Source organism: Phycodurus eques, unplaced genomic scaffold, assembly GCF_024500275.1.
Source record: "Phycodurus eques isolate BA_2022a unplaced genomic scaffold, UOR_Pequ_1.1 contig_232, whole genome shotgun sequence".
NCBI lineage: Eukaryota > Metazoa > Chordata > Actinopteri > Syngnathiformes > Syngnathidae > Phycodurus > Phycodurus eques.
The window spans coordinates 1-64,784 of record NW_026904229.1 but is presented as its reverse complement, the minus strand read 5'-3'; the positions used below and the strand labels follow the sequence as shown (position 1 = coordinate 64,784).

General features: G+C 44.1%; 1 protein-coding gene and 2 non-coding genes across 4 annotated transcripts; 1 reads left to right on the top strand and 2 right to left on the bottom strand.

The window, feature by feature from the left end:
* Positions 1-251: 251 nt before the first annotated feature.
* LOC133398645 (5S ribosomal RNA) lies at positions 252-370 on the bottom strand. Its single transcript, XR_009767960.1, has one exon. It is a non-coding gene; the product is annotated as a 5S ribosomal RNA (ribosomal RNA).
* A 516-nt stretch (positions 371-886) lies between these two features.
* On the bottom strand, positions 887-1,004 carry LOC133398646 (5S ribosomal RNA). Its single transcript, XR_009767961.1, has one exon. It is a non-coding gene; the product is annotated as a 5S ribosomal RNA (ribosomal RNA).
* A 13,868-nt stretch (positions 1,005-14,872) lies between these two features.
* On the top strand, positions 14,873-52,950 carry klhdc8a (kelch domain containing 8A). 2 transcript variants are annotated; one of them, XM_061670009.1, is made up of 8 exons: positions 14,873-14,898; positions 26,306-26,706; positions 26,889-27,099; positions 41,376-41,540; positions 41,701-41,919; positions 48,760-48,861; positions 49,706-49,854; positions 51,563-52,950. In XM_061670009.1, the coding sequence occupies exons 2-8, from the start codon at positions 26,542-26,544 to the stop codon at positions 51,614-51,616; spliced, it is 1,065 nt and encodes a 354-aa protein (XP_061525993.1). In that variant the 5' UTR covers positions 14,873-14,898; positions 26,306-26,541; the 3' UTR covers positions 51,617-52,950. The 2 variants fall into 2 exon arrangements, with proteins under 2 accessions (XP_061525993.1, XP_061525992.1); XM_061670008.1 differs by lacking the exon at positions 14,873-14,898 and adding an exon at positions 24,508-24,593.
* The last annotated feature ends 11,834 nt before the right edge of the window (positions 52,951-64,784 follow it).

Here is a 64,784-nt window from a genome sequence, read left to right as displayed (position 1 = left end):
TATATATATATATATATATATATATATATATATATATTTATATATATATATATATATATGTCGATATATGTGTGTATCGATTTTATTTTATTTTTACTGTCGGAAAAGGAGAAACGGGATGTTTAAAAAAAGTACTTGAAGATTCTGTCTCCTAATAAAGAGACGGTAAATCATAAGAGAGAGGATGACTGCATTATAATTTAGGTCAACCACCGATAAGAAAACGATTCCACGAGAATCTAAAGTGAAAAAGCTTACGGCACCTGGTATTCCCAGGCGGTCTCCCATCCAAGTACTAACCAGGCCCGCCCCTGCTTAGCTTCCGAGATCGGACGAGATCGGGCGTTTTCAGGGTAGTATGGCCGTAAGCCACATGGTTAGATGAAAAGCTAAATTTTATATTTAAAAAATATCATATTTCGCTTAGAAATATCTCGAGCGGATCGCGTCATCTTTATTCTCCAATTGTTGGCTGGTCTATTTTGGATTTTTTATGTGTGGATGATGCGAACTTTGAGGTCCACACAATAATGTGCAATAATTACGAATCATTTAATCATCATAATCATTTAAAAATCCATACCTTTGTATCCTTAGCCTCGAGCCAATTAAAAGCACTGATGTGATAAAATTGTGACGTATCACGTGATACTCATATATATATATATATATATTATATATATATATATATATTGTCGATATATGTGTGTATCGATTTTATTTTATTTTTATTGTCGGAAAAGGAGAAACGGGATGTTTAAAAAAAGTACTTGAAGATTCTGTCTCCTAATAAAGAGACGGTAAATCATAAGAGAGAGGATGACTGCATTATAATTTAGGTCAACCACCGATAAGAAAACGATTCCACGAGAATCTAAAGTGAAAAAGCTTACGGCACCTGGTATTCCCAGGCGGTCTCCCATCCAAGTACTAACCAGGCCCGCCCCTGCTTAGCTTCCGAGATCGGACGAGCTCGGGTGTTCTCAGGTAGTATGGCCGTAAGCCACATGGTGGTTTTATTTTGGAAGGGTTTTGAAGTTGTACACATTGCCAGTCTTTACACGTCAGGCTTTCTGTTGGATTCGTTTTATTGTTATTGTTTCCCATTTTTGTGAATTTGGAAGTCAGTTTATTTGCACCTAGAGTGACCTAATACTGACTTTATTCAAAATATGACTGGGTGACAATGAATGTCTGAGTTCTGGTAAACCTCAACCTTCTACCCCGAATGGGGCGGAGGTTTCTTGCCTCTGCTTCCAAACTCAGTTGTCACTTACAATCCAGTCTCTTACATCCAAACTTTTACACACACACACACACGAAATTAGTAACGTTTTAACAAACACACGAAAACATGGAAACACGGAAACACAAAGGCACGGAATTTTAAGTACGTCTAGGACTCCGCCGTCCTTTATTTTTTGAAATTTTTTTTTTTTTTATTTTAACACGGAATTTTAGCACGTATAGGACTCCGCCGTCCATGCGGAATTTGTAGGACTCCGCCGTCCATGCGGAATTTGTAGGACTCCGCCGTCCATGCGGAATTTGTAGGACTCCGCCGTCCATTTACTTGCCAGTGACTAGTATTACACAAGGTTTATTTCGCCGCAGACTTCTTTGTCGCGCGATACATTCAAATTTTTTTTTAAAAATTTAACTCACCAGTCGTCTTCAATCCTGTGGATTGTCGTCAACCTTCAGATCCCAGTTGAGGAGTACGAAGACCAGTCCCGGAAAGGGTCTCAATTGCCGTGGCCACGGTCTCTTAACTGGGTGTCGGCTCCACAACTGGAATCCTCGGGTGTGTTGACATCCGGCTCGAAGGACCAATTTAATGTTGGATTTATCTCACCAAACATTATAATGAATAAACACAAAAGGAATGAAGACGTTGGTCATTTTACTCATGAGGAGGGCGCATGGGAGATTGTTCAGGTTACAGCCTCTCAACACGCTCTAAACAATCTCTCCCGTCGCTCCTGCATTTATTTGAAAATAGGGAGGTTTCTAAGTTTACAAGACATAACGTACTAAGCTACAAGACACAACACACTAAGGGTAGGGTTTCAAGGTGAAAACATGGCACCTGCCACGTCCCGGCCACGTCCTTCTCTCAGATGATTCCTGCTGAGTCATCTTCTTGAAGGCGAGACATCTTTCTTTCTAAACATTGTCCATAATACTAATGCAAGCTAAGCAAATAAATGATAACTTCTACAATATATCTAACAACTTTTAAGACACCTTTTCAAAGAATGTGTCTGCAAGGCTGCCAATGGATTATTTTATGGACAAATTGTAGTATTTATTTAATAGATTATACAATTCATGTTCTAAAAACATGTTCCTTTGTCAGTTAAATTGCATCCACCAGGGCAAGCTACTGTATAGATTCATAGTTTGCTGCCACATCCACACAAAAATATTTCCACAGATAAAGGTTAGTTTTATTTTGATCTTTTTCTCATTTTGTATGTTGGTAACAGTAGTTGAGATCTCAATGTGGGGCAAAAAAGCTTCATTTCCTCAATGTCAAAACACCGATTTTGTTTAAAGTTTCTTTTGAACGGCGGGTGAGTGTAGTGTGCATTTTGGCTCAAGTTGGTGGTTACAAAACTCCTATTTTTAAGAGGGAAGATGGCAGGAAGCAATCTGATCACAATTGTACAGTCATCAAATAGATGAATAACAAATGAAAAAAAGTTAGAGATTACAGGCCTCAGAAGTTGTGACAAAGGCTGGCCATAAAGAATAATATAAAAATTAGAAGTGGAAAGATGAGTGAATGTGATAGCTGTGATTTGGTATCTTGTATACGCCTGCTGTTTTTTTTTTTACCATATGCAATGTCCATCCATTTTCTGAGCCGATTATCCTCACAAGGTGCTGGTGGCTATCCCAGCTATCATCGGGCGGGAGGCGGGGTACACCCTGAACTGGTTGCCAGCCAATCAACAGGGCACATACAAACAAACAACCATCCACACTCACATTCACACCTACGGGCAATTTAGAGACTTCAATTAACCTACCATGCATATTTTTGACACAAGACATTTTTCTGGAGCAATACATTTTCATTATTGTGGTAACAGCCTGCGCGCCGCACAGAATGCAGCAAGCCACTGGCGGAAGGGAATTGGCTCCGTATATGCACACAATGGGACATTTTAGAGAAAGTTAACTATTACGTTCGCTAGCCCTAACTAGCTAAGGAACTAAACAGCTTGATCGGGCTCGCTCGATCATGGCAACATCGTTTAAAATAGAGGTCACTAACTGGCTGCCCGCGATCCGCATGCGGACCCAGAAGCAGTCCCATATGGACCCACACCATAGCCAAAAAAGAAAGGTTATGACTCAAGACATACAGGGTGCCTCTATTTTAAGCAGCGCAACTTTACGGCTGTACGGTACTGACGAACCGTACTGACCAATCACATGCAAGTTCAGCCACCTCCTTCAGCTAATCAAATCTGCATATCAAGCGGTAATCACTGATTGCACGCCCAGATAGAGACAAGGAGAAACGTAGCAGGAGTGAGGGAAAGAGACTCAGCTTGGAAGTTTAGTTAAAGATTACCGATAAAGGAAGAGAACATTTGGAACTAATGGCGCTTAGAATGAAATGGCCAGAGTCATTTTTGTTTATACTTCTCAGTGGGAAGTTCAGATTGGGAACTTTTATTAAAAGTGCATCGGGATATGTGAAACGTCGTTATGAAACAAAACATAATCAGAATCAGAATCATCTTTATTTTGCGAAGTATGTCAAAAACACACAGGAATTTGTCTCCGGTAGTTGGAGCTGCTCTAATATGACAACAGACAGTCAATTGACGGAGAATACCTTTGAGACATAAAGTTGTCACTGAACAATAAAAGGTTGCTAGTAATCTGGTAATGTCGGTACAATTATTGTGTTTGTTTGTTTTTTTGTTGTTGTTTTTTTGACAATTGTGCAAAGATGCAGAGTTCTCTAGCAATGAGAGCAGTTTGAATGACCAATAGAGCAATAGTCCGGCGCAATGACCACTGTACAAAGGGTGCCGAGACTTCAAGAAATGTATGCAGTTTAAAGTGACTAGTAGTGCGATAATCTGGGACAATGTCGATTGTGCAAATGTTGCGTATACTACTCAGTCGATTGTGCAAATGGTGCCAATGCTACTCAGGAGTGGCCAGTATTGGTCAACAACAGATATACAAATAGTGTAGCGTGGCGAGACGATTACAGTGAGTCCACGAGTAATGTATAATTGGCCCGACAGAAATGTGACAACAAACTCAAGGCAAAATAATTGGCATAACCTATAAATCGGTTCAGTTTAGGGCTGCATGATATTTTGTTTGATCATCATCATCGCAATGTATGTGGGCGCAATAGTCACATTGCAGGGTCCGCTGCGATGTTGGTGTACTGTAATATACAGTGAATCAACTGTAATATTAAAAGTGACGAGCAGAGGGACCTGTTTGGAAATAGGTTTTTCCCCTATTCAGAATGAAACTACTGTAGGCAGGCACGCCGCAGTCGCGTGAGTGTGCAAGGGGCGTTCAGGGACACTGTGTAAATGGGATTGAATGTGTTATTTTGTAATACAGTACATAATTGTGACAATGGATTACTAGGACAATTATTATTTGTATCAGAATGCTTTAGTTAAAACACTATAAGATCACACTGTGATAATATTGAATTAATTTTGTTTTGTAACATAAGAATAGATAAATTATTTTGTTAATATAGTCAACCAAAGCTGCAAGGAATGCAACGTTAGCAATGTCATTTCACCCATCGTTCCTGTCATACAGTGTTGTTGGGCTGCAGAATTAATAGAATTTTAATCACGATCGCAATTTTTGATGCCACGATTAAATGAGCCTGATCGTCTGCAATTTTTTTACATTTAAAATGCGGGCACCTGTATATGAAAAGTGCTTCATTTGTAGCAGTGCCCACAACCTTGTCAGCCAGCCACCCGGGAGCGAACGTATGGTTAAGGCTTCATTAACGGCTGGCACAGCGCTTCGTGGCCAACTTCAAAATAAAAGCAGAAAATGGCATTAATGTCCAATGTACAAATATATGAAACTTTTACGTTGAAGTTGGCCCTCTTGGCATGTTGGCGGCGAGGCGGCATGTCACAGCAAGACACTATTAACAATCGTAGCGGCTGCCTTGACTTAAATTTTTGAACTCGCTGCAGTAAAAAGAAAAAAATGCCAGAAGTAAATAGGGAAAGTTCTTTGCAGTTTGTTACGTACCCTTCCTCAACAATTCACTATATTGACGTGGATTATCAAATGAAAGGTCGATGCTTACATCCATCCATCCATCCATCCATCCATCTTCTACCGCTTATCCGAGGTCGGGTCACGGGGGCAGTAGGTTTAGCAGGGACGCCCAGACTTCCCTCTCCCCAGCCACTTCATCCAGCTCTTCCGGGGGGATCCTGAGGTGTTCCTAGGCCAGCCAAAGAACGTAGTCTCTCCAGCGTGTCCTGGGTCGTCCCCGGAAAACCTCACCAGGGAGACGTCCGGGAGGCATCCGAATCAGATGCCCCAGCCACCTCATCTGGCTCCTCTCGAGGTGGAGGAGCAGCGACTCTACTCTGAGATCCTCCTGGATGACCGAGCTTCTCACCCTATCTCTAAGGGAGAGCCCGGACACCCTGCGGAGCAAACTCATTTCGGCCGCTTGTATCCGGGATCTTGTTCTTTCGGTCACGACCCACAGCTCGTGAACAAAGGTGAGGGTAGGAACAAGACCCCAAGATACTTGAACTCCTCCACTTGGGGCAGGATCTCATCCCCAACCTGGAGAGGGCACGCCACCCTTTTCCGACTGAGGATCATGGTCTCAGATTTGGAGGTGCTGATTCTCATCCCAGCTGCTTCACACTCGCATGCGAACTGCTCCAGTGAGAGTTGCAGATCACGACTTGATGAAGCCAACAGAACCACATCATCTGCAAAAAGCAGAGATGCCATACTGAGGCCACCAAACCGGACCCCCTCTACACCTCGGCTGCGCCTTGAAATTCTGTCCATAAAAGTTATGAACAGAATCGGTGACAAAGGGCAGCCTTGGTGGAGTCCAACCCTCACCGGGAATGAGTCCGAGTTACCGCCGGATATGCGGACCAAACTCTGACTCCGGTCGTACAGGGACCGAACAGCCCGTATCAGGGGGTTCGGTACCCCATACCCCTGGAGCACCCCCCACAGGACTCCCCGAGGGACACGTCGAACGCCTTCTCCAAGTCCACAAAACACATGTAGACTGCTTGGACGAACTCCCATGCACCCTCGAGGACCCTGCCGAAGGTGTAGAGCTGGTCCACTGTTCCACGACCAGGACAAACACCACACAGCTCCTCCTGAATCTGAGATTCGACTTCCCGACGGACCCTCCTCTCCAGCACCCCTGAATAGACCTTACCAGGGAGGAGGGAGGCTGAGGAGTGTGAACCCCTGTAGTTGTAACACACCCTCCGGTCCCCCTTGGCTTGTCGGTGGAATTGAGGAGGTCTTTGAAGTATCGTCCAGTGGTCAACTGGTGAGCACATCTGCCTCACAGTTCTGACTATGAACAGGTGGAGTTTGCATGTTCTGCCCGTGCCTGTGTGGGTTTTCTCTGGGTACTCCGGTTTCTTCCCACATCCCAAAAACATGTGAGGCAGGTTAATTGAAGACTCTAAATTGCTGCTAGGTGTGAATGTGAGTGCGAACGGTTGTTAGTTTCTATGTGCCCTGCCAATTTCAGGGCGTACCCCGACTCTCGCCCGTAGATATCTGGGATAGGCTCCAGCACACCCGCAACCCTAGTGAGGATAAGCGGTACAGAAAATGGACGGATGTTTGAGACTTCACCGTTGTGTCAAGAGGCCAAACAGAAAGGGGGATATTCAAGCTTTTTTAATTTTTCTGAAGTTCAGCACTTTATTTGAACACGGATAACTTTGTCTTTTGATATACTTGCCCTCCTTGTGAAATGCAGGCCAACTTTTATTTAGTAAATGAGAGAACATTACACAGTTGTGCTCATATGTTTGATTACCAGGGCAGACTTTGTAAGATGTGTACAATTCTTTATTATGCTCGAATATCATTATAGCAATGGCATAAAAAAAGATACTATCGTTTATTGTGAAAGCTTTGGGGAATATCCTACTAAAAATGAATTCTTCTTCTTTTCCTTTCGGCTTGTCCCGTTAGGGGTCGCCACAGTGCGTCATCCTTTTCCATGTAAGCCTATCTCCTGCATCCTCCTCTCGAACACCAACTGCCATCATGTCTTCCCTCACAACATCCATTAACCTTCTCTTTGGTGTTCCTCTCGCTCTCTTGCCTGGCTGTCATGGTCTGTGTTTTGGTTTGGGTTGTGTTTAGTTTTGTTCCATGTTTTCCTGTGTTCCATGTTTGTCGTGTGCTCATTAAGTTGTTGTGCCCACCTGTTCTCGTCTACTTTGTGTCGACCAATCAGCTCTCTCCAGCCACTCATGTTTTGTCCAGGTGTTCCTCGTTGTCTTGTCTATCTGTTTGTATTTAGTTCCCTGGTTTCTTTCAGTTCTTGTCGGTTCATTGTCGTTGACACGTCTTTGCCATGTCATAGTCGTCAGTTGGCTTTATCATTGTGGTATGTCATTGTCAGGTGTCATTCTCCCTTTCTATTTCCACGTCTTACTCACAGGTCATAGTTTGTTTCCAGTTTTAGATATTTGAGTGTTTCTTTGTTACTTTGAGTTGATTGGTATCTGTTGTTTAGTTTTCTGTTGGATTTATCTTGCCCAACATTATAAAAAATAGACACAAAAGGAATGAAGACGCTGGTTTCTTTTTCTCATGAGGAGGGCGCATGGGAGATTGTTCAGATTACAGCCTCTCAACACGCTCGAAACAATCTCTCCCGTCGCTCCTGCATTTATTTGAAAATAGGGAGGTTTCTAAGTTTACAAGACACAACACACTAAGGGGAGGGTTTCAAGGTGAAAACATGGCACCAACACCTGCCACGTCCCGGCCACGTCCTTCTCTCAGATGATTCCTGCTGAGTCATCTTCTTGAAGGCGAGACATCTTTATTTCTAAAAATTGTCCATAATACTAATGCAAGCTAAGCAAATAAATGATAACTTCTACAATATATCCAACATTTTCCCTTTTTGAAGATTAAATATTATTTTGAGACTCCCGCACTCCTGCCTTGCCTCCCTGCTTCCCTGCAATTGGGTCCACCATGTTCTTGCCTTGCGTTACTCGCCCTCGCCCTAACCACGTACGTGACTCTGGCAGCTCCATCTTCAACATCGTTCTACCAATATACTCACTATTTCTCTTCTGGATGTGCCCAAACCATCGAAGTCTGCTCTCTCTAACTTTGTCTTCAAAACATCGAACCTTGGCTGTCCCTCTGATGAGCTCATTTCTAATTTTATCCAACCTGGTCACTCCGAGAGCGAACCTCATCTTCATTTCCGCCACCTCCAACTCTGCTTCCTGTTGTCTCTTCAGTGCCACTGTCTCTAATCCGTCCATCATGGCTGGCCTCAACACTGTTTTATAAATTTTGCCCTTCATCCTAGCAGAGACCCTTCTGTCACATAACACACCTGACACCTTCCTCCGCCCGTTCCAACCTGAGTGGACCCGTTTCTTCACTTCCTGACCACACTCACCATTGCTCTGGACGGTTGACCCCAAGTATTTAAAGTCCTCCACCCTTGCTATCTCTTCTCCCTGTAGCCTCACTCTTCCCCCACCACCCCTCTCATTCATGCATATATATTCTGTTTTACTTCGGCTAATCTTCATTTCTCTTCTTTCCAGTGCATGCCTCCATCTTTCTAACTGTTCCTCCACCTGCTCCCTGCTTTCACTGCAGATCACAATGTCATCTGCAAACATCATGGTCCATAGGGATTCCAGTCTAAACTCATCTGTCAGCCTATCCATCACCACTGCAAAAAGGAAGGGGCTCAGGGCTGATCCCTGATGCAGTCCCACGTCCACCTTAAATTCTTCTGTCACACCTACACCACACCTCACCGCTGTTCTGCTGCCCTCGTACATGTCCTGTATTATTCTAACATACTTCTCTGCCACTCCAGACTTCTGCATGCAGTACCACAGTTCCTCTGTGGGTACTCTGTCATAGGCTTTCTCTAGATCTACAAAGACACAATGTAGCTCCTTCTGACCTTCTCTGTACTTTTCCAACAACATCCTCAAGGCAAATAATGCATCTGTGGTACTCTTTCTAGGCATGAAACCATACTGTTGCTCGCAAATACTCACTTCTGTCCTGAGTCTAGCCTCCACTACTCTTTCGCATAACTTCATTGTGTGGCTCATCAATTTTATTCCTCTATAGTTCTCACAGCTCTGCACATCACCTTTGTTCTTAAAAATGGGCACCAGTACACTTTTCCTCCATTCCTCAGGCATCTTCTCACGCACTAGAATTCTACTGAACAAGCTGGTCAAAAACTCCACAGCCACCTCTCCTAGATGCTTCCATACCTCCACAGGATTGTCATCAGGACCAACTGCCTTTCCATTGTCATCCTCTTTAATGCCTTTCTAACTTCCCCCTTACTAATCATTGCCACTTCCTGGTCCACCACACTTGCCTCTTCTCCTCTCCCTTCTCTCTCATTATTCTTATTCATCAACTGCTTGAAGTATTCTTTCCATCTAGCTAGCACACTGCTGGCACCAGTCAACATATTTCCATCTATATCCTTAATCACACTAACCGGCTGCACATCCTTCCGGTCTCTATCCCTCTGTCTGGCCAGCCTGTATAGATCCTTTTCTCCTTCTTTAGTGTCCAACCTGGCATACATGTCATCATATGCCTCTTGTTTGGCCATTGCCACCTCTACCTTTGCCCTGTGTCGCATCTCAATGTATTCCTTTCGCCTCTCTTCGGTCCTCTCATTGTCCCACTTCTTCTTAGCTAACCTTTTTCCTTGTATGATTTTCTGTACTGTGAGGTTCCACCACCAAGTCTCCTTCTCTCCTTTCCTGCCAGAAGATACACCAAGTACTCTCCTGCCTGCCTCTCTGATCACCTTGGCTGAAGTGGTCCAGTCTTCTGGAAACTCCTCCTGTCCACCGAGAGCCTGTCTCACCTCTTCCCAAAAAGCTGCACAACACTCGTTCTGTCTCAGCTTCCACCACATGGTTCTCTTCTCTGCCTTTGTCTTCCTAATCTTCCTCCCCACCACCAGAATCATCTTACACACCACCATCCTATGCTGTCTAGCCACACTCCCCCCTACCACTACCTTCCAGTTGGTAACCTCCTTCAGATTACATCGTCTGCACAAGATGTAATCCACCTGCGTCCTTCTACCTCAGCTCTTGTAGGTCACCCTATGTTCCTGCCTCTTCTGGAAAAAAGCGTTCACTCCAGCCATTTGCATCCTTTTTGCAAAGTCTGGCACCATTTGTCCCTCCAAGTTCCTTTCCTGGATGCCGTACTTACCCATCACTTCTTCATCACCCCTATTACCTTCACCAACATGTCCATTATAATCTTCACCAATTATGACTCTCTCTCTGTCTGGGATGCTCAGAACTACTTCGTCTAGCTCCTTTTAGAATTTTTCTTTCAGCTCTAGGTCACATCCTACCTGTGGGGCATAGCCACTAATCACATTACACATAACACCCTCAATTTCAAGTTTCAGCCTCATCACTCGATCTGATACTCTTTTCACCTCCAAGACATTCTTAGTCAACTCTTCTTTTAAAATAACCCCGACTCCATTTCTCTTCCCATCTACACCATGGTAAAATAATTTAAACCCTGCCCCTAAACTTCTAACCGTACTGTCTTTCCACCTGGTCTCCTGGACACACAATATATCAACCTTTCTCCTAATCATCTTGTCAACCAACTCCCGAGATTTTCCTGTCATAGTCCCAACATTCAAAGTCCCCAAATTCAGTTCTAGGCTCTGTGCTTTCCTCTTCTCTTTCTGCCGAAGAACCCGCTTTCCACCTCTTCTTTGACTTCGACCCACAGTAGCTGAATTTCCAACGGCGGCCTGCAGGTTGACGGCACCGGTGGCGGACGTTGTTAACCCGGGCCACGATCGATCCGGTATGGAATTCATTGGATGAACTCTCATATTTGTTTGGCAAAGTTTTAAGCCGGATGCCCTTCCTGACGCAACCCTCTGCATTTATCCAGGCTTGGGACCGGCCTACAGTTTGCACTGACTTGTGCCCCCCATAGGCTGCATTCTACTAAAAATTAATTAATTAATAAAATGGGTACCATAATGTTTAGAATATGTAAACAGTATTTATACTTTACATATTTGAGACAGCGGCACGGTGTACGACTGGTTAGAGCGTCAGCCTCACAGTTCTGAGGACCGGGGTTCAATCCCTGGCCCCACCTGTGTGGAGTTTGCATGTTCCTGCATGGGTTTTCTCCGGGAACTCCGGTTTCCTCCCACATCCAAAAACATGCATGGTAGGTTAATTGAAAACTCTAAATTGCCCGTAGGTGGGAATGTGAGTGCGAATGGTTGTTTGTTTGTGTCGTGCGATTGGCTGGCAACCAGTTCAGGGTGTACCCCGCCTCCTGCCCGATGATAGCTGGGATAGGCTCCAGCATGCCCACGACCCTAGTGAGGAGAAGCGGCTCAGAAAATGGATGGATGGATATTTGAGACAGGCACGGTGGACGACTGGTTAGAGCGTCTGTTTCACAGTTCTGAGGACCGGGTTTCAATCTAGAGTTTGCATGTTCTCCCCGTACCAGCATGGGTTTTCTCTGGGCACTCCGGTTTCTCACTAGGGTCGCGGGCGTGCTGGAGCCTATCCCAGCTGTCATCGGGCAGGAGGCGGGATACACCCTGAACTGGTTGCCAGCCAATCGCAGGGCACATAGAAACAAACAACCATTCGCACTCACAGTCATGCCTACGGGCAATTTAGAGTCTCCAATTAATGCATGTTTTTGGAATGTGGGAGGAAACCGGAGTGCCCGGAGAAAACCCACGCAGGCATGGGGAGAACATGCAAACTCCACACAGGTGGGGCCGGGGATTGAACCCGGGTCCTCAGAACTGTGAGGCTGACGCTCTAACCAGTCGGCCACCGTGACTCCATAATAATATAATAAAATAGATTTTTTTCACATCATCCTACTTAATTTTATTTTTTTGTAAATCCTCTATCAATTTTCCTCACGACTGATAAAAGATCAATATTAAAATAAGTTAAAATGACACCTGATATGCAATGACATTATCTTACTTGTCATTGTTTTCTCTGAAACTGACACATAAAATTTAAGTAATGAAGAACATCTCCAGTTGTTCATATATTTAAAATGCCAATAACTGAAGGATTGAAAACCACTCCTTACAAGCTTGTGCCAGCAGTCAGCCACAACTAATTTAGTCTCACTCATTATATGACCAAGAACATAGACTGCCAGATTCAGTTTACTAATTTCTCTCATTAATTCCAGCACAGACACAGGAACAGCTGTGCTAGATAGTCTTTCACCATTTCAAGCTCCTATAAATATTTAAATGACAACATTAATGTTGAGGCACCCATCAAGCAGGGGAGAGAAACAGATTATTCCCATTCTTCATTGTTGTAGCAACAGAATTATGCAGCACTGTGACCCATCACTAAAGACTCTGCCCGTTGAGGCTTATTTATTATATAAAATTACTCTTTATTACTATAGATACAAAATTATTTTTCGGGCTCTCCTATCTCTGGGGTTGAGATCACCAAGGTGGTTAAAAAGCTCCTCGAAGGCAAGGACCCGGGAGTGGATGAGATTCGCCCGGAGTTCTTCAAGGCTCTGGATGTTGTAGGGCTGTCCTGGTTGACACGCCTCTGCAACATCGCGTGGACATTGGGGGCACTGCCTCTGGATTGGCAGACTTGGGTGGTGGTCCCCCCTTTTTAAGAAAGGGGACCGGAGGGTGTGATCCAACTGCAGGGGGATCACACTCCTCAACCTCCCTGTTAAGGTCTATTCAGGGGTGCTGGAGAGGAGGGTCCGTCGGGAAGTCAAATCTGAGATTCAGGAGGAGCAGTGTGGTTTTCTCCCTGGCCTTGGAACAGTGGACCAGCTTTACACCCTTGGCAGGGTCCTCGAGGGTGCATGGGGGTTCGCCCAACCAGTCTACATGTGTTTTGTGGACTTGGAAAAGGCGTTCGACCGTGTCCCTTGGGGGGTCCTGTGGGGGTTGCTTCGGGAGTATGGGGTACCGAACCCCCTGATACGGGCTGTTCGGTCCCTGTACGACCGGAGTCAGAGTTTGGTCCGCATATCTGGCAGTAAGTCGGACTCGTTTCCGGTGAGGGTTGGACTCCGCCAAGGCTGCCCTTTGGCACCGATTCTGTTTATAACTTTTATGGACAGAATTTCTACTTTGTATCGATCCATTGTGGTAAAGAAGGAGCTAAGCCGAAAGGCAAAGCTCTCTCGGTCGATCTATGTTCCTACCCTCACCTATGGTCAGGAGCTGTGGTTCGTGACCGAAAGAACAAGATCCCGGATACCAGCGACCGAAATGAGTTTCCTCCACAGGGTGTCCGGGCTCTCCCTTAGAGATAGGGTGAGAAGCTTGGTCATCCAGGAGGATCTCAGAGTCGAGCCGCTGCTCCTCCACATCGAGAGGAGCCAGATGAGGTGGCTGGGGCATCTGATTCGGATGCCTCCCGGACGCCTCCCTGGTGAGGCGTTCCGGGCATGTCCCAGCGGGAGGAGACCCCGGGGACGACCCAGGACACGCTGGAGAGACTACATCCTTCGGCTGGCCTGGGAATGCCTCGGGTTCCCACCGGAAGAGATGGATGAAGTGGCTGGGGAGAGGGAAGTCTGGGCGTCCCTGCTAAAGCTACTGCCCCCGCGACCCGACCTTGGATAAGCGGTAGAAAATGGATGGATGGATGGACAAAAATATTTTAAGTGTGCATAGTGCCTAATTTGAACAGGCTAACTGCTGGCCTTCTTTTATTTATTTATTTATTTTGTTGTCCTGTTTGGCTGTTAGGTCAAGCAGAATGAAAAATCTGTATCCCTTTCATGCCGGAAAAGTTTTACTGTGTCACAGTGGAGTTTTTAAGCTTCCGCTTTGGTATTATAATTGAGGTTTATTGAGAATCAGACTTGATCAGTCGAACAGAATAAAGTTTCTAGAAGGGAGAGATAAATAAAAGACAAGAGACTAATTGTAAACAGGATGAGAGAACTAAATCATTACATTATCGACAACAATGAAACATTAAATATGAGTGTTGCATGTGACTGTAGTGCTACACCCTGTGAGGAAAGGACAGGACAAGATAGAACAGGACAAGGACAGGAGAAGAAGCATGCAGGACAAGGGTCGTGAACCCGACTGTACAACTGAAGTTTGGTGGCATTAATTATGTGAATTATAAAAGTCTACAAGACGAGAGTGTAAGTGAGGGGATACACACGTGATTTGCATATTCATGAGTTATTTGTCGCAGTAGGTGCGAGACCCCACACCCAGTGAAAGAGTCCTAGGGGTGTGTGTCTGCGCATACAAGCAAGTAAATTGATCCCATTTTACATGCACAAAGCTTTTGCTTTTTGGAAAGGAGGGCGGATAGGGGCACCCGACAAGGGAACGATAAGGGGGGGGGGGGGAGACAAGGACGACGACCAAGGAGCAGCCGCGGGCCATGAATGAGAGGTCAGCACCAATACCAGGCAGTCATCCAGCTCGGGGGGCCCGGCCTCAGGAGCACCGGCCCACTACTCCCCAGGAGGTCGCCCCAGTGGTTCCCCCTCACCCCCGAGATCAGGAAGGAGTGAAGTCCCGCCCCCACAGATTCCAGAACAGCAAACAGGAGGAGAAGATCCCCACAGCATGTATGTGTCTTTTCACCATGCAAACCGATTTAAAATGTGTGAAAATAAAAAGAGAAAAAAGAAAAAAAGAAAAAGAAATAAATAGAATAATAATAAAACAACAACAACAACCTCGACAACAAAGAATATAGAATTCCATTGTTTACTTTCACACTTATGAAAATAGTCTTGCTATTGTCAAATGTCAAATGGCACCCTATTCAGGCAAAGGAATCAATCAGAATCAGAATCTGAATCATCTTTATTTGCCAAGTATGTCCAAAACACACAAGGAATTTGTCTCCGGTAGTTGGAGCCGCTCTAGTACAACAGACAGTCAATTTACAGAACACTTCGGAGACATAAAGACATTGACAAAAAACAATTGTGCAAAAAGATGCAGAGTCCTCTAGCACTTAGAGCAGTTTGAATGTCTAATATTGCAATAGTCCGGTGCAATGACCATTGTGCAAAGGGCGCTGAGACTTCAAGGAGTGTATGCGGTTTAAAGTGACGAGTAGTCACTTTTTTGTAGCAGCACTAAACCAGACTGTGATGGAAGAACACAGGACTGATTCGATGACCGCTGTGTAGAGTCTAGATCAAGAGTCTAGATTTAGCATGTTGAGGAAAGGTGACCAGCTATCTACGTATATGTGTAATTGATTTTTTTATCTGCTGATATTTTTTCTAACGCAATATATTCTATGATGAGATTTAGCCACTGATTGATGTTAATAGCTTGTTTGTTTTTCCAGTTTAATAGAATTGTTTTCTCCCCGGTAGCTAACGCGACAAGTAATGATTGTGAATATTTATTAGGGAGGTCAATTATGCCTAAATCGCCAAGTATGCACAATCTTGGGGAAAGTGGAATTCTGTAGTTTAAAATATACGAGAGTTTTTGTATAACCGAAGACCAAAAGCATTGAATTGGTGTACATCCCCATATAGCATGAAAATAGGTGTCTGGGGTATTTTTGGTGCATTGGACGCATATATTAGATAGAGAGAAGCCCATTTTATGCATAGTGTACTGAGTAAAGTGTGTTCTATGGAGCACATTATAATGTATAAGCTGTAGATTTGTGTTTTTTTTGTCATTCTAAACATATTGTTACAAATCTGTATCCAGTAGCTACGGTCAGCAGACATGGAGAGGTCTTCTTCCCATTTGGTGATTGGTAAGTGCATTGATTTAGTAGATTTAGTAGTTTTAAACTTTTGAGAGATTTCTTTTACTTTGCGGGAGAAGCTGCTTGCCTTCTTCACTCTCGAGCCGACTGCATGCTATTTCTCACCCTAGCATATTGATCCCAAGGTCAGCATTCTGACTCAGCGGAGTGTCTTGGCTGAGATACTTTCCCGTTTACAACCCTTGTCATTGTCATAATTCCTACTTTGCTCTTTGTCTTTGACACCTGAGTGGCTTGTTGTCTTCTAGGTTGCTTCTGGGTTAATTGAGATCTGGCTTGCCACGAAAGGTCCAGTGTAACATATAGGCTGTGGTGAGGAAAATAAACTACACTCCCCTCCCAAAGTATCGGAACAATGAGGATAATTTCTTTATTTTTACCGACGGCTGAAAACATTCGGGTTTGACATCAAAAGATGGATATGAGGCTCGAGTGGCAGCCAAGAGTCGTAGACCCTTCAAGAAATAACACGTCTTGGGTGAGTATAGTAAAAAGGATATGAACACGAAAAGTACCGCAAATGAAACTGTAACCGAAGGAGACGTAGAGAACACCTCTCTGACACAGAAGGCTAAAGCTAATTCTAATACTCAGGCTAACGATGGCGCAGACCTGGTAGATGTTTTGGAGGCGATACGGGACTTTGAAAAGACACAAGCCATCAACTGAATAACATTAAATATGAGTTTGCTAATATTAACCGAAGAATGACTGAAGCAAAGTGTCCGCGGAATCACACTTTTGTTGTGGCTGAGTTCCAGTGAAGCTCTCGGGATTGAGTATCCATGGCTTTGCAGGAACGCATGAACCAGGAGTTTGTTTTTTTTAAATCAGTGGTGGTAGGAGCAGGCGTCCCACTGCATGGTTTGTCAGGAACACATACTTTTTTTGAGAAACCTGCCAAGGAAAGCATACATTTTACCATGCCTTGAAGCAGTGCTACAGCCATAAAGCTTCTCAGACTAGTGCTGAACTTAACTTGGGGACAATATTTCAACACTGCAAACTGGTAGGGAATGATACATTTACAAAAACTGCAAAGCCTAAGCTGTCAAATACTGATGCCCTCACATCTGTCAAAAAATTATACCTGAAACAAAATTTTAAAAAGGGAGTGCGTAGTGACTTTTGGAACACCCTGTTTTATGTTCTAGAGAGGGATGAGGGGTCATCTTCGATCAAATTTATGGACAAAATGCTAGAGGAGATCCGCCAGACAGTACTGCTAGGCATTGAGAGAGCACAGCGAGCAATTGTACAGAGAGCTCTGGCGAATCTGGGTGATAAGCAGCGGTCCATAATAATCCAATTCATTCGAGACTTTACACAAAGCTAGAGGAAAGAAGGAGCCAAATTCATTTTGATTACAGCTATCCCTCAGCAATCTTGCAGAAATGCAAAGATTACACCGAAGCGAGTAAAGCAGAGAAAGATCCACTCCACTTATAGACACCGTATCAAGCCAAAGGATGGGACTCGGCTATACCAGACGGTGGAGGAGGCATGTTGAGAAATGAAGGACAAAGGACTGCACATTAGCATGATCACACCGGGGGAGAACCTGGCTGAGCAGCTGTCCCGCATAGCCTGTGAAACGGTGGGAGGAGCGATTCACTAGGGGTCAGAAGAGGAGTGAGAGACAGACATGCAGTGCTTGACTGGGCCATTCAGGACGTCGGCCAGGACGCTAAGCACAGGGGTTTCTAACAGGCTGTTCAGGTGGACGGCCATGATGCCGGGCAATGCAGGGGCCAGTCATGAGGATCGGGCGGTGACCGCATAGCAGGTTCAGGTGGCGGCCGTGCAGCGTTCGGGTGGTGGTCGCTGGACGAGCGCAACCAGAGCAAGGTAAAGTGGCGGCCACTAGACAAGCGCAGCCGGAGCAAGGCTGGGTGGTGGCCGCTGGCAGAGTGCTGCCGGAGCAAGGTCCAATGGTGGCCACTGGACGAGCGATGCCAGAGCAAGGTCGTTCTGTTACAATCAGGTTTTTTGGTGGTGTTTGAGATAAGGCAAAAGGTGGATGACCCAAGTGCAGGGAAGCAGGGAGGCAAAGCAGGAGTGGGGGAGTCTCCATAAATATATTTTAATTTCCAAAACAAAAGGCAAACAAAGATCATGGAGGTAAATGCTAAATTGACTAAGTCCAAAAATCTAAATACAAATTAACAAAGGAACACTAGGGGAATACAAGACGAGACCAGGAAACATGACGTGAGAGAACAGACAATCGAGATCAACAATGAACCAACAAGCACTGATCGAAACTACGGAACAAAATTCAAGCAAACTGACGAGACAACAAGGAACACCTGGACAAGACACGAGTGGCTGGAGGGAGCTGATAGGAAGACATAAGGTAGAGGGGCTGACGATAACAGGTGCCAACAAATACCAAATGAGCCCACTAGACATGAACAACATGGGACACAGGAAAACATCCATCCATCTATTTTCTGTACCGCTTATCCTCACTAGGGTCACGGGCGTGCTGGAGCCTATCCCAGCTATTTTCGGGTAAAAGGCGGGGTACACCCTGAACTGGTTGCCAGCCAATCGCAGGGCACACAGGAAAACATGAAACAAAATTAAATATAATCTAACAAAAGCACAGACCATGATACTAATGTTATGAAGACTTTCGTATATCTATATACAGAAGTGTTACTTTCTTTGAGTTCGCAGCACAGATGGCAAGATGACAGAACACAGTCAAGAGAAGCAAATTTTTTGTTGTTCGTGCTGTTTTTAGCTTTAGCATTCCGTGTCCTTTAACAGTAGAAATGTCTTCTTGATATGTTTTGACAACAGTTTGAAAGTGCTGAAACTAACGGCAAGTGGAACAGCAAGGTCCCTGAAGCACAGCGTGAGAAGTATCATTGTGTCTCTCAGTTAGCAGTGTTGGGAAGTGGTGGCGTTACAAGTAATGTTGTTACAAGTTTAACTATATTTCTTAGTAGCATGGTCATACTACAATGTTACTGTTTTCAACATCAAATATATTTTCAGGAGTGAAGCGACCTTCATGATCACAAAATGCAATAGCTTCCACAAAAGCACAATTTTCCCTAAACCTGAAATGCATCTCTTCATTTCAATGTCACATATCCTTCTGCTGATTATGGCCCTAGATATTGTATAAAAAGATGGCAACAAAATGTCTGATAAAGCAGCGGCGTGGGATGGAAAGCTGGAGACAATGACAAGCTGAGACAAAAACAAGGGTTAATATTGTAAGCAACTGGGTCATTTTCAACTGGAAAAACCAGAACCGGAGAAAAACGGAGTGTCGATTTATCATGCTAAAATCTTTCCTAAGCCTTTGATACAGTACATATTGTGAAGCTGCGCCAAACCCTCTATTACAATTTAAAAAAAAAAAAAAACACGTAAAACGTATTAATGCGTCTTTGTCACTAAATAGATGGATTTGTGAAAACGTATTAACACGTCTCTGGCACTAAATTAGTTAAATACTGACTGTCACATAAGCAAGTGCTTCTCCCCCGCCACCCCCACCCCACTCCCGTCAATCACCCACAGCTTTGCTAGTTAAACAGCTGCTTCACACACACACTCGAACAATATGCAGGGTTGCTACAGTCTGGGCGGCATGGTGGTCGACTGGTTAGAGCGTCTGCCTTACAGTTCTGAGGACCGGGGTTCAATCCCCGGCCCCGCCTGTGTGGAATTTGCATGTTCTCCCCGTGCCTGCGTGGGTTTTCTCCGGGCACTCCGGTTTCCTCCCACATCCCAAAAAAAACATGCATGAATTGGAGACTCTAAATTGCCCGTAGGTGTGACTGTGAGTGCGAATGGTTGTTTGTTTGTATGTGCCCTGCCGTTGGCTGGCAACCAGTTCAGGGTGTACCCCGCCTCCTCCCCGATGATAGCTGGGATAGGCTCCAGCACGCCCGCGACCCTAGTGAGGAGAAGCGGTTTGGAAAATGGATGGATGGATGGATGGTTTATGTTGGTGATGTTATTGAGTAACTTTTGTGGCGTGTATTATAAAGCAATGGGTATGGTTAAGGTAATGCTCTTTTTGGACTGTGGATAAGTGATATTCCTGCCACTTGGCAGCTGCTGAAAGTAACTAAAAAGTTATTTGTAATCTAATATACACTTTTGCACTTTTGAAATCAAGTAATCACTGAAGTAAGTAAGTTACTTTTAAGCTCAAGTAATCAGTAAAGCAACTGTTACTTTTTCAAGGTAAATGTGACAACACTAGTGATCTCAATGGGAAACAACTTTTGGTTTTATTCCCGTGACAAATGTAGCAGCATTGATGTGTGTAAAAAGAAAAACTGTGGGTGACTTGCAGGTGGAGGACTTCGTAATATAGGTGCGGGGTAGCTAGCTTGCTCACTAGTAGTCCAGATGAGTTGAAGGCTCACACTTGTCATTTACAATGAATAAGTAGCGGGCCAGCTCAATATAATGTAGGTATGTGGTGCCCACGAGCTAGACACAACGGCGTACGTTGTGTTGGCATATGTGGTGTGCATTTACGCGATGGTGCTGTTGATAATAGTGTGTCCTATCTGGAAGAAGCAGTGAATTATGTTGCAGCAGGCAGCCGGTCGCTTTTAACTCAAATGGAATTCATAACAATGATTGAGACATGGTCCCAGTGCTCTCTCTATCTCTCTCACACGTGCGCCGCAGGAGCGGGAGATAAAGGCGACTTTCAACCATTTAAACATGCACTCACGCATATATATATATATATATATCCATCCATCCATTTTCTACCGCTTTTCCGGGTCGGGTCGCGGGGGCAGTAGCTTTAGCAGAACGCCCAGACTTCCCTCTCCCCAGCCACATCAACCAGCTCTTCCAGGGGGATCCCGAGGCGTTCCCAGGAAGGAGGTAGTCTCTGCAGCGTGTCCTGGGTCGTCCCCGGGGTCTCCACCAAAGGGACGTGCCCGGAACACCTCACCAGGGAGGGGTCCGGGAGGCATCTGAATCAGATGCCCCACCCACCTCATCCGGCTCCTCTCAATGCGGAGGAGCAGCGACTGTACTCTGAGATCCTCCCGGATGACCAAGCTTCCCACCCTATCTCTAAGGGAGAGCCCGGACACCCTGCGGAGGAAACTCATTTCGGCCGCTGGTATCCGGGATCGCGTTCATTCGGTCACGACCCACAGCTCATGACCATAGGTGAGGGTAGCAACGAAGATCGACCGGTAAATTGAGAGCTTCGCCTTTCGGCTTAGTCCTTCTTTACCACAACGGACCGATACAAAGTCTGCATCACTGCAGACGCTGCACCGATCCGCCTGTCGATCTCCCGTTCCATTCTTCCCTCACTCGTGAACAAAACCCCAAGATACTTGAACTCCTCCACTTGGGGCAGGATCTCGTCCCCGACCTGGAGAGGGCATGCCCCCCTTTTCCGACTGAGGACCATGGTGTCTGATTTGGAGGTGCTGATTCTCATCCCAGCCGCTTCACACTCGGCTGCGAACTGCTCCAGTGAGAGTTGGAGCTCACGGCTTGATGAAGCCAACAGAACCACATCATTAGCAAAAAGCAGAGATGCAATACTGAGGCCACCAAACCGAACCCCCTCTACGCCTTGGCTGCGCCTAGAAATTCTGTCCATAAAAGTTATGAACAGAATCGGCGACAAAGGGTAGCCTTGGCAGAGTCCAACCATCACCGGGAACGAGTCCGACTTACTGCCGGATATGCGGACCAAACTCTGACTCCGGTCATACAGGGACTGAACAGCCCCTATCAGGGGGTTCGGTACCCCATACTCCCGAAGCACCCTCCACAGGACTCCCCGAGGAACACGCTCGAACGTCCACAAAACACATGTAGACTGGTTGGGCGAACTCCCATGCCCCCTCGAGGACCCTGCCGAGGGTGCAGACCTGGTCCACTGTTCCACGGCCAGGACGAAAACCACACTGCTCCTCCTGAATCTGAGATTCGACTTCCCGACGGACCCTCCTCTCCAGCACCCCTGAATAGACCTTACCAGGGAGGCTGAGGAGTGTGATCCCCCTGTTGGTGGAACACACCCTCCGGTCCCCCTTCTTAAAAAGGGGGACCACCACCCCAGTCTGCCAATCCAGAGGCACTGTCCCCAATGTCCACGCGATGTTGCAGAGGCGTGTCAACCAGGACAGCCCCACAACATCCAGAGCCTTTAGGAACTCCGGGCGAATCTCATCCACCCCCGGGGCCCTGCCACCGAGGAGCTTTTTAACTACCTCGGTGACCTCAAACCCAGAGATAGGAGAGCCCGTCTCAGAGAACCCACACTCTGCTTCCTCATGGGAAGGCGTGTCGGTGGAATTGAGGAGGTCTTCGAAGTATTCTCCTCACCGACTCACAACGTCCCGAGTCGAGGTCAGCAGCGCCCCATCCCCACTATACACAGTGTTGGTGGTGCACTGCTTTCCTCTCCTGAGACGTCGAACGGTGGACCAGAATTTCCTCGAAGCCGTCCAGAAGTCTTTCTCCATGGCCTCACCGAACTCCTCCCATACCCGAGTTTTTGCTTCAGCGACCACCAGAGCTGCATTCCGCTTGGCCAGCCGGTACCCATCAGCTGCCTCAGGAGTCCCACAGGCCAAAAAGGCCCAATAGGACTCCTTCTTCAGCTTGACGGCATCCCTCACCGTTGGTGTCCACCAACGGGTTCGGGGATTGCCGCCACGACAGGCCACAGCTTGGCCTCCTCAGTAATGGAGGCGTGGAACATGGTCCACTCGGACTCGATGTCCCCCGCTTCCCCCGGAACATGAGCAAAGTTCTGTCGGAGGTGGGAGTTGAAACTCCTTCTGACAGGGGATTCTGCCAGACGTTCCCAGCAGACCCTCACAATACGTTTCGGCCTGCCACGTCGGACCGGCATCTTCCCCCACCATCGGAGCCAACTCACCACCAGGTGGTGATCAGTTGACAGCTCCGCCCCTCTCTTCACCCAAGTGTCCAAGACTTTGTGGTCGTGTCATCGGACACGACCACAAAGTTGATCATCGAACTGCGACTGCATATATATATATATTTATATATATATACGTATATATATATCAGAATCAGAATCATCTTTATTTGCCAAGTATGTCCAGCCAAGTATGTCCAAAAAACACACAAGGAATTTGTCTCCGGTAGTTGGAGCCGCTCTAGTACGACAACAGACAGTCGATTTACAGAACACTTTGGAGATAGAAAGACATTGACAAAAGAAAAAAAACAGTCACTGAGCAGTAAAGGGTTGCTAGTTATCTGGTAATGCCGGTACATTTTATTTTTATTTTTTTTGACAATTAGTGCAAAAAGATGCATAGTCCTCTTGCACTTAGAGCAGTTTGAATGACTAATATTGCAATAGTCCGGTGCAATGACCATTGTGCAAAGGGCGCTGAGACTTCAAGGAGTGTATGCGGTTTAAAGTGACAAGTTGTGCGATAGTCTGGGACAATGTTGGTTGTGCAAATGTTGCAGATACTCCTCAATCAGTGTGCAAATGGATCAGATGCTACTCTGGCACTCTTGGCAGATGCTACTCTGGCATTTGTATGCAAATAGTGCAGCATGGCGAGACAACAACAGTGAGTGGACGAGTAATACATAATTGGCCCCACAGAAATGTGACAACAAAGTCAAGTCAAAAAATTGCCAGCATGTTGTAATGAAATTGTAGGTTAGGTGTTTAAGAAGTTGATCGTAAGAGGGAAGAAGCTGTTGGGATGTCTGCTAGTTCTATTTTGCATGGATCGGTAGCACCTACCTGAGGGAAGGAGCTGGAAGAGCTGGTGACCGGGATGCGGATTTTGCACGCTCTTGTCTTAGTTCTGGCAGCGTGCAAGTCTTCAAGGGTGGGTAGGGGGGTACCGACAATCCTTTCAGCAGTTTTGATTGTCCGTTGCAGTCGGAGTTTGTCCTTTTTTGTAGCAGCACCAAACCAGACTGTGATGGAAGAACACAGGACTGATTCGATGACCGCTGTGTAGAACTGTCTCAGCAGCTCCGGTGCCAGGCCGTGCTTTCTCAGAAGCCGCAGGAAGTACATCCTCTGCTGGGCCTTTTTGAGGACGGAGTTGATGTTGGTCGCCCACTTCAGGTCCTGAGAGACTGTAATTCCCAGGAACTTGAAGGTTTCGACGGTTGACACAAGGCAGCTGGACAACGTGAGGGGCAGCTGTGGCAAAGGATGCCTCCTGAAGTCCATGATCATCTCTACAGTCTTGAGCGTGTTCAGCTCCAGGTTGTGCCGGCTGCACCACAGCTCCAGCCGCTCCGCTTCCTGTCGATATGGAGACTCGTCACCGTCCTTGATGAGGCCGATGACAGTGGTGTCATCTGCAAACTTCAGGAGTTTGACAGTCGGGTGCGCTGAGGTGCAGTCGTTCGTGTAGAGAGAGAAGAGCAGCGGAGAGAGGACACAACCTTGGGGCGCCCCAGTGCTGATGCTGCGTGTGGATGAGGTGGCCTCCCCTAGGCTCACCTGTTGTGTCCAGCCCGTCAGAAAGCTGTAAATCCACTGGCACATGGCAGGTGAGACGCTGAGATGGAGAATGGTGTTGAACGCTGAGCTGAAGTCCACGAACACGGATCCTCGCGTAGGTCCCTGCACTGTCGAGGTGTTCTCGGATGAAGTGCAGTCCCATGTTGACTGCATCATCCGCAGACCTGTTCGCTTGGTAGGCAAACTGCATGGGGTCCAGCAGGGGACCTGTGACACTCTTGAGGTGGTCCAGCAGGAGACGTTCACACACACACACACACACACACACACACACACACACACACACACACACACACACACATATATATATATATATATATATATATATATATATATATATATATAAAAAAAAAAAAAATATGCCACACCTTGACAGCCGGTCCATGAAAAAAAATGCTTTGTCTCAACCAGTCCGTGGTGCAAAAAAGGTTGGGAACCACAGTTGTATGTGACCAATTTGGTAGGAGTCTCGTACCCTGCCTTGTGGTTCTCGTCTTTAAAGTCCTATGGTGTTTTCCAGAGTGAAGGGTTTTTGTGATATTTGCATACATACTGTAATGTGCCTCCCTTGTAGTTGTAACATGCTTAACGTTGCAGTAATATGTAATAATGAAGCACGCTTACGATAATAATGCCTCATATCAAACGAAGAGGGGGTGAAATAACTTTATTCAGTGTGGTTTTTCCTTCATTTATCCAGGTAAGGCAATTGAGAAGTTTCTCATTTACAATGTTTCTGCACCACTTTATACTACAGCAACAATATTGAACATTGCAACATTAATTGATTGCCTGATATCTTAACATAAATATTATTAGTTACTTTGTTCAGGCATTATGTTTGATTAGAGCTCATCATGGCTCTGACTAGACAGTCTTAGGCCCGGTACACACCTAAAGCGAATCGGGCTGTTTTTGTCCCGAATTTGCCCCTTCCCGACCAAGCACGTCTAACGCCAGACTCTCTTATGGTTAACAAGATTATCCTACAGGGTATAAGATTATCCTTCTCCTCTGTTAAGAGTGGATTTGTCCCAATAATAGGGTCCGAAACAGGTCGGGGCTGACAATCTTAAATATTGACCGCATTCAGTATTTTATGACCAAAAAGTCTTCATGTGTGTAGAGGAAGTTGACATCTCCCCGCGTCATGACACCGAGAATTGTGACATGGAACGGAATGTAGCCTAACAAAGAAGCGACCTAACTGAGGAACAATAAACGGCAGTAAATAAAAACAAACATGTCTTACCTGATGTGTTTTATTTGTATAAAAGTGGGTTCCCCAGACGGCAAGCAGTATTTTCCAAAGTAATTCTTTTTTATTTATCTACATCACTTCTGACTCCATTCCATTCAGCGACACTTGGCAAAGATCGGCGCATGCTGGGAAGTGTCTGCCCGTCTTCATTTTTGTGATCACATGTGATCACGCGAGACTTTTGAGACCGGTGGCGGAACAGATTCGTTATGTATGTGGTTCTGTGTTAAGTTTATCGGATCACAGCACACACTATATGACCTAAAACTGTGAGCCTGATTTTTTTTTTTTTGTCTTTATGTGTGGGGTCTGTCACAGATAAAAAAAAATATTTTAAAATAAAAAAAATCCTTGTGTGTACCAGGCCTTAGTGGGTATTACTACACTCACAAGAGCTTCATCAAAATCACTTTAGTTTTACGCTTTACTTTTTAATATTTTATCTGTAAATTGTTTTTCTTTTCTGTATTTATTTTGCAGGGCCCAAATATAAAGCAGTGAATTCACCCTGGGGAGGAAGTCGGGATTTGTCCTGTCCTAATCCAACACTACCACCACTTACCGTCACGACTACTATAAAGCTCCTCCACTGGGGTCTTCTCCTCAGTGTCGTAGCTCTGTTCCGTCACTTCATTCCCTCATCAATCTCCTCTCCAAATCTCCATAACGCAGCAAATTCTTCCTTACTGCTAACCTCTTTGTAAGTTGCTGAGGCCATGGCGGTGCCTTCAACTCATGAGTTTCACTGGCAGAGACTAGCACGACTGCCCAGTGGCCGTGTTTACCACACTCTATCAGAGGTGGGAGGGCAGATGTACATGCTGGGGGGCTGTGATGCTGCAGGGAGGCCATGCCCCACCGTGGAACTGTACTCCCCAGAGGTACAAAACAAAACAGGCCTGGTTTGCCAATGTTAGTGCAACACTTTAACTGATGTAAATGAGCTGATAATAGAGTGTAAGCAATATTCCGTGCTGTTTTTTTTTCAGAATGAGATCTATTAATTAAAAGACTATGTATTAATTACGTAACTGCTTGAAAGAATGCCTGTTGCTGTTTGTAGGGGGACCGATGGATATGCCTGCCCTCTATGCCCACCCCACGAGCTGGAGCTGCTGTGACAGTCCTTGGAAAACAGATCCTCGTGGTGGGAGGAGTGGGAGAAGACCAGAGACCATTAAAGGTGGTAGAAATGTATAACACTGAGGAAGGGAGGTGGAGGAAGAGGAGTGCCCTGCGGGAAGCCCTTATGGGTGTGTCCATCACTGTAAAAGGTATGGATTGAAGATATTATCTTGGTTCAATGCTTCCTTTCAATAAATAGTATTCTTTTGGAAAGTCTTACTTATTTCGCTTTTAATTGATGCCCCATTTGGAATGAACATGTATATTTATGGGATGGGCAGCAGTTATGATGTGCCTGTGGAAAATGCAAAATTTTAAGTTTTGTTTGGTGTTCTTTGGTAGATTGGATGATAGACAAATAATCATGTTTTAATAAGGTGTAGATGCATTATAGGATGCTACAATAAGGAAAAATCGTAAAACAAAATTGTAATCTGTCATATTAACATATACACATATTAACATTATAACATTTTGTCAACTGTCACAAAACATTTGTGAAGAAAATGTACTTGTTTTTTTTTTTTTTTGGTTTACAGTCGTTAAATAAAGATACAGCAAGCAACTCGACCGAAACTGACTGAACTGTCGCATAGTGTGCAGGGGTTTGGCGACTATTTTGATTTGATTTAGATTTTTTTAAATTTCTGATTTTAAAAATTTGAATTGCAGTTGCACTGTTTAGCAAATAGCCAACTAGCTTCCACTCACACTAAAAACACATTTCCGTGTTTTAAAAGTGACAGGAGGGCCTTTGGGCCGCCCTCAAGCCATATAAATACAGTATATTGTCTCAAATATTGTGTTTTACAACAATATTAATACGGTGTAACGGTTCATTTATCATGTATCGATTTATACCCCTACGAGGGGTGCGTAAAAATATTGACTCATCAATGCATTGCAATACTCCCCCCCCGCAATCCAATATCAACTCATTAAATCCTTTGACTCAATTCACCTGGTGAGTCAGGCGCTTTGCGTGTGATTCGCGTTGTACGGACGGAAGCCTCACTTGACTAAACAACAACAAAATGGCAACTAAAGCAAGCGGCAGCTGCAGCGTAAAGCGAGCGACTTCTATTTTTAATACTGACGTTTGTGCTCATTTTGGATTCTTCTTTAAATCCCCAAAACAGAAAATGGACAAAAGACACTCGAACCACGATACGCAATACCAACACGAAAACACGTCAGAAGTCGCTGTCCTGAAGCTTTACACAGAGTTAAGACAGCTGTTTTGGAGTTGTTGAAGTCCTCTTGGATGACATAAATGGATTTAAAATTGTTTTGAAAGGTAATCGATTGTATCAATACGAGGAAAGAACGCACCAGATTCAAGCACGGCAGACTTTATATGGATGCGTGTATTTTTTTACACTTTTGAAGACGTAAATCTGCATCAGAATCAAAATCCTCTTTATTTGCCAAGTATGTCAAAAACATTTTTGTCTCCGTTAGTTGGAGCCGCTCTAGTACGACAATATTGACAAAAAAATACTTTTGAGACATAAAAAGATAAAAACACACTAAGGAGCGTCACTTAGCCTCTAGCAATTTAATGGCAAGAGGGAAGAAGCTGTTGGAATGTCTGCTTGTTTTAGTTTGCATTGAGCTATAGCGGGCGGCACTTTGACCGACTGGTAAGTACATCTGCCTCACAGTTCTGAGGACCCGGGTTCATATCCGACCTCGCCTGTGTGGAGTTTGCATGTTCTCCCCGTGCCTGTCTGGGTTTTCTCCAGGTACTCCGGTTTCTTCCCAGGTCCCAAAACATGCATGGTAGATTGATTGAAGACTCTAAATTGCCTGTGGGTGTGAATGTGTGTGTGAATGGATGTTTGTTTCTATGTGCCCTGCGATTGGCTGGCAACCAATTCAGGGTCTACCCCGCCTCTCGCCCAGTCAGCTGGGATAGGCTACAGCACGCCCGCGACCGTAGTGAGGATAAGCGGTATGGAAAATGGATAGCTCACCACAATTTCTCTTACCATTAACTGCTTTAGGCAGCACGGTGGACCACTGGTTAGAGCGTCTGCCTCACAGTTCTGAGGACTGGGGTTCAATCCCCGGCCCGGCCTGTGTGGAGTTTGCATATTCTCCCCGTGCCTGCGTGGGTTTTCTCCGGGCACTCCGGTTTCCTCCAACATCCCAAAAACATGCATGGTAGGTTAATTGGCAACTCTAAATTGCCCGTAGGTATGAATGTGAGTGCGAATGGTTGTTTGTTTGTATGTGCCCTACAATTGGCTGGCAACCAGTTCAGGGTGTACCCCACCTCCTGCCCGATGATGGCTGGGATAGGCTCCAGCACGCCTGCGACCCAAGTGAGGAGAAGCGGCTCAGAAAATGGATGGATGAATAACTAAGGTGGCGGCACGGTGGGCGACTGGTTAGAGCGTCTGCCTCACAGTTCTGAGGCCCTGTCCTGTGTGGAGTTTGCATGCTCTCCCTGTACCTGCGTGGGTTTTCTTCGGGCACTCCGGTATCCTCCCACATCCCAAAAAGATGCATGGTGCGTTAATTGAGGACTCTAAATTGCCCGTAGGTGTGAATGTGAGTGTGAATTGTTGTTTGTTTATATGTGCCCTGCGATTGGCTGGCACCCAGTCCAGGGTGTACCCCGCCTCCTGCCCGAAGATAGCAGGGATAGGCTCCAGCACTCCCGCGATCATTGTGAGGATAAGCGGCTCAAAAAAAAGGATGGATGGATAACTAAGGTGCAAAAGTTTACAAATGGCAAATAAAATGGAATGGGTAGGTATGGGATGTGATTTTTTGACAATCTTGTGTCAATCACAAATGTCTTGACGATGGTAAATCTGAAATCGGGTCATTTTCATATAATTTCATAGAATTTGATCAATAAAAGACATGGCCCATTCGATTTTGAAAATCAATTAATGTTCCTGATACTGTCTTAAGATGGCGACTACCCGAGTGGTCGCCTCGGTAATGCCTGTGTAGCGATTATGTATGGAATAAGAATTGTAATTAATTTAGGATAAGGTAATAAGCCGGGAGCGACGTTTGCGTTACTTCCGGTTTATCGTAATTTTTATTTAATTGTTAAAAATCTAAATAATGTCTCGAAAAGGCGGCACAGTGGCCGACTGGTTAGAGCGTCAGCCTCACAGTTCTGAGGACCCGGGTTCAATCCCCGGCCCCGTCTGTGTGGAGTTTGCATGTTCTCCCTTTGCCTGCGTGGGTTTTCTCCGGGCACTCCGGTTTCCTCCCACATCCCAAAAACATGCATTAATTGGAGACTCTTAATTGCCCGTAGGCATGACTGTGAGTGCGAATGGTTGTTTGTTTCTATGTGCCCTGCGATTGGCTGGCAACCAGTTCAGGGTGTAGCCCGCCTCCTGCCCGATGACAGCTGGGATAGGCTCCAGCATGCCTGCGACCCTAGTGAGGAGAAGCGGCTTAGGAAATGGATGGATGGATGTCTCGAAAAGGGGACCACGTCAAATTGTTCAAGTTTAACTTTAGGCAAAATGACGACAAACCTTTTTAATCAGTCTCAGAATCTGGAAGTTGCTACACTCTACGACATTTTGATTCCTAGGTTACAGAGGTTTACTTAAACACAGACAAAATACGACCACGAGTGGCATTTTATGGTATATTTAATGAAACACACCACTACAACTACAAACTAAAACAAGAACATTACACTAAGGGTAAACGAAAGAAAGAAAATAAGGCGTACGAAAATGGAAAAGAGGACATCGTGTGTGCTCGCTGGGCTAAACTAAATGAGCATGTGAGCGTTTCATGCGTTGAGTCAGAGCGAGAGAAGGCAAAGTTGGGATTTTGTATGAAGTTAGTAATTTGGGATGCGCTCATAACTTCCCTGCCAATTGACCTGTTGGCGGGCCGAGCTCTGGCCCTCAGAGGCGTGTGGGATCCGTCCGTGATGACAGCAGCTGCTGGTTGAGGCCCCGCCGACCGATCGTGGCAAGGGAAACCGATCGGAGCCGCATGGTCAACTTCTTCGATCGAAAACGCCGCCAGCTTGGTTGCGGCGAGCGTTTGCACGCGTGGTGGCACCCGGAGGTGACCGAGGACAAAAAGGGAACAAAAGAAGGGGGAGCATCTGGCGAGCTACCAGCATAGAAACGAAAAATAATCCTCAACTCAACTCAGCTCAACTCTACTCCACTCAATTCAGAAAGGTGTGAGTTTAGAGTTAAATACCCAAGGGGCGGGGCGTTGGAAGAGGGAGTGCCGACTAGAAGACCACACCCACCAGCCCGAATCTTGTCCACAAATTTGAGTAAATTGGTTTTAAAATAATGATCTCAAACACTCCCACTTTGTACTCTCACGCATAGAATCATTGTTTAAACTTTGGTCGTGGCAGATGGGTTGCTTATTGTTCAACACAACATTTCGTACTGTTTGATTTCAAATCATGAACAGCTTTCAAAATCATGCACAGGACCTTTCAAAGTTAAAATGGGGACACAGACACCAAGGAATACATTTGGAATATTTCTACAGTTTGCAAGGTATAAAAATGGACATTTTATCTTCTGTTAACAAACATCAAAGGCACGTCCGCAAGTTCTGCTTGCAGTTCCTCGCAACGCCAGTGGGTGGCGCCTCACACACATGGGTGAATATTAACCACATAGTCTGCTTGAAGGGAGTGGCCCTCCAATCTTTTGGTCGAGAAGGAGTCTTTTGAAGACAGGAATCAAGATTTGACGGGAAGCTGCTAATTAGGTTAAGGTCCACTTGACGTACACAAGGCATTGTCCTCGTCGCCGTCTCACAGCAGGGCAGCTTGGAGGGGTGGGAATTCTCAGGTGGTCACGAGTCTCTGTGACGTCTCAAAGTTGCGGCGTGCATGTAAACTACACCTGTATAGTTTTGTCCTTTTCATTCGTCATTGGAGACATTACGCAACTTACGTACACTTGGGAAGACTTGATAAACATTAGGGAGTTTTCTTTCACCAAGTTTCACAAATCTACAGTTTTTTCAGAGTTACTCACCGACGGAGCAGCTGCACTCTAGCTCGGAGGAAGCAAAGACTGTTGTCCACAGAGGGAAGCGTGCTGCAGTGCAGGTTAACCTTGTACTACGTGGATTCTGAATGCTGCTCCTGTCGATTCACCTTGCAAATCTCTACTCAACAAAATGGACGAGCTTCATCTTCACACAAATACCAGTAAAGACTTCGGACGTTCTGCCGCCCTGTGTTTCACAGAGACATGGCTTTATGAACGCTTCACTGATGGCGCCATAATGCTTCCCAGCTTCCAACTTCACAGAGCGACACAGAGCTATCGGGGAAAACAAATGGTGGCGGAATATGCTTCTAAAATCAAGAGTCCGCTGGGATAGGCTCCAGCACACCCGCGACCCTAGTGAGGATAAGCGGTACAGAAAACGAATGAATGACTGATTGATCGATAGCGCCTAGCTGAGGGAAGGAGGTGGAAAAGGTGGTTACCAGGATGTGGAGGGTCCAAGAGGTCTGTCTGTGACGTCGCTCAGTGTACTTTTTTTCTGGCGATATTGAGTAGGCCGCTCTGAGAAGCAAGCCACATCTCCCATGATCATGGGAAATAGGCAAGCGCAGTGCAAGAAATATGACGGAGCACTGAGCAGAGTGCTAAAAGTAACTAGTGGAGCATCCTGTGAAGCTTAAATCTGAAGTATGGACGCATTTTGGTTTTGCAGTAATCAAAAACGTTTGAAGAGAAAACTTGACGGACATGCAAAAAAGTGACCGCGGAGCTCTACAAGTTGGGCAATACAATTAACATGATAAGCCACTTGATGAACAATCACCCGGAAAAGATTCTTGATTTTAAACCAAGAAGCAAGCAAGGACACTCATCAATTTGTGAGGCATTTCTACAAGGTTTTCCTCGCGACAGTACGAGAGCTCAACTAATCTCAAGGCATATTTGATAATTCATTGCCAAAGGCCTGCAGCCATTTTCAGTGGTGTAAAATGATGGATTTACAGTAAAAGGGTGGTGAACACGCTTGAGCCAAGGCACAAAATTCCATCACGGACATACTGCAGCAAAATGCCAACAGAAACATTTTAACAAGGGACAAAGACCAAAGTGAAAGAGAGCATCGAACAAGCATACTATCTCACTCAGGACAGATAGTTGAACATCACGGGCTACTCAGAGCTATGTAACCACCACGGCAAACATTGTAATGAGTGAGTGGATAATAACAAATGTGACTTGAACATATGAAGATTATGTATTTTGTGTTCAATTAGAGTGTGTTTATTCTAAACATTTCTATTTAAGTATTTCTGTGTGACATAAAAAACATCAGAAGTAGCAGTTAAACCTGCTGTTATTCCAACTTGAAGAGATGTTAGTTTCATCCATACATCCATCTATTTTCTGAGCCGCTTCTCCTCACTAGGGTCGCGGGCGTGCTGGAGCCTATCCCAGCTATCATCGGGCAGGAGGCGGGGTACACCCTGAACTGGTTGCCAGCCAATCGCAGGGCACATACAAACTAACAACCATTCGCACTCACATTCACACCTACGGGCAATTTAGATTTTTCAATTGACCTACCATGAATGTTTTTGGGATGTGGGAGGAAAATGGAGTGCCCGGAAAGAACCCACGCAGGCACGGGGAGAACATGCAAACTCCACACAGGCGGGGCCGGGGATTGAACCCCGCTCCTCAGAACTGTGAGGCTGACGCTCTAACCAGTCGCCCACCGTGCCACCATGTTAGTTTCACTTTATTCAAATAAAGTGTGAATGTATTTGCCATTAATGGTTGTTTATTATATTCATCATTGATTTTACCCGATTCCCTTACAAGAAACAAAAGGAATCAAGGAAATGTCACCCCCACTGTCCACTGTCCCAAGTTTTTTTTTCACAGTCACACTGATTAAGTTTTTGGCCCAAAAGTGACGCAATTGATTTTGTATCATTCTAAATGAACCAATATCATCCTTTAATCGAATCGTCAACCACGAATCATGATACGAATTTAATCATTGTTGAAACGACTCATTACCTAATACTGACTACGAATACTAATACTATTGTATAATGTGCCTGTGGATGAAAAAGTGAAGTTAATGGCAAAAATGTACGCACGTGGTATGTACCTCGCTGGGTATGTTCAAATGAATGGGAGCGAGCGAGTCTCCTTAAAATATCTGCACTCTCGCTTTTATTCTCACCCACGTCCTCTCTCGTTAGCAACCCACATCTTCCTTAACTATTAATCTGTCGTTTTATGGTTTAATACATGTGATAAAGTATTTTTGCATATACTGTATGTGCTGCATCAAGCACTTATACAGGCTGACTGTTCAGTGCGTCCATACTGTATATCCAATCGCTCAATGTGCGCGGGTAAGTAGGCAACTGTCAGTTTTTTTTGTGATCTGGTTTAATCGGGTTTGACCACATCGTGCAATGTGTAATAGGCAATGCAGCCCTATGGGGGGCACAAGCAGTGCAAACTGTAGGCCGGTCCCAAACCCGGATAAATGCAGAGGGTTGCGTCAGGAAGGGCATCCGGGTTAAGACTTTGCCAAACAAATATGAGCGTTCATCCAAAGAATTCCATACCGGATCGGTCGTGGCCCGGGTTAACAACGTCCGCCACCGGCGCCGTCAACCTGCAGGGCGCCGTTGGAAATTCAGCTACTGTGGGTCGAAGTTGAAGAAGAGGTGGAAAGCGGGTTCTTTGACAGAAAGAGAAGAGGAAAGCACAGAGCCTAGAACTGAATGTGGGGACTTTGAATGTTGGGACTATGACAGGAAAATCACGGGAGTTGGTTGACATGATGATTAGGAGAAAGGTTGATATATTGTGTGTCCAGGAGACCAGGTGGAAAGGCAGTAAGGCTAGAAGTTTAGGGGCAGGGTTTAAATTATTTTACCATGGTGTCGAGAAATGGAGTCGGGTTTATTTTAAAAGAGGAGTTGGCTAAGAATGTCTTGGAGATGAAGAGTATCAGATCGAGTGATGAGGCTGAAACTTGAAATTGAGGGTGTTATATATAATGTGATTAGTGGCTATGCCCCACAGGTAGGATGTGACCTACAGGTGAAAGAGAAATTCTGGAAGGAGCTCGACAAAGTAGTTGTGTGCATCCCAGACAGAGAGAGAGTCGTGATTGGTGCAGATTGTAATGGACATGTTGATGAAGGAAATAGGGGTGATGAAGAAGTGAACGGTAAGTATGGCATCCAGGAAAGGAACTTGGAGGGACAGATGGTGCTAGACTTTGCAAAAAGGATGCAAATGGCTGTAGTGAACACTTTTTTCCAGAAGAGGCAGGAACATAGGGTGACCTACAAGAGCGGAGGTAGAAGCACGCAGGCGATTTAATCTGAAGGAGGTTACCGACTTTAAGGTTGTGGTAGGGGAGAGTCTGGCTAGACATCTTAGGATGATGGTGTCTATGATGACTCTGGTGGTGGTGAAGAAGATTAGGAAGACAAAAGCAGAGCAGAGAACCATGTGGTGGAAGCTGAGACAGGACGAGTGTTGTGCAGCTTTTCGGGAAGATGTGAGACAGGCTCTCGGTGGACAGGAGGAGCTTCCAGAAGACTGGACCACTGCAGCCAAGGTGTTCAGAGAGGCAGGCAGGAGAGTACTTGGTGTATCTTCTGGCAGGAAAGGAGAGAAGGAGACTTGGTGGTGGAACCTCACAGTACAGGAAATCATACAAGGAAAAAAGTTAGCTAAGAAGAGGTGGGACACTGAGAGGACCGAGGACAGGCGAAAGGAATACATTGAGTTGCGACATAGGGCAAAGGTAGAGGTGGCAAAGGCCAAACGAGGCATATGATGACATGTATGCCAGGTTGGACACTAAAGAAGGAGAAAAGGATCTATACAGGTTGGCCAGACAGAGGGATAGAAATGGGAAGTATGATGCAGCAGGTTAGGGTGATTGAGGATAGAGATGGAAATATGTTGACTAGTGCCAGTAGTGTGCTAGATAGATGGAAGCAATACTTTGAGGAGTTGATGAATGAGGAAAATGAGAGACAAGGGAGAGTAGAAGAGGGAATAGTGGTGGACCAAGAAGTGGCAATGATTAGTAAGGGGGAAGTTAGAAAGGCATTAAAGAGGATGAAAAATGGAAAGACAGTTGGTCCTGATGACATTCCTGTGGAGGTATGGAAGGATCTAGGAGAGGTGGCTGTGGAGTTTTTGACCAGCTTGTTCAATAAAATTCTAGTGCGTGAGAAGATGCCTGAAGAATGGAGGAAAAGTGTGCTTGTGCCCATTTTTAAGAACAAAGGTGATGTGCAGAGCTGTGGGAACTATAGAGGAATAAAGTTGAGCCACACAATGACGTTATGGGAAAGAGTAGTGGAGGCTAGACTCAGGACAGAAGTGAGTATTTGTGAGCAACAGTATGGTTTCATGTCTAGAAAGAGTACCATCAATGCATTATTTGCCTTGATGATGTTGATGGAAAAGTACAGAGAAGGTCAGAAGGAGCTACATTGTGTCTTTGTCGATCTAGAGAAAGCCTATGACAGAGCACCCAGAGAGGAACTGTGGTACTGCATGCGGAAGTCTGGAGTGGCAGACTATGGCAGACTATAATTAGTGGTATGTTAGAATAATACAGGACATGTATGAGGGCAGCAGAATAGTGGTGAGGTGTGCTGTCGGTGTGACAGACGAATTTAAGGTGGAGGTGGGACTGCATCAGGGATCATCCCTGAGCCCTTTCCTGTTTGCAGTGGTGCTGGATAGGCTGACAGATAGACCATGATGTTTGCAGATGACATTGTGATATGCAGTGAAAGCAGGGAGCAGGTCGAGGAACAGTTAGAAAGATGGAGGCATGCACTGGAAAGCAGAGGAATGAAGATTAACCGAAGTAAGACAGAATATATGTGCATGAATGACAGGGGTGGTGAGGGAAGAGTGAGGCTACAGGGGGAAGAGATAGCAAGGGTGGAGGACCTTAAATACTTGGGGTCAACCATCCAGACCAATGGTGAGTGTAGTCAGGAAGTGAAGAAACGGGTCCAAGCAGGTTGGAACGGGTGGAGGAAGGTGTCAGGTGTGTTATTTGACAGAAGAGTCTCTGCTAGGATGAAGGGCAAAGTTTATAAAACATTGGTGAGGCCAGCCATGATGTACGGATTAGACACAGTGGCACTGAAGAGACAACAGGAAGGAGAGCTGGAGGTGGCGGAAATTGAGATGTTGAGGTTCGTTCTCGGAGTGACCAGGTTGGAAAAAATTAGAAATTAGCTCATCAGAGGGACAGCCAAGGTTCGATGTTTTGGAGACAAAGTTAGAGAGAGTAGACTTAGATGGTTTGGACACGTCCAGAGGAGAAATAGTGAATATATTGGTAGAAGGATGATGAGGATGGAGCTGCCAGGCAAGAGAACTAGAGGGAGACCAAAGAGAAGGTTGATGGATGTCGTGAGGGAAGACATGAGGGCAGTAGGTGTTCGAGAGGAGGATGCAGGAGATAGATAGGCTTACATGGAAAAGGATGACGCGCTGTGCGACCCCTAAATGGACAGGCCGAAAGGAAAAGAAGTGCAATGTGTGATAGGCCTTAGAAGTTGATGTCTTAAAAAAAGTTCACATTATTTTTGTTACATTATTTTAAATGTGCTGACATTTTGACCACCAACTGCTAACATCATTCCTATAATCCCAATTTAGGGGCACAGGGAACATAATCAGGGCAAATCTCCTTCTTTCCTCTTCCGTGCAGGACATAAAAGGACACGCTGGAAATTTCTCTGGGGAGTATTCTTTATTGCACAGGATGAGGGAACCAAAGGAATGGTCGCTTTTGGACACACTGTGCTTGCTCACTCAAACTCAAACGGGACCACCAACTTACTTAGGGACATGATGACACACAACACTGGCTTCATTCCCAAGTGTATGCTCGCTAAAACATTGATGTAAAAGAACCATACACAGCCACAACAGCCATGCTCGTTACTAGCTTAGTCATACATTACTGTGAAATGGATTTCCACCCCTCAGTCGGGATTCATCGCAAGTCAGCCAACATGTTTGCGTTATTCACTTTAGCACGAACAGTGCACCTGAGATACTACAACTATTGAGATAGATGCCCAAGATCCCAGATTATTCCATTAAGTCTAGAGACTTGTGAAATATAAACAACAGCGACATTAACGGTGGGCCGGGGCCATTACGCCGCTGTGTCGGGACACCACCACCAGTGGGCCAGGACAAATTTCTAAGTCACAGAAAATGTTCACTCACTGAAAATGGCACAAAACTGCATTTTGTGTGTCCGTCTGAAATTGTTTTAGCATCGAACATCCCATCCAAGACAGGGATGTTGTGATGACGCAAGGAGAAACCGCAACCAGCACCGCCTGACTTGATAAATGTACACGATTTCGGGTTAGCTTTAAAATGATAGCCAAAGCTAACGAAGTCAATGCTGCTAGTGTCATGCAACAGCTCATACTTTGCAGCCTGTAGAATGTTATTCTGCCCTCCGTGAGCATGCTTTAAGCTGTTTATTGATACCCCAATTGAAGTCTACTGTAAAACTAAGTACACAGCAAAAATAATTACACACATTTTCTATTTAAATACAAGACACACATTGTTGTAGAAATCGCCAGCTTAATGCTAACAGTCAATGGAAAACCTCATGGACTGGCTAGCTAATATTAGCATTTGGTTACGGGAGGGATTTCCCTTCAAATAATGAATATTCACACACAAACATCATAATAACACATACAGACAGGTAATATAACAGTACTCAAGGGAATATATAATATATATAATATATAATATATAATCTGTGAAAAACAAGGTTTTATCGTGACTTTCGTCTACAGTAAAGGAGTAGCTATAAAATGACTGTTGATTCAATGTTGAAAATGAAATGAATGAATGAAAATTATTATTTTTTTTTCCTGACTGTGACATGAAATCAGACTAAACTTTTCCTGTTTTAGGTAAATTAAGATGACAAAATGTATTTATATTTCCTAAAGCCCAGAATAATGAGACGATTTTCTAGACAACTACAGAATAACAGACAATATGGCTAAAAGCATTGGCACATTTTTAGCCATCCAACCATACATTTTCCATACTGCTTATCCTCACTATGTTTGCTTGCTAGAGCCTATCCCAGCTGACTCTAGGTGAGAGGCGAGGTACACCCTGAACTGGTCACCAGCCAATCGCAGGGCACACATAGACAAACAACCATTGGCACACACATTCACACCTATGGGCAATTTAGAGTCTTCAATTAAACTACCACGAATGTTTTGGGGAAGTGGGAGGAAACAAGAGTTTTTTTATTTGTCTTTATTGTTTTTTGTTTTCAATTTCTATTATTTTAATATATTATATGGAGTATGGATTATATTATATATATTATCCATTTTCTTTATCGCTTCTCCTCACTAGGGTCACGGGCGTGCTGGAGCCCATCCCAGCTATCTTCAGGCGGGAGACGGGGTACACCCTGGACCGGTCGCCAGCCAATCACAGGGCACATAGAAACAAACAACCATTTGCACTCACATTCACACCTACGGGCAATTTAGAGTCTTCAATCAACCTACCATGCATGTTTTTGGGATGTGGGAGGAAACCGGAGTGCCCGGAGAAAACGCACCCAGGCACAGGGAGAACATGCAAACTCCACACAGGCGGGGCTGAGATTTGAACCCCAGTCCCCAGAACTGTCAGGCAGATGTGCTCACCAGTCCACCACCGTGCCGCCAATTTTAACATATTTGACAAAAAGTGTTTTTTAAACTGAAAACTCTCCCTTTGAGTGAATTACTACTATTACCATTTTCTTGTTTTTTTCAGTTTATATTTGAAACTAGAGGAATTTAGGAGTTTTCCTCATAAAATGCAGAAATCAGTATGGTTTCACGGTTGATGATCAATCCAGCAGTCTATGTATCTTTCAGTTATTTGGAGTTTAGAGAGTTAAGTCTTCAGTCCTAGCTAGTTCAGAGAAATTATGCACTTTGAATCTGTAAATAGGCAGGTACTAATTTAGTATGTGTGGACAATCATTTTTCATACCCATCCTCAATCCATTGCTGTGACATTGTTTGAAGACAAAGGGTCTCTGAATTAAAAGATGAATGGTCTGACAAAATTATCAATAGAGGTAAATGAAAACAAACAGAGTATTTTTAAGGAGATAGTCCGTCACAAAATCGACTAAATGATAAAATTTATTTAATCATTATTTTTCAGACATCAGCTAATGAATCCTCGGCTAACGAGGCTTACCTCTTCAAAATTAATACAAGTTTTGAAAACGTTTGGGTCATATTAGTCCATGTGGGCTGCATAGTGACTGATATTTGGCAGTCTTGCCTCGAGTCAAAAAAGTTATAGTGTTTACACATTCTTCTATTACAACAGCTTCCTCTCTCGGTCCAAAATGTTTGTACAGAATGTTATGTAAAACTTTGTGCTGCATTTGAAGCAAACTTGGCAAGAACAAGTCAATGAAAAGTTGGCTACATGGGACCAAAAAATTATAATGACGTGGAGTCTGTCCAAAAATGTGAGAATATGGACTGTGTTGTATGGTCCAAGGAAAGAGTGTCATGACTGTGGAGGACATCTTGCCTATTGGAGATGGCAGCGCACATTGCGATATTACCACCACTCCAGTTGTCTGGATGACACAGGCTGAACTCTCTGTCCAGCCTCATGCATTGTCAGCCCATGGTTGATGACATGATCATATAATGTTGCTCTGAATTAATTTCAAAGTTGTTGTCTTCTTTGACCATTAACTCCTCTACCAGTTCTACTTCTGCTTCTCACTCTTCCTCCCACGCTCATTCTCACTCTCCCTCTTCCTCTTACTACATTTTCCACTGTTGTAAAAAAAAAACAAAAGTTCTTATCTGTGGTTTTTCATATTGCTTAGACTACTTTCTGATTGAAGTGGTAACAATTAACCATGGAAGTGTTTGGCCAGGTGGCACATACTGTACATTGGCCAAAATGCTCACGGAGTGTCATTTTGTATGGGAATATTTGGAAATGGCCAACATGTGACTTGTTTTAAGCAGAGAACGGTGTTCAGTGCATTTAAAAAGTGTCATTTTGAATCACAAAATGTGTGTAAAGGAGAAAATGTGTTTACACTTTAGGAGACTTAAAAGGAGGTTTTGTTCTCTGCGTTACAGTTTAAATGTGCTATGCATGTCATGCATGACAAGGACAACGTAATTTGTAATTGCAACAAAGGTGGCTGACGTTTTCTTTTTCTTTTTTCGGAAACAGGACCAATCTTGCTGAAAAAATCTTTGATCTCGAGACAATTGAGGAAAAATATCGTATACACTTCATACTGTATATTACAGCAAATTAATTTCATAAATCTACAAATAATCTCAATTTTGTGTGTCTGTGTGTGGATGTAGATGGCCGTGCTCTTGCTGTGGGTGGAATGGGTGCTGACTTGCTCCCTCGTAACATCCTTCAACAGTATGACTTTCGTAAGGATGTGTGGGCTCTCCTTCCTCCCATGCCAACCCCACGCTATGATGCCAACACACATTTATTTGACAACAAACTCTATGTAGCAGGTACTTTCTAATACTAATAAGGATTCTATAGGCAGAAAGTGTTCCATAAAATTGTTCTGCATGTCTTTTCAATTATATGCATCTTCACTCCCCTTAATAATAATACTTTATTCAGTTTATTTTCCATTTTTAATATATTGTCTTTTTCAAAATATTTTAGGTGGTCGCCAGTGTAAGCGGCCTGTGAAGGCCTTTGAGATGTATGACACAGACACACGTGCATGGACAACGCTTCCAATGCTGTCATGTAAGCGCTCATATGCAGGTGTGATATGGGACAATGCTGGGAAGCTGTGTTTGCTGGGAGGTCTGCGCCAGGGAGGAGGGCATCAGACCTCAAAGTTTGCCAAGAACGTCAACATTTTTGACTGCAACCAAGGTAAGGATGACCTGGAATTCTACTGTTGTATATTATTGGAATTTATTTTTAACATATTGGTAATAATGATGGTAATAATCATCTGTTACTTGATGAAGCACTTTGTCTTTTATGACTTACGCTCATAGGGGCGGAAATAATGTGACTGTCGACAGGTAGGTGACTCATGCCTGATGCTGGTTTAGCCACACTTAAAAAATAATAAATGGTGAAAAATAGTTCAACGCTGTATCTCCACAATGCAGTACTACAGTTCTCAGTCTTTGGAAATTTTCAGCAATTATCTTCAAATGTATCATGTATTTCGAAGGAAATCTATGATATACCTTTACAGGACTTTAAAGCTTGTCCTAATGTTTGTAGTTGTAGTTTATGGTTAATAGTAGACAGTGTCTGTGTGCGTGCATGCATGTATGTGTATATATATATAGTGGGTATGGAAGGTTTTCAGACCCCCTTAAAATTTTCACTCTTTTTTATATTGCAGCCATTTGCTAAAATCATTTAAGTTCATTTTTTTCCTCAATGTACACACAGCACCCCATATTGACAGAAAAAAACTGAATTGTTGAAATATTTGCAGATTTATTAAAAAAGAAAAACTGAAATATCACACAGCCATATGTATTCAGACCCTTTAGTCAGTATTTAGTAGAAGCACCCTTTTGAGCTAATACAGCCATGAGTCTTTTTGGGAATGATGCAACAAGTTTTTAACACCTGGATTTGGGAATCATCTGCGATTCCTCCTTGCAGATCCTCTCCAGTTCTGTCAGGTTGGATGGTGAACATTGGTGGGCAGCCATTTTCAGGTCTTTCCAGAGATGCTCAATTGGGTTTAAGTCAGGGCTCTGGCTGGGTCATTCAAGAACAGTCACGGAGTTGTTCTGAAGCCACTATTTCTGTATTTTAGCTGTGTGCTTAGGGTCATTGTATTTTTTTTTAATGTGAACCTTCAGCCCAGTCTGAGGTTCTGAGCACTCTGGAGAAGGTTTTCGTCCAGGATATCCCTGTACTTGGCCGCAGTCATCTTTCCTTCGATTGCAACCAGTCGTCCTGTCCCTGCAGCTGAAACTCACCCCCACAGCATGATGCTGCCACCACCATGCTTCACTGTTGGGACTGTATTGGACAGGTGATGAGAGGTGCCTGGTTTTCTCCACACATGCCACTTAGAATTAAGGGCAACAATTTCTATCTTGGTCTCATCAGACCAGAGAATCTTATTTCTCACCATTTTCAGGTTTTTTTTATTTTTAGCAAACTCCATGCGGGCTTCATGTGTCTTCCACTGAGGAGAGGCTTGCGTCGGGCCACTCTGCCATAAAGCCCCGACTGGTGGAGGGCTGCAGTGATGGTTGACTTTCGAGAACTTTCGCACATCTAATGACTGCATCTCTGGAGCTCAGCCACAGTGATCTTTGGGTTCTTCTTTACCTCTCCCACCAAGGCTCTTCTCCCCCAATTGCTCAGTTTGGCCGGACGGCCAGCTGTAGGAAGGGTTCCGATCGTCCCAAACGTCTTCCATTTCACGATTATGTGCTCTTAGGAACCTTAAATGCAGCAGATTTTTTTTTTTTTTTAACCTTGGCCAGATCTGTGCCTTGCCACAATTCTGTCTCTGAGCTCTTCAGGCAGTTCAGGCATTGTGATCTGTAAGGTCTTATATAGACAGTTCTGTGGCTTTCATAATTAAGTCCAATCACTATAATCAAACACAGCTGAACTCCTATGAAGGTCCCCTTCGCCAAACAATTAGAGCATGCTTTTGGAGCAACACGACCAAGCACTCACCTTGCTGATTGAAAGGGTACGTGACTTCTCACAAGCTCTCACATCCCTCCAAAATCAATTTGCCTCACTCCAACCTTGCGCACAACCGCCTGGTGCAGCATCCACCGCTCCCACTGCACCCCTCACCCACGTAATGCGTGAACCATACGTACCCGCACCTGCCCCTTACGACGGCAATCTAGGGTCTTGTCTCGCCATTTTGGTCCAGTGTTTTGGTCTCGTAGACCACGGCAGAATGGGAGAAACGGTCAGCCATCTGTGCGTCATTTTTGACCACAGGAGGGAGGCCGCTAAATGGCTGATGTCACTCCCACAGGGCTCTCATAGTGTGGCTGAATTTGTGATAACTTTTCACGCTACAGTAAGTTTTTCAGGGGGCCCTACATGAGTCTTTTAAAGACGAGTTGGCCTCCAGGGATGAGCCAAGCTCCCTTCGTCAGCTGATTGATTTTTCTATCAGACTGGATTGTCGTCTACGTGAGCGGCGGAGGGAACGCAACTTGAGGTAACAGACTCCGCCTACTCCGCTTCCTTCTCCACAGCCCTCCACTCTCAAATCCTCCTTTGAGCCACAGACTTTGTCACCAGCCCCGCTTCCCGAGATCGGTGAACCCATGCAACTTGGCCGAACAAAACTCAGATTTGAAACACGCTCTAATCTGTGCTTGTATTGTGGAGAGGCGGGCCACTACATCGCATACTGTCCCACACGTCCATCAAACTGGCAGACTCGACAATAAAGGAGGAGTTGGTGAGTCAGAATTCAAGTTCCTCCTCTTCTGTCCGTTTTCAGATATCTGCTGGAATGATCTGTCTCTGCCCATTTTAGCCCTAGTAGACTCTGGAGCTGACAAGAATCTCATTGACCACCGCCTAGTTAAACAGATGAAAATTCATCTCCAGGCTCTGACCACTCCCAAGAATGCCACTGCCCTTGATGGGCAGCTGATCACCCATATCCAGCAAGAGACTGTTCCAGTTGCCCTCAAGCCATCAGGTAACCATCTTGAGACTTTAAGTTGTCATGTTTTCCCTTGTCTTCAAGTTCCAATCGTGCTTGGCTTGCCTTGGCTGAGGCTCCATAACCCCAGGATCGACTGGACCGTGCCCAAGATCACCTCATAGAGCAATTTACTATACTGCGGTGCCCCCAATTAGCCGAAGTTGGAGTAAATCCGCTGACCTATGAGGTGTCCCCTCAATTTACCATGACCTAGCTCCAGTATTCAGCAAACACCATGCCACCTCTCTACCACCACACAGGCCTTACGATTGCGCTATTGAACTACAGCCCGTTGCACCGCTGTCTTTTTAACATCTCTCGTCCAGAGCGGGAGGCCATGGAGACCAACATCAGCGAGCCATTGGCCGCAGGTATTATCCGGCCCTCCTCTTCACCGGTGGGGGCAGGGTTCTTTTTAGTGGACAAGAAAGACAAGACCCTCTGTCCATGTGTGGACTATCGTGACCTTAATAACATCACCATTAAGAATAAGTACCCCTTTCCCCTGATTGACTCTGCCTTTTCCCCGCTTCACGGGGCAACAGTTTTCAACAATTTGGATCTGCGCTAAGCCTACCACCTTGTCCGCATTCGAGAGAGAGACAAGTGGAAGACAGCATTTAACACACATAGAGGGCACTATGAGTACCTCGTAATGTCTTTCGGCCTGATCAATGCCCCTGGTGTCTTCCAGGCACTAGTCAATGACGTCCTGCGTGAGATGATCAGAAAATTTGTTTTCGTGTACCTGGATGACATCCTGGTTTTCTCCCGTTCCGTCGCAGATCACGAACGGGATGTTCGACAAGTACTTCAGAGACTCCTTGAGAACAAGCTCTTTGTTAAAGCAGAAAAGTGTGAGTTCCATGTTCCAAAGACCACCTTTTTGGGTTACGTCATTGCTGAGGGGCAGCTTCAAATGGACCCAGCCAAGGTAGCTGCAGTCACTGAGTGGCCAACGCCATCCACAAGAAAGGAGATGTAGCGATTCCTTGGCTTCGCCAACTCTTACCGGCGGTTCATTCGGGACTACAGTCGGGTGGCAGCACGCCTCACTGCTCTCACATCAACCCTAACGTCCTTCCAATGGTCTGAGAAGGCCGACATGGCCTTCTGTGAGCTAAAGAAACTTTTTCCCCAGCTCCTACCCTCATTCATCCGAATCCACAGAGGCAGTTCATAGTTAAGGTCGATGCATCAGAGGCGGGGGTAGTTGCGGTGCTGTCTCAGCAATCCCAGACTGATGGTAAGGGCCACCGTTGCGCCTTCTTTTCTCACAAGTTGTCTCAGGTGGAGAAAAATTATGGGATTGGATACCGGGAGCTCTTGGCGATGAAGAAGGCGTTGGAGAAATGGCGGCATTTCCTGGAAGGCGCCGAACACCCATTTGTGTGGACCGACCACGAGAATTTTGGAATACATCTGTTCTGCTAAGAGGCTGAGCTCCCGTCAAGCCAGGTGGGCATTGTTTTTTGACCGGTTCACGTTTACCTTGTCCTACCGCCCAGGGGCCCAGAACACCAAGGCGGATGCCCTGTCCCGCCAGTTCGCCTCGGAGAGTGTCAAGAATGATCGAGATCCCATCTTGTCTCCCCGTTGCTTTCTGGAATCAATCACATTAGAAATAGAAACGCTGGTAAAGGAGGCCCAGGAACAACAAGCTGATCCTGGTGGGGGTCTCCGGAACTCACTGTTTGTCCCTGATTCGGCCCGCCCTCAGGTGCTACATTGGGCCCATTCATCGCAACTTACCTGTCACCCTGGAATCGGCAGAAAGTTGGCCTTCCTCTGTCAACGCTCCTGGTGGCCCACCATGGAAGATGACACCCAGTCCTGTGTCTCTGCATGTATAGTATGTTCTCAAAATAAGACATCCTCCACACCAAGCTCTGGTTTTCTGCGTCTGATTCCCATTCCCAGACGCCCTTGGTTGCACAGGAGCAGGAGCTTGCAGTCCCTTCAGTGCAGGCCCGCGCTGCCCTTCTCCAGTCCTCTGCCATGTCTCAGGTACAAGCCAAACATCGCCGCATCCCTGCGCCCGCTTACACGGTTGGTCAGAAAGTGTGGCTCAGTACAAAGCATGTATCACTCAAGGTTGAATCCAAAAAACTGTCCCCCCGTTTCATTGGCCCCTATGAGATTGTGGCTGTGGTAAATCCACGTGCGGTACGCCTTAAGCTCCTTGCCTCTCTCCGCATACACCCCACCTTCCATGTTTCCCTGATGATAGGACTGGATTTCTTCCTGATGATAAAACCGGTTTCTTCCAGTCCTCTTTTGCTTTTGTTCTTGGGTTGATATGCACATTTCGTACCACAGCACTTTCATCTCTGGGACACAGAACCCATCTCGTCCTGAGGGGTATGACGGCTGGACATTCGCATGATGTTTATACTTGTGTATAATTGTTTGAACAGATGAACATGGTACCTTCAGGCATCTGGAAATTGTACCCAAGGATGAACAAGACATGCAAGTCCACAGTTCTCGTCCTGAGAACTTGGTTGATTTCTTTTAACTTTCCCATGATGTTTCAGAAAAAAGCAGTGCATCTGTGCCCAGTTCAAATACATCCACAGGTGTGTATCTAATTAACTCAGATGTTGTCAAACAAGTCTTTTTACATCGTGGACTTAAATGTCTGGTTTCAACTGTATTATATACCATACATATTTATTTATTAATTCTTGAATTATATATTTATATAATCTACAGAAATGTGAATTTTAAGTACATAAAATACATTTGTGATCACAAAATTGATTCACTTTTGATGACGTTTTCAAATGTATTCTACGTAATAACTTTAAAGTAGCAAAGTGCACCTGAGCCCTAGTTCATGGTAAAAGGGCATTGTTTGGCATGTTGCCCAACAAGTAAAGTTGACTGGCATCTGTTCAATTTGTTTTGAATGACATTACCAATTGCAGTAAATGTTGCTTCTACAGCAGCTACCAACAACTTTGAATGATATTCCTTTGAGCAGATCATTGAAAATAAAGTTGCAATTGTTAAACAGTCTTATGGATGTATATCGTTTGTGCTGTCAAATCTGCCAAATGGAGAAATATTCAATGTCATATATCGGTACAATACTTTACATTATGAGTGTTTTCTAAACATATAGGAAGATGCCCAGTCGTGTACATTGTTGTAATCAAGACAGTGCCTTTCTATTTTGTTTTATTTCTTTTACACTGGCAAAATGTATAAGACGTTTCAGCCTCAAAATATAAAAATAAATATTGTGTTGCATCGAAGTCATGCCCATGCACTCTGCAGTAACAGGTGTATGAAATAAGGCCTGAAAAGAGAAATTGAAGGTCAAATACCTTTGCATTTTTTTTTTTACCATTAGCTATGCATTTTGACTGGAATGGGTAGAACAAAAGGCAAATAAGCTGAACAGGGAGTGATACCGAGTATGTAGTAATGTGTTGATTTTTGTTTTTTCCTTTAAAAAGACTTTAATTCCTGTGCCCCCCCCCACACACACACACACACAATGACAAATATACATGTTTCCACGAGCACACAGCGAATGCATGAAACCATGTTTCTCCAATTTCGGAATAGATGAGATGGGAGATGAGCTGCAAATGGGAAATTTGCGACGAGGAGCTGATAATATCGCAAAACAGATGGCTATATTATCCATCTTCAGCAATATCGTTCCACATACAACCGCATTTGGTCATACAATCTGCTTCCATTCAGCAATTTCTCACATCTTGCCTCCATATCACCCGTAATCGAACCCCTCCATCTGGGTTTTCTGTGAGAAGTGTTTTACTGGCATACATTCAGTGGTTAGACAAGATAGCACACAAAAAGAGAATTGAGAAAGAATAAATATTTTTTTTATCATGTCTACCTTCTGCTATACAACAACAAATAATATAAACTGTAAAAGTCAAGCCAATGCAAGCTCTTAAACAACAATATGCAACATGTAACTTGATTTTCTCCTCAGTCCAAGCACCAGTTAATGCCCAAGTAAAACACCATTCCCACCTTGTTTATCCTGTATTTTGCCGGTTCAGGTACGTGGCTGAAGTCAGACGAGACAGTATCCTTGAAGACAAAGAGAGCTGACTTTGTCGCCACTTTGCTGCGTGGCCGCATGGTGGTAGCAGGTGGACTTGGTAAGACTGAAAAAATGGTTTACACATAATGGAAATTAAATCACACTTATTTATTGGGGAAAAAGAAAAAACTGAAAGACAACATAGTCACGTCGGTGTGATAAGTTTCTGCAATACAATTCTTTCCTATGTTCGAAAGGAAGCACATTTTTTTCACTTTCTGACCATATGATGCATTCCACAAAGGTTAAGGAATGGTGTTATAAAGGTTAAAATACTGTAGCTGGTAGGAAGATTTGACTTTCTGGATAGCACCTATGTTGCGTGCTCCAAAACAAAGGCGCTGATTGGCCAAAGAGGAGATCTGTGTATCGCCGATCGATTGCTATTCCTACAGTACCCGGATGTCTGTTACAGCTAATTTGAAATTGAATTTGTCAAACTGAGTCTGAAAGGATCAAACTGAATGTGTTCATTGGACTTCAGTTCCAAACTAATACAAAAATAAATATATCAAAACTATATTTCAAATTATACTCCCGGTATTCAGATTCAGTTTTTTAAATGAAATGTTTCAAATTAAACAATGCAAATTAAAATTGTTATTCAAGTTTAGTTTTTAATACAATTATCCAAGTTTATCTATTCAAATTCAAATATAAATGATTCAAATTCAGTTCCTGCGAGCAAATTTTTTTAGCCTGTACACATTCACGAACTTCTAACCCCGCCCCGGCACCAATCCGCAACACACTCGGTAGGGTGAGGGGTGTGAGTCTCGGTGTGTCTGAACTTGCAAATTCTAACATGTTATGTTCTTCCTTCGCCTTTACATTATGATAATCTACTGACATGCGTTTCTCCTTTACCTACTTATGTGATGAGTATGCTGTGATCTGATTAGGTCATGAGCCCTCTGCACTCGACACAGTGGAGGCTTTTCATCCTTTGAAGAAAAAGTGGGAGCGATTGGCTTCCATGACGTTCCCCCGATGCTCGGCCTCCTTCATCGTCATCAAAGATCGCCTTTTAGTGGTTGGTGGAGTCAACCAGGTACACTGAACATATAGGGCTGTATATAAAATGCAAACATAACTAGATCTGCAGCAGATACTGTTTGCCAGTACATGAATTTAGATTTAGATTTAAATTAGTGGTTGTAATTTTCAATAACACAAAACTTTTGAGCCAGCTTTTAAAATGAATACAAATCTATTGTACATCTACATTGTAGATCAACTTGGGGAATGCAACCTCAGCTCAACTCAGTGTAGGAAATTGGAATTAACTGATACGAGGCTCATTCAGACAGAAAATTTACAATAATAAGACTAAGAATACCACGGAGTTGGAAATTATATCGTCTACTGAGATTATTTTACAATATAGTAAACGTCATTGTTTATGTTGAAGTTGAAGTGACCAACAGTTTGTCTTAACTCTTTATGCTAGTCACAGATCTAATGGATTTGGTCCCCAAAGATGCACTTTGGGTATCTTTCAAAGGTAGCGGGCGATGTACACGTGTGCGTGGCTTGTTGGTGGATCTAGTTTTGTATGCGTTTTTGGCAACCATAAGAGATAGTTTCATGCTACATTCACACAGAAATGTCTGACACAACATTAAGTGCAATTGCCTAATTGAATTGGAAAATATGCTTTAATAATACAGTAATCAGTTTTGATTGACACTGACTAAATGTCTTAATTTAACATTACCTCACTAGGGCCGCGGGCGTGCTGGAGCCTATCCCAGCTGTCATCGGGCAGGAGGCGGGGTACACCCTGAACTGGTTGCCAGGGCGACAATGAAGGTCTGGGTTTTGGTAATCCTCAAACCTCTACCCGCACGGGGCGGAGGATTCTTGCACCTGCTTCCAAACCCAGTTGTAACTTACAATCCTGTCCTATACATTCATACTTTTACACATTCACACGAAACTATTAACGTTTTTACAAACCCACGGAAACACGGAATTCAAGTACGTACAGGACTCCGCCGTCCTCACGGAATTTCTCGGACTCCGTCGTCCCTCTTTTACTTGCCAGTGACTGGTATTACCCTAGGTTTATTCTTCCGCAGACTTGTTTGTCGCGCAATTCTTTCCATCAAAATTGTCCATAATACTAATGCAAGCTAAGCCAATCTATGATAACTTCTACAATTTATTTAACAGGTGCCCCAACCCCTCTTCTTTCCTAATATTCCGCTTCTTACCCCCCTTATGTCATGGGCTAGCCCATGCGCCTCCTGACTTACCTGACCCAATTCGGTGGATTCTTGGCACGCTCCCCTAACCACCCGCAGCGGCTTGCAATATCTTACCCCTCAGTCGTCCTGTAACTTAAATTTGCGTTAATTTTCATATCATTCCCCTTTTAGTTCCGTACCTCGTAGAGACCCTAGTTCGGACCCGACTGCGTCATCAAATCCATATTAGCCCCCAGACTCTAATAGCTCATTATACCATAGTCACTCTATATTTATTGTTCATGCCAACTTCCATATATCTGTCACTTTTTGAATCATAACTGGCAACCAGTTCAGGGTGTACCCCGCCTCCTGCCCGATGACAGCCGGGATAGGCTCCAGCACGCCCGCGACCCTAGTGAGGAGAAGTGGCTCAGAAGATGGATGGATGGATGGATGATTACAGTTTGCACTGCATTAGAGTGTGTACGTATTGTACAGTGTGAGTACTTTTGCCACCTCTGTAGTGTATGTTGTTTCTCAGGATCTGTTTTTATTTGTTTTTCCTAGGTGCCCAGCTCGGCCCATGAGATTCTGTATGTAAAAGAAGAGGAGTATCTGTAGTCTCATCCAGGATGAATGACGCACATCAGCAGGAGTACCCTTTTTAGTCACAATGTGCTGGAATGGGAACCGTCTTCTTTTCATGCAGCTTATGAGACAACACTGCCCCCGGTTGGGCGTTAATAATACTGCAATGCTCGTTGAGGCATGTCAACAGTAATGCAGATGTCGCTTTTATATACAAATTTAGCTTTCTGAGGAAGTTTTAGTATCTAATGGTTCTACATTGTACGTTGTAGTGCACACGTTTTGTTGCTTATTCCTAGTAATGTGGGGAATTGACAATTTATTACACCGCCACCAGGGCACGTTTCATGCCACCTCCCTTAAATTGACTGCATTTTTTTAGGCTTTTGTAATGGTTAATACATCAGTATGTAGAAGCTCTTTAATGAAACCAATAATAATTATTACTATTGTTATTATTATTCATTCTTTCATTCATCTTCACTTATCCTCACTAGGGTCGCGGGCGTGCTGGAGCCTATCCCAGCTGACTCTGGGTGAGAGGCAGGGTACACCCTGAACTGGTCGCCAGCCTATTGCAAGGCACATATAAACAAACAGCCGGGGTGTACCCCGCCTTCTGCCCGAAGATAGCTGGGATAGGCTCCAGCAGCCCACGACTCTAGTGAGGATAAGGGAAAGAAAATTGATGGATGGATATAAACAAACAATCATTCGCACTCACATTCACACCTATGGGCAATTTAGAGTATTTGATTAACCTACAATACATGTTTTTGGGATGTGGGAGGAAACCAGAGTACCCGGAGAACATGCAAACTCCACACAGGGGAGGTAGGATTTGAACCCGGGTCCTCAGAATATAATTTTTAATATTATTATTATTATCATCCATCCATCCATTTTCCATACTTTATTCTTACAAGGGTCGCGGGCGTGCTGGAGCCTATCGCAGCCATCTTCGGGCGAGAGGCGGGGTACACCCTAAACTGATCACCAGCCAATCGCAGGGCACATATAAACAAACAACCATTCGCGCGCACACATTCACACTTAAGGGCAATTTAAAGTTCTCAATCAACCTACCTTGCATGTTTTTGGGATGTGGGAGGAAACCGGAGTACCTGGAGAAAACCCATGCAGGCACGGGGAGAACATGCACACTCCACACAGGCAGGGCCGGGATTTGAACCCCAGTCATCAGAACTGTGAGGCAGATGTGCTAACCCGTCGTCCACCGTGCCTATTATTATCATTATTATCCATCCATCCATTTTCTGAGCCACTTCTCCTCACTAGGGTCGCGGGCGTGCTGGAGCCTATCCCAGCTGTCATTGGGCAGGAGGCGGGGTAAACCCTGAACTGGTTGCCAGCCAATCGCAGGGCACATACAAAGTAACAACCAGTCGCACTCACATTCACACCTACGGGCAATTTAGATTTTTCAATTGACCTACCATGCATGTTTTTGGGATGTGGGAGGAAAATGGAGTGCCCGGAGAAAACCCACGCAGGCACGGGGAGAACATGCAAACTCCACACAGGCGGGGTCGGGGATTGAACCCAGGTCCTCAGAACTGTGAGGCTGACGCTCTAACCAGTCGGCCACCATCATTATTATTATTATTATTATTATTATTATTATCAGCATGGCACTTACCCTAATTAGGGTCTCGGGTGAGCTGGAGGGAGTCTATTCCTGCTGAATTTTGAGGTGAGAGGCAGGGTACAATCTGGACTAGGAGGCAGGGCACATGTGGATATGCAGGCATCACTGATGGTGTAGTGGTACACTCGCCTGACTTTGATGCGGGCAGCGTGGGTTCAGTTCCCACTCAGTGACGGTGTGAATGTGAGTGCGAATGGTTGTCCGTGTCTATATGTGCTCTGCGACTGGCGACCAGTTCAGGGTGTAGTCTGCCCTTCGTCAGAAGTCAGCTGGGAAAGGCTCCAGCGGCCCGTGACCCTAACCAGGATAAGTGGTGTTAAAAATGGATGGATGGATGGATGTGTATATGCAAACAACCATTCACATTCACACCTTTTACAATTTAGAGTCTTCAATGAACCTAACATGCATGATTTTGGAATGCGTACCTGGAGAAAACACACGCAAGCATCATGGGAATGTGCAATTTCCACACAGGAAAATACGAGCCTTATTATTATTATTATTATTGCTGTCCATTGATAGTCAAATCTGTTTAAAAAAACACCAGAAAAATAGTAAAGCACAGTATCGTTTCTTGATAAGATTTAAAATTATAGTTACTGTCTTGCATTTGTGAATAGAAGGAAATAGTCTTCCTGGTTTAATGTTATTCCTGATTAATGTGTGACTTCTCAAAGAAAGAATTAAATTTGGGTGACTATGAAATTGGTCAAATGTTGAGAGCTCACTGAAAATACTCGATGGAGAGTCCATATAAAGTTCTTCCTGCTTGATGGTCTCTGAGGCAAATAGGTGGTGGTGGTGTAATTAATTTGTTAAGCACCATATTTGAAGATGACATGTTTTCTAGTGTTCTGGTGTATATGCAGTATGTAATTTGTACGAAATCCACATTTTTAAGGTTGGATAGTATGACTGCCATATTACAATACTTAAAATGTTCTCTGAATTTGCATTTGCACTACAGATAAAATTGTCATCAGTATTTCTACTAGATGTATGGAGATACAAAAAATGCTGTGATTGCCACACCCCTCTGTGTTGCAGCAGCCCACATATGTTTGAATGTAGGTATGTTTTAATAACTTGCGTTTCGATACCAGGCAATAGATAAGGGCATATACTACAATAAATTGATTTAGTTACCAAAGCAATACAATTGTCTTTTTCTTTCTTTTCTTTTTCTGGTGGCACAACATTTTACTGAAGTTTCTCGTCTCTAATACACTCTCCTGTATAATATGTAACTCCAAAATTGACTCCAGAATTCAGGAAAACACCATGTACCTACATATATATTTCTACTAGATCAGGGGTGTCAAACTCATTTTTGTCTCGGGCCGCATCGCAGTTATGATTTCCATCAGTGGGCCATTAGAACAGTGAAACCATATACATTTTAATCACCAAATCATATTATTACACAACAAATTGAGGGATAACTAGTTTTGAAATCAGAAGACAAGGATAATAGATTGTTCAAGTATTGTTTAAGTTACTGTATAATAAGGGTTTGGTAACAGAAACATTTCAATATCTCAACATTATTGTTTATTATGATGACACTTTGGAATTTAGGTACAGATTTCAGCAAAAAGAACGGAAGTTGACGAGCATGATTTGCTTTCGCGGGCCACATAAATGATGTGGCGGGCCGCATCTGGCTCCCGAGCCTTGAGTTTGACACCTATGTACTTGATGGTACCGACGTACAACTCCAATTCCAATGAAGTTGGGACGTTGTGTTAAACGTAAATAAAAACAGAATACAATGATTTGCAAATCATGTTCGACCTATTTTTAATTGAATACACTACAAAGACAAGATATTTAATGTTCAAACTGAAAAACTTCATTGTTTTTAGCAAATGATCATTAACTTATAATTTTATGGCGGCAACCCATTCCAAAAAAGCTGGGACAGGGTCATGTTTACCACTGTGTTACGTCACCTTTTCTTTTAACAACATTCAATACATGTTTGGGAACTGAGGACACTAATTGTTGAAGCTTTATAGGTGGAATTCTTTCTCATTCTTGCTTGATGTACAGGTTCAGCTGTTCAACAGTCCAGGGTTTCCGCTGTCGTATTTTACCAGAACCAGAATCAGAATCATCTTTGCTTGTGAATGACTGAGCAATTCAGGGAAGCTCCTTTTATACCCTATCATGGCACCCACCTGTTCCAAATTAGCTTGTTCACCTCTGAGATGTTCCAAACAGGTGTTTGATGAGTGTTCCTCAACTTTCTCAGTCTTTTTTGCCAACTGTCCCAGCTTTTTTGGTACGTGTTGCAGCCATAAAATTCTACGGTAATGATAATTTGCGAAAAACAATAAAGTTTATCAGTTTAAACATTAAATATCTTGTCTTTGTAGTGTATTCAATTAAATACAGGTTGAACATGATTTGCAAATCATTGTATTCTGTTTTTATTTGTGCATTTTATTCTGTTTTTATTTATACACAACATCCCAACTTCATTGAAATTGGGGTTGTATAATGTATGTATACTTATATATATATATATATATATATGGGTATATTGTATTCATATATATTATACTGTGTACGAAATATAAGTATACCTATGTATGTCTACCTATGTATAATGTTCACCATCGATTTGCTACTATCCATCCATCCATCCATTTTCCTTCTGCCGACTGGTTAGAGCGTCAGCCTCACAGTTCTGAGGACCCGGGTTCAATCCCCGGCCCCGCCTGTGTGGAGTTTGCATGTTCTCCCCGTGCCTGCGTGGGTTTTCTCCGGGCACTCCGGATTCCTCCCACATCCCAAAAACATGCATTAATTGGAGACTCAACAAATTGTAGGTGTGATTGTGAGTACGAATGGTTGTTTGTTTGTCTGTGCCCTGCGATAGGCTGGCAACCAGTTCAGGGTGTACCTCGCCTCCTGCCCGATGACAGCTGGGATAGACTCCAGCACGCCCGTGACCCTAGTGAGGAGAAGCGGCTCAGAAAATGGATGGATGGATGGATATATAAATTGGTAACATTAGACATTACATACAGTGGGTACGGAAAGTTTTCAGACCCCCTTAAATTTTTCACTCTTTGTTATATTGCAGCCATTTGTTAAAATCCATCCATTCATGCTCATCACCTGTCCAATACAGTCCCAACAGTGAACAGTTTTGTAATAAATCTGCACAAATTTCAACATTTCAGTTTTTTTCCTGTCAATACAATTCGTCTTGGACTTTAGTGGTATTGTGGTCGTTCTAATGTACAATTCTTAAGTCAGCCACCAATTGTGCAAGTTCTCCCACTTAAAAAGATGACAAAGGCCTGTAATTTTCATCATCAGTATACCTCACCTATGAAAGAAAAAAAATCCAGAAAATCAAATTGTCTGATTTTTAAAAAATGTATTAGCCAGTCTCCAGATCTCAACCCTATAGAAAATCTTTGGAGGGAGTTGAAAGTCTGTGTTGCCCAGCGACAGCCCCAAAACATCCCTGCTCTAGAGGAGATCTGCATGGAATGGGCAAAAATACCAGCATCAGTGTGTGGAAACCTTGTGAAGACTTACAGAAAATGTTTGAATTCTGTCATTGCCAACAAAGGGTATGTAACAAAGTATTGACATGAACTTTTGTTATTGACCAAATACTTATTTTAGACTGTAATTTGCTAGTAAAGTCTTTAAAAATCTGTGATTTTCTGGATTTGTTTCTTCTTATTTTGTCTCTCATTGGTGAGGTATACCTATGATGAAAATTACAGGACTCAATACTTTTTTGCCCCACTGTAGGTCAAGTGTGTGTCTGTTGGTAGGGGTGCATCCGGGGATTTCATCCATCCATTTTCTGAGACGCTTTTCCTCACTAGGGTCACGGGCGTGCTGGAGTCTATCCCAGCTATCATCGGGCAGGAGGCGGGGTACACCCTGTACTGGTTGCCAGCCAATCGCAGGGCACATACAAGCAAACAACCATTTGCACTCACATTCACACCTACGGGCAATTTAGCGTTGTCAATTAACCTAACATGCATGTTTTGGGGATGTGGGAGGAAACCAGAGTGCTCGGAGAAAACCCACGCAGGCACAGGGAGAACATGCAAACTCCACACAGGCGGGGCCAGGGATTGAACCCCGGTCCTCAGAACTGTGAGGCAGACGCTCTAACGAGTCGTCCCCACCGTGCCGCGCTCCGGGGATTTCAGTGAAAATAAAATATCACTTTGGGCCGCACCACTTCAATGCTGCAAATTTAAAATGCTGTACTATTTTCTCAGGTCCCTGTCACTCATGGGCCCTTAGAATCATCATCACTTGGGCTCCCTTACTATCAGTCTGTTGGCTCAGCAGCTCCTTTGAAGTTTTATTTTACTCGAGCGCTATAGCTTATTGCACTTAGAGCGCAGTGAAGACATGCATGAGCGCAGTGAAGACATGCATGAGTGAGACCGCCATCACAACACTGGCCTCCAGAGGTCAGAGGAAATCATAATATGGTTGCACTTCCTGGCAATATATGCAATGTCAGGCGTCTTGCTCAGTTGCCATCACACAACCACACGTTTTTTAAAGTGTCATTTACATACTGCAAGGTCTAAATAATAACACGTGCAGTATAAACAAAATATACATCCCAAACCTTTAACAAAAGTAAAAGTAAAAATGTGGTGTGCTATTTTTGTGTTTGTGTTATCTGTTTTCACAATGAGGACACTGCTTTAGTAGATGATAACAATCAGTGATAATAAATGTTTGTAAAGAGTGGATTCTCCTCAAATGAAATGTAATATACAGTGTGTGTATATATCAGAATCATCTTTATTTGCCAAGTATGTCAGAAACACACAAGGAATTTGTCTCCAGTAGTTGGAGCCACTCAAGTACAACAACAGACAGTCAATTGACAGAGAATACTTTTGAGACATAAAGACATAGAAAACACAGTCACTGAGCAATAAAAGGTTACCAGTAATGTGGTAATGCCAGTACCATTTTTTATTGTTTTTCTTTTTTTGACAATGTGCAAAAAGATGCTCTACCAATTAGAGCAGTTTGAAATGACTAAAAAAAACAGTGCTGTTTAATGACCATTTGCAAAGGGCGCAGAGACTTCAGGAAATGTGTGCAGTTTAAAGTGACTAGTAGTGCGATAATAATCTGGGACAATGTCAATTGTGCAATTGTGTTTCAGATGCAACTCAGTCACATGAGTGGCCAGTACAATGAGTGCATGAGTAATGTATAATTGGCTCAACAGAGATGTGACAACAAACTCAAGACACAAATAGCAGCATGTTGCAATGGAATTGTAAATTCACTGTTTAAGAAGTTAATGGTAAGCTGTTGGAGTGTCTGCTTGTTTTCGTTTGCATTGATCGATAGCACCTACCTGAGGGAATGCGCTGGAAGAGGTGGTGACCAGGATGTGGAGGGTCCAAGAGGATTTTGCATGCTCTTGTCTTAGTTCTGCCAGCATACAAGTTCTCAAGGATAAGTAGGGGCATATTGACAATCTTTTCAGCAGTTTTGATTGTCAGTTGCAGTCGGAGTTTGTCCTTTTTTGTAGCATCACCAAACCAGACTGTGATGGACGAACACAGGACTGATTCCATTACTGCAATGTAGAACTGCCTCAAAAGCGCCTGTGGCGGGCCGTGCTTCCTCAGAAGCCGCAGGTAGTACATCCTCTGCTGGGCCATTTTGATGATGGAGTTGATGTTGACCTCCCACTTCAGGTCCTGAGAGACTGTAATTCCCAAGAACTTGACGGTCTCGACGGTTGACACAGGGCAGTTGGACAGCGTGAGGAGCAGCTGTGGCGAAGGATGCCTCCTGAAGTCCACAATCATCTCTACCGTCTTGAGCGTGTTCAGCTCCAGGTTGTGTCGCCCGCACCACAGCTCCAGCCGCTCCGCTTCCTGTCGATATGCAGACTCGTCACCGTCCTTGATGAGGCCGATGACAGTGGTGTCATCTGCAAACTTCAGGAGCTTGACAGTCGGGTTCTCTGAGGTGCAGTCGTTCGTGTAGAGAGAGAAGAGCAGCGGAGAGAGGACACAACCTTGGGGCGCCCCAGTGCTGATGCTGCGTGTGGATGAGGTGGCCTCCCCCAGCCTGACCTGCTGTGTCCTGCCCGTCAGAAAGCTGTAAATCCACTGGCAGATGGCAGGTGAGACGCTGAGCTGGAGAAGCTTGGTTGAAAGGAGTTCAGGGATGATGGTGTTGAACGCTGAGCTGAAGTCCACGAACAGGATCCTCGCGTAGGTCCCTGCACTGTCGAGGTGTTCTAGGATGTAGTGCAGTCCCATGTTGACTGCATCATCCGCAGACCTGTTCGCAGTATTGAGTAAAAGCACCCTTTTGTGTCGAGGACAGCAATGCTGTAAGAGCAGATCCCAAAAAATAGACTCTAGATAAAACGTCCAAAAATAATTTTTAATTTAACAAAATAGCATGTGATGGCGAGACATACTAAGCCAAAGGGACTCACAACCAGAGAGAATAAAAAAACGGATAACACAGGGGGACACGACAAAAGGTCCGTGTGGTAAACGATATACTCGTAGAGTAACTAAATTAAGACACATGACAAACGGCGGCGGCGAACACAGGGCAAAAACGGGTGAATATTCCGACGCCCGCACACTGTCACGGTGCCCCCTAAAACGGCTGATGATTACAATTCACGACAGGTGCGTCACCGATGTCAACGCCCGCCATCGCTCACCCAGACACTGCAACACAAAGAAAAACAATTGGAAAAACAGGGCCATGAAATTTTGAGCTAATACAGCCATGAGTCTTTTGGGGAATGATGCAACACGTTTTTCACACCTGGATTTGGGGATCTGCCATTCCTCCTTCCAGATCATCTCCAGTTCTGTCAGGTTGGATGGTGAACGTTGGTGGGCAGCCATTTCAGGTCTTTCCAGAGATGCTCAATTGGGTTTAATTCAGGGCTCTGGCTTGGACATTCAAAAACAGTCACGGAGTTGTTCTGAAGCCACTCCTACTGTATTTTAGCTGTGTGCTTAGGGTCATTGTCTTTTTTGAAGGTTATGAGCACTCTGGAGAAGGTTTTCGTCCAGGATATCCCAGTACTTGGCCGCATTCATCTTTTCTTCAATTACAACCAGTCTCCCTGTCCCTGCAGCTGAAAAACATACCGATAGCATGATGCTGCCAGCACCATGCTTCACTGTTGGGACTGTATTGGACAGGTGATGAGCAGTACCTGGTTTTTGAAACACATGCCACTTAGAATAAAGCCAAAAATTTCTATCTTGGTCTCATCAGACCAGAGAATCTTATTTCTAACCTTCTTGGAATCCTTCAGGTGTTTTTTTTTTTAGCAAACTACATGCAGGCTTTCACGTGTCTTGCACTGAGGAGAGGCCTCCGTCGAACTACTCTGCCATAAATCCCAGACTGGTAGAGGGCTGCAGTGATGGTTGACTTTCTAGAACTTTCTCCCATCTCTGGAGCTCAGCCACAGTGACCTTTGGGTTCTTCTTTACCTCTCTCACCAAGGCTCTCCCCCCTCAATTGCTCAGTTTGGCCAGCTCTAGGAAGGGTTCTGATCGTCCAAAACCTCTTCCATTTCAGGTTTATGGAAGCCACTGTGCTCTTAGGAACCCTAAGTGCAGCAGAATGTTTTTTGTAACCTTGGCCAAATCTGGGCCTGGCCACAAATCTGTCTCTGAGCTCTTTAGGCAGTTCCTTTGACCTCATGATTCTCACTTGCTCTGACATGCACTGTGAGCAGTAAGGTTTGATATAGACGGGTGTGGCACAGCAGAGGGTCTGAATACTTATGGCTGTGTGATATTTCAGTTTTTTTATCTATATATAATAAATCAGCAAAAATTGCAACAATAAAAAAAATGTCTGCCAATATGGGGTGCTATGTGTAAAGTAATGAGGAAAAAATTAACTGAAATGATTTTAACAAATGGCCGCAATATAACAAAGAGTGAAAAACTTAAGGGGGTCTGAAAACTTTCCGTACCCACTGTACATGGTGTTTTTTTATTCATTCAAATGTGGCGGGCTTGAAGACATGTTTTGGGCCTCTTTAGTGGGTTAATGACTCTGTACCTATGTCCCAAATGTTTAATATTTGTTTAAGTGCAATTTTTGCCAATAGAGCCTGAGTCTTATTGATTTACATTTTTTATTCATCTTGGGTATTTTATTTATTGTTCTAAATTATAATGCCAATATTCAATGTTCTATTACACATACACGTACACTTGTGCAACCACATTCTCCCACTTGTTCATTTTTACTTTCTCTCTAAAAGTGAGTTGTATACTCTAGGTTACATATCACATTAATGGTAGAGAAAGTTTTGCAATAGTTAAACAGTTAAAATTTTTTTTATATCATGAAAAACTGGCATGAATAGGTGTGTAAAATATGTCTACTCAGTCAAGTTTAACATAATTAAAGTAATAGCTGCGTACAACCAAATTGTGAACGACAGTACCCATTGGGATATTCACCCCCATCAGTGTCTTTTGCACAGTATGAGATATAAAAGAATGCGTTGGCGCCATTGCATTGCTGTGAATAATTTCCACTTGTTGTGGATGTCTGCCAAAAGGTCTTATTCGATCTGGACACAAGGTTTCCAATTCACCGGTTGCATAACTTGTTGGAACATGAGTGTTTGCCCAGTAAAATGTTACGTAGGTAGTTTGTTTGTCCTTACATGTGCACCGATCCAGCTTGGGAATTGTTGTTTTTGAACGCTAAATTTATTCTTTTATGAGTTGGAAATGGAATTAGGGACTACAGTTTCATTTTCAGCCGCCAAGCCACAGGCGCCATATTGCAAAATTCGCATGGACACAAGTTAATCGAGTTGCTGTTAACCATTTTTCCAGAAAGCCTGCAGTTGAAGTAGTTGAAAACTAAAACTACAGACGCGGTCCAATAATACCAGTCTGTGTTTTATCTGTGAAATACTGTATAATGTTCTATAATAAACTTCCAAATTCACACCTGGGCATCTGGTGTTCTTTCTTAGGAAGAGTGTCACACATACATACATTTCATAAATCAGACTCACAGTCTGAAGGTGAGTGAATCACTTCACTATCTGTGACATGTTTCAGATCATCAGTTTTTCAGAGGCTGTCAAAGAAATAAAGAAGGGGGTCTTTCTTTTAAGGGAGTGTGATGAGTTTATATTTGCTTTTTTTAATCATGTATCTAAGTAATTCCAGTATATGGTATAATCACCCAGATGCATACACCCATGCTTAAGGGTAGCTAGTATGAAAAATACAGGAGCAATTTCATGATCTTTTTGTCTGTGGCGTGATGATGTGTTTTGTTTTTTAATGGCTAAGCTATGTGCAGGCTGCAAGATGTTACTCTTTAGTCACCCATGAACGCAAAACAATTCACTCCCAGCATCACAAACTTGAACAAAGGAAAAGCTAGTTAATTTGTAAGGGTGTTCGTTACTTTCTAACATATTTTTTTCCATTCACAACGAAATGTGTATTGACCAGCAGCAGCATGATGCAAGCCCCAACAGCATCTGGAAAATCATTCATTGCAAGAGTTTTTGGGGGCATAATACATTTCTTTGAAATTATTTTATCGCTTTAACATGAACACAAAGAAATATTAAAACTGTATCAGGAAGCGTCATTTTTATTTAGACAGTATAAACACACAATAGTGGGGTGTATTTGCTTTAATTAATAATTGCAAATCAACATGACGACACGCTGCCAGTAATTTTGGTAGGTTGGCCACTCCTAGGTTCTATATAACAGTTGTATTAGGCTCACTCTAGAAAAGAAAAACAAATAAGAATAAAGTCATAATCTCATCATGGGAAAGAGAAGGAAGGATATACATATGAGAGGCAGTTGCCTGCATAAATATGAGCAATGCAGAGGATCTCATCCAGCAGGCTGGATCATCAATCAGTAATGCCAATGAAATGATCTTACCTGATGAGTGTACAGAAAGAATTATTCATTTATAATTGTATGTCAAGTATCGAGAGACAGTGTCTGCTTGGCTCTGACGGATGCACGGTGTGTGTGGTAATCTTGACAGTTTAAAGCTGGCAAATGTATGCACACAGGAAATACACAGACGGATTGCATACATTTGAACTCTTCCCGTGTGACATAAAACCAATCAAGTCATTACATGTTGGGCCTAGTAGTGTTAATAGTGAAGCACAGCAGATTACTGAAAGGGTTATTTGTGTACTTGTAGGCCAAAAGTGGCAATAGTAGTGGAAATTAACACATTATTACTAAGCAGTGATGCCAGTAGCACGTTACAAAATAATGCGTTACTTCCAAAAACCGGCAGTTTGAGAAATGAGCAAAGTAAATTGTTACTTTTCCCGGGAAAGTAATTAGATTTCAAACCAACTAGGGTTACTTTTGCGTCATCAATGTCTCTCACCAAATACTAATTTGTAGCTGGTGATTCGACCATAGAGCAGTCCAGATGTGCAGAAGCATTAAACCCAAACTCTTCTTTTCAACAAACAGAAGAAAGTGATTGGGAAGTGATTGTTTATTACACAATGCACAGTGTAGTGTATATTGGCGTTGGATAAAATTGTATTTATTTAAGAAATACATTTGTTGAAGGTGAACGCCTGCGTTCACTTCTGGTTTAGTTCGATATACGTTTAATGTTAGAATCAAACTAATTTTGTTAGAATCAAACTAATTTTGTCTCGAAAGGGCACCATCAAACAAAGAAAAGGGGAGGGAGAGGGGTGGCAGGACAGCTGAGCCGTGCCTAGGTAGGCCTCAGCATGAGGAACCAAGAGCGAGAAGAACCAAAAGCCAAGATGAGGCGGGAGTCAAAAGTTAAATACCCCGGCAGCGTGTCTAAGGGACAGTGAAAATGGAGAAGACCATGCCCATCGACTTGAATTTTAGTCTACAATTTAGCCATATAAATGGTGTAAAAATCATATATTAATATAAAATACTCCCAACTTTGTACTCTTCCTCATAGAGCACATAGAATGGTTCTTTAAACTTTAGTCTTGGCACATCAACGACTTATTGTTCAATCCAACATTTGTACTGTTTGGCTTCAAATCAAGACGAACAGCTCTCAGAGCCTTGCAGCTGGACCTGTGAACTGACACATTGACACAGGGATCAAGGCATACATTTGGAATATTTCTGTAGAGTTTGTGAAATATCAAAACAGACATTTATCTCGAGTTAAAGAAACCCCGAATGGGAGTCCACACATTGCAGTAACTCTAAAATGTCATCCGTGCTCCAGCAATATTGGTGGCTGAGAGAGAGTCTAACCTTTTGGTCGCTCTGTCACTTCAAAAGAAGGAAAGCATTCTTTGATGTCTGGAATCCAGATTTGACGGGAAGGTGGTAATAAGTTTAAGATCCGGCTGAGATACCCAGGCGTCCTTTGGTGGCCGTCTCGCACAGCGGGGCGGCTTGGGAGAATGCAGTTTATCAAGTTGTTGGGGGGGGTGCGAGCAGTGACAACCAGGCCACAGTCACTACAACAGTGAGGGTATAG

Coding starts and splice junctions, on each gene's coding strand:
- klhdc8a (XM_061670009.1), top strand. CDS start 26,542: ATGGCGGTGCCTTCAACTCATGAGTTTCACTGGCAGAGACTAGCACGA. Junction 41,541..41,700: donor CAACAAACTCTATGTAGCAG/GTACTTTCTAAT, acceptor AAAATATTTTAG/GTGGTCGCCAGTGTAAGCGG. Junction 41,920..48,759: donor CATTTTTGACTGCAACCAAG/GTAAGGATGACC, acceptor TTGCCGGTTCAG/GTACGTGGCTGAAGTCAGAC.